The sequence below is a fragment of the Rattus rattus genome, chromosome 14 (assembly GCF_011064425.1).
Source record: "Rattus rattus isolate New Zealand chromosome 14, Rrattus_CSIRO_v1, whole genome shotgun sequence".
NCBI lineage: Eukaryota > Metazoa > Chordata > Mammalia > Rodentia > Muridae > Rattus > Rattus rattus.
The window spans coordinates 70,799,383-70,871,471 of record NC_046167.1 but is presented as its reverse complement, the minus strand read 5'-3'; the positions used below and the strand labels follow the sequence as shown (position 1 = coordinate 70,871,471).

The window sequence follows — 72,089 nt, the reverse complement described above, 5'->3', positions numbered from 1 at the left end:
ATTTAGCTTACTTTAGGAGACCTGGAATCTGCCAGTGTGGAGCTTTCTGGTAAAAGCTAACAGTCTCCTCAGAACTCTTCTGGTGTCAGGGAAAGGGGTAAGAAGAGAAGGGGCCAAGTGCCCCACGACTCCTTGTCTGATGGGCTTTACTCCATTTAAAGCCAGCCGTGGGTTCAGCCCTTCAAAGTGCATTTGTAGATGGGCTGGGAACCACACGTGTTTGCCCTGCTTTAAAAGCCAATCCGATGCGTGCACGTATGTACCCCTTAACGGGGTGAAGTGGTATTTTTCTGAAGGGAGGAAATGGGGGAGACACGAATGGAGGGGACACTCGCTCACACACTCTCTGAGCATACATGCACGGGCCTACCATACATAACTAAGGAATATGGTGTACACTATGTGTACTGATTGGTCAACTTGACGCAAGCTTGAGTCATCACAGAGAAAAGAGTCTCAGCTGAGGAAATGCCTCCATGAGACCCAGCTGTAAGGCATTTTCTCAATCAGTGATCAATGGGGGAGGACCCAGCCCATTGTGTCATCCTGGGGTTGGTAGTCCTGGGTTCTATAAGAAGGCAGGTTGAGTAAGCCAGGGGAAGCAAGCAGCACCCCTCCATGGCCTCTGCATCAGCTCCTGCCTCCAGGTCCCCACCCTGTTTGAGTTCCTCTCCTGATTTCCTCCAATGGTGGATTGTGGTCTGGAAGTGTTAGCCTAATAAACCCTTCCCTCTCTAACTTGCTTTTTGGTCATGGTGTTTCATCCCCGCCATAAAAGCTTGACTAACACAGCACTGTTGCATAGCAATGTTCTCCTAATTGGAACATTACATCCTAGAGGGATGCGGGGAAGAGACTCATGAGACTCAGGAAGTAAAAACCTCAGGAAAGTCGTAAAACTAAAAAGGTTCTAAAAAACAATTTGCAAACCTCAGGAAAGTCCTGAAACTAACAAGGTTCACAGCGGGTGGTTCTGATGCTTTGATAGGGAAGCTGTGTGTCTTTCATCCACAGATCCAAGGGAACACAGGTGGGACTGGTAGCACAGTCCGCCCAGAGCTTAAATCGGGGTAGTAGAAACTACACACTGCAAGGTCCACCAAGGCTGTGCAATCAACAGTAACCGCCAAGGAGACTAAGAGCTTCAACTCTCCTACCTTCCAAGGCATTGGATGGACTTTGGTGGGATCATTACTTGAATCTGTCATGGATTTCTTAGATGTTTGTGCGTGTCCCCTCCCCACCCAGGAAAGGTGACATGGCAGCCACCCCTACACACTCCACATAGGCACAATACAGCACACATATCATACCACATGTACCTAGCACATACTGCACACACACATCACATGCCATATACAGCCTATTGTACCCACAACTTTCTTTGGTCACACAGAACATTCAAACTATGTACCACCACCACCCCCCCCCACACACACAATGTACACATACTATGTACTACATACCACACAACACACAAAAGAGGCACCGCATGTTTTGCACACATCGCCATTATACTTTATAAGTACATTATAACATTCTTTTTAAGTAGTGTCTACAGTTAGCTTTTAGAAAGCATCTGTGTAGAGGGACTTCCGTGCTCCCCAATGCCCACCCTGAGTGTGCTATGTCACGGAGAAATGGGTCCTGAGGGCAGAGGGTGAATTCATAGCATCTATTCTATGTCATGGGAGCTCAAACTTCAGAATGCATTCTGGGGCCAGAGACCGATCAACAGCGAGGTGCGTTTGCTTCTCTTGTGGAGGACCTGAGTTTGCTTCCCAGGTGGCTTCACAGCCTTCTGTTACCTTAGCCTCTGATGGTAGGTGTGTGCATGCATGCATTCACAGATACATACACATACATACAGACACACAGACACATACACAGAGAGACAGAGAGAGAGCGACAGACATAAAAACATTCTTGTTTTCTTTTAAAGAACAGAATATATTCTGAGTAAATGGGATGATTTTGCCTTCTTCACACACACACACACACACACGTGTCGGCACTGACTTATTCTAGAGCAACCACTGAAGCAGAATCTTCAAAACATGCTGTTCTGTGTGCATGACTGATGTTCAACAAGTCCATTGCTGGTCCCTGAGAAGAGGGCAGAAGTTTGTTCAGTGAACTGTAGCCAAGAAAAAGAAGTTGATCTGGTTAATAAAAGAGCTACACGGAGATGGATTGCCAGTGTCTCAATGTAGCTGTGTAACTGGAGGAAAGAAATTACTAGTTAGAAAGGCATCTTACTGGGGTTGGGGATTTAGCCCAGTGGTAGAGCACTTGCCTAGCAAACACAAGGCCCTGGGTTCGGTCCCCAGCTACGAAAAAAAAAGAAAAAAAGAAAAAAAAAAAAAAAAAAAAAAAAGAAAGGCATCTTACATTACCCAGGCCATGTGGCCTCATGGTAATGTTTAATGCCATTCAAAATGTTTTTTTAATCATTATTTTTAATGAAAGATCATGAGGTATGTGTGTGTGTGTGTGTGTGTATTAGTACACATACATATATGTGCATTTGTATGTATTTGTGCACACTTGTATGTGCATGTATCTGCCTGTGTGTACAGCTGTGATAGAATGGAGCATTCATGTGTGGGGAAATTTCTTTAACAAAATGACAGTAACATGCCAACAATCCCAATCTACGAGACATTAGGATGATGACAGCCAATAATTATGTATGGTAGATGGATTACAGAAATTAAGTATACATATGACACACTCACACACACACGGTTCACATGCGTGTGACATGTTAATGATGAAGTTGTGTAAATCATCTCTAATATGCATGCATGACAAGATGACACGATGTAAGCCTCCCACCGCATCCCATTTTCGTTTGTCTATTACTCCTCGGAGAAGATAAGAAAATGGAAATATACCACAGGTCACTTCTTGCTTTTATTTTTGCCATCTCGAGATCCTTTGCCTATAAGGATGGCTCAGTTTTAATGGGGAAAATATTAAAATGTACCAATAACTTAAATGCTGGTCAAAATAACAGCAGACGTGGCTTGTGGTGGAGAACCGTGGCCTTTCCGATGCCGGTTTCGCCTGTTTTCAGTGCCGAGCCAAAACAATGCCGTCTCCTCTGAAGGGTGTGGTCGATGATACCTTCTGCTCTGAGGGGCGGTGCACAGTCAAGCACTCAGTGCCCGTATTCTCCCTCTGTGGTCCCAGTGGCTCCAAACCTGACACTCCAGTCTTCTTAGTCTAAAGAATTCATCATGCACAATATCTCTTTTTTTTCCTACTTTTCTTTCTCTCCTCTTTTCCTCCCTCCCTCCTCCCTGCCTTCCTTCCTTCCCTCCCTCCCACTCTTCTTTATTTCCTCCCTTTCTTCCACTCTTCTTATTGCAACAAGGTCTCAGATCCTAGGCTGGTCGTGAACTCCACAGGTAGCAGAGGATGACCCCGCATTCCTCATCCTGATGCTCGTCAGTGCTGGGATAGCAGGCATACACTGCCCTATCTGGTTTTCTTGGTGCTGGGATCGAACCTACCCACTGTGTTTCATCCCCAGCTCGCCCTCATATAAAGTGAGACCCATGGTAGGGGAATGTACTGCTGGCCTCCTCAGGTGATAACGTCTGCCCTGTCCCAGCAGGCAGCTGTCTACACAGCAGTACTAATGTTGCAGGGGGACCTGCCATCTCCCTCTCTGTCTGCACCTGACCTGCTAATGCGGGGCTTTTCATACCCAGTGACGCTTCCATTGTCTGAGGTAAAAATGCTTCTGTCTGCTCCCTGCTCTCCTCACTGTGCAGCCCCAGCTGCAGGGACAGGGGACTGTGGCCGAGCGCTTTCACCATGGGCGGCATGGTTACATGGCTTGTGGTTGGTTGAGAAGATGTGTCATTTTAAACGGCAAAGAGTTGGACAGATAAACAGACAGAAATAGCTTGAGCTTCCCTCAGGCGAATAATCTATATCCTCCCTGGGTATCTTTTAAAACCCACATTTGTGGGAAGGGGCTCTAGGGAGAGGTCAGGCCAACCCTCTTCTCTAGAGTCTCCTGCCAATCTCACGAAACTCCTATAAAACCCACAACTCTGCTTCTAGACTACAAACACCCTCAAGTTCTGCTTTCTGTCGTGAAGGTGTTGGGTAGCAGAGTTGATGGGAGATGGCGTTTGAATACCATCTGTGCGAATGTAAGATCAAATGTGCCCTGAGGGTTGTTTTCACACAGTGGTTAAGCCCCACATTGAAAAGCTGGGTGGCTTTGGGGCAAGTAACTTCTCTCTGTTCCTGGTGCTCATGCGAGTACAAGGAGAGACATCGTTGGTAGCACGCGGAGGCATCATGAATTTCCACCAAGATTCTAAGCATGTCAGAACAATGCCTAAACAAAGCAGGGAATGGGGCAAGTCTCAACGTTTCTCTCCATTCCTCTCTGCTACTGCCAAGAAGGGCTGGCAGAAGCTGCTATAATGGTCAGAAGCTTTAACCTTATGAGATGTACGGATGCTAGAGGCAGGCTGTTGGGGAGGAGGAGGAGGAGGAGAGTCTCCAGACACCTCTATGCCATTAGGGTGCTGGAGGCGGGAGAAGGCAGGCTTCCTGCCTCTCTGGTCTGATCTCTGGCCAGAAGCATCATTACAAGATGGACTTTTTGCCCACATCTTAGAAGAGCTAAGCCAACCACAGCCTCCCCCCCCCCCAACAGAGATGCCCTGGTGTAGACAAAGCATCAGCCCCGGAAACAGCCCCAGCTCAGCTTCAGGCCTCTCACTGAAGCCATGCAGATGATGGCTGTCTCGCTCTGTGAGCTGTGAGCCTACTTATGTCCAATAGTACAGATTTTGAATGCTAGTCAGCTTTTAAATATTTTTTTCCTTTACTTGAAGCAGAGTTTTTTCGTTTTTTTTTTTTTTTTTTAAAGAGGACTCAACTCGGGCTGTTCCCTAGTTGGTGAAGGAGCATTCCATGCGTAATCCTGGTAAAGGGAAGCAGAGGACGGGGCCTGGCTGGAAGGGGACATGTGGGGCAGGCTGTGGCTAGCAGCACGAGTTAGCCAAAGGGAGGCAGCAGCTGACCTCGGAGACAGTGGTGCCAGTACAAGCCAGCCCCACTGATGGCTAGAGCACGGATGGCATTCCTTGGCTCAGATCTTTGATCTTAGAGCCGTGACATGGATTAACCATTGTCGCCTCTTCCACGCAGATAGGACACAGGAGATTATACTTGCATTTATCTGAGCTCTTCCCATGGAAGAGCATTGCTGCAGCCGCATTGCTGGATCCTGGAGGAACACCGCTGCTGAGTGTGTTTTCTCTTGACAGATCGTGAAGTCAGTGGGCGTTTCATGGGCCATTAATAATGCACAAGGCAAAAGCAATCCAGCGTGCTCCCGGCACAGCAGCAGTTCCGTGGCCTTGCAGCATTGAGTGTGTGTGTGTTTGTGCATGTGTGTGCATATGGATGTGTGTGTGTATGGCTAGGTATGCATGTGTCTGTGTGCACATGCATATGTGTTCATGCATGTGCTTATGTGTGCATGTGCATGGATGGATGTGTGCATGTGTCTATGTGCACATACATATGTGTTCATGTAGGTGTTTATGTGTGCATGTGCATGGATGGATGTGTACATGTGTCTATGTGCACATGCATATGTGTTCATGCAGGTGCTTATGTGTGCATGTGCATGGATGGATGTGTGCATGGATGTGTATGAATGTATGTGTCTGTGCATGTGTGTGCATGTATGGATAGGTACACATGTGTCTGTGTGCATATGTATATGTGTACATGCAGGTGTTTATGTATGCATGTGCATGGATGGATGTGTGTATGGATGTAAATGTCTGTGCATGTGTATGTGCATGTATGGATATGTACTCATGTGTCTGTGTACATATATATATGTGTACATGCAGGTGTTTATGTGTGCATGTGCATGGATGGATGTGTGCATGGATGTGTATGGATGTATGTGTCTGTGCATGTGTGTATATATGTGTGCATATATCTGTATGTGTGTGCGCACATTTCTGGGTATGTATGTATGTATATATGTGCATCTTCATTTGTCTTTATGTATATACATCTGTGTGTGCGCCTGTATGTGTGCACATATATGTGTATAGATGTGCATGTTGTGTGCATGTGTGTTCTCCCATAATTGTGTTTTATACGTATGATTTCTGCCCTTGGGTCCTTGCACACCTGGCTCTTCTGTGCAGGCTCCTGCTTAAAGGCTCCAGAGGTGGGGTTATAGATTCTGACTAGCCTGCTTCCCTGAATGATTAATCACCACCTAGCCTTGGCCAAGCCTTTACCCAACCCAGAAACTTCAGCATGTTATTTCATAACCAGGGCTTTAACCTGAGCTGAAGGTACCCAAGGCCAGTGTGGATGCTAGAGGGTCAGGCGAGTCAGATTGGAGATTGGCTGTCTGAGGCCTCCTCTGTGTCCAGGGCCTGCGCACCTGCTGTGGGTGTTTCTGGATATCAGCCTTTCTGCTGAGTGCTACTTTGGTGCACCAGTCGCTTCAATGACTGTTAGAGGATAGCTTCAGGGCGGTTGGGATAGCGTGGAGCCTCACTACCCTGTCTTCTTCATAATGCTTCCCTGGTCTCCTTGTCACTCAGGACTGTGGCACTTCTTGGAAGTCCTTAAACTTTTTCTTGGCTCTGTCTACGCCTTTTTGCTTGTTTGTTGGAAACAAGGTTTCATTCCAGGCAGACCTTGAATGCTCTTTATGTCAAGGATGTCCTTGAGCTCCTGATCCTCCTGCTTCCACCTCCCAACTGCTGGCATTACAATGCAGCACCACCACACTCTGGTAAAATGGTAAAGACATAACTGATAGTAGCTCAACTCATTATCCTCTGCCGACCCCATTCCCGCCCCCAGCCTTTGCCTACCCTAGTGTACCCTCACAAGGGGTCTGCTCCTTTCATTGGCCTCAAGATACCTTGGGGTTAGTTCTCATACAAAACTCTGAAGCCATCGGCTCTACAAATGACCGAGGCTGGCCTGTCTGGCTGTCTTTTGTGCAAAGACTCCACGTCTCTGATGCTGATTTAGAGAGTGAATCTGGAGGGCTGGGGCACAGTGGTCTTCTGCATGCCCAGGCTGGGGCAGACTCAGAGGTCTGAAGTCAGTGGTTTCTCCCTGGGTTCCTTTCTGACAGAAGGCTGAAGAGCTGCCAGAAGCCTAAGGTAGAATGGTGGGCAGGAGCGTCTTCAGGGAGATGTGGGCTGGGTTTCCTCTATTCTGTCAGGCTTCCTCGGCCCACCCATGAGTGATTCCCACGCCGGACGCTTGAATCTTTGTAGCACAAGGTGGATACTCTGAAGGCTACTGTTTTCCCCCTGACTCCAAGCCGGCCTTAGATCACTGCTTCCTGGCTTCCTGGCTTCCTAGCTCTGCTTCATGGGGTGCATCTGTCTCTGATGTCTGTGTGCACTGACTGTGTGTGTGCTTCCCGACTCTCAGCTCTCTCTTTACCGTAGGCCTTCACTGGCAACATGGCTGATGCAAGTCGCTCTTCAATGGGAAAGAGCCACTTATCCGTTTCATTAACTGTGTTCCCACTTACTGACATCACAAGCATGGTGCAGTCCCAACTGCTTAGGGTTTTGTCTGCAAGCTTATTTATAATGCCCTTTGATCTGTGCTCACCCTGTGCTTCTGGCTCCTTGTTTTATCTGATTCCGTTTTGAAAAAAAAAATGAATCTTCCCTTTGGCTAGTTGACTAGTTTAGAAAAAAGGACTTAAGCCTTAATTTCTGTCCTTTAAAAATTAGCTTTATTTTTAATTATGTATACGTGTGGGGGAGGGTGCAGTGTGAGCACAGGAGTGCAATACCCGCAGAGACCACAAGAGGGCGTCAGATGCCCCACTCCAGCTGGAATTACTGGGAGTTGCAAGATGCCTGACCAGGATGCTGGGAACTGAGCGCTGATCGTCTGCAAGAGCAGCAAGCATTGTTACATGTCAAGCCACCTCTCGGTTTTATGAGCTGTAAGTTAGGCTGATGAGCAAGGCTTCCTGACTATAGGGATGAGGAAAGAACCTCAGAATTTCTGCCATTTTCTCTCCTGATCTGGCCTGCAATTTCGTCATGGTGCTTTACTATTGTCTGAGCCGTTTTGTAATGTGTGGATATCTTTCTGCAGCCGTACTTCCTGCACACTGCAGCTCATGCTCCATTGCTCCTGTTCTCGTCATAGCTGGCTCGGCTTTGCCTCTCGAAGAAGGGTTCGTACTCGCTGGTATTTGAATTTGTGTGTGAAAAATCACATCTGCTTTACCACTTCCTCTTTGTGAGTTAAGGGCAGGTGTCCGGAGCAACACCCTGGTTCCAAAGCGAAGAAGGCCCACCCAACATCTGCGTGACCTCTCCCGACGGAATCCACAATACCGTGTCCAGATAAAACCTGATGGAGTCAATACTTGACTACCTCTTCTGGGGTGTGAGGATAGGTAATCCTGGTCACCAGTCAACCCGCTTGGACTGAGAAGGACCTAGAAAATAAGAAACTCTGGGCGTACCTACGAGTCCTTGAATCATCTATCTCTGTATTGGTAGCCACTTTGCTATTTGTGATGTGAGGTTGCATGGGGAAGGTGCTCCTACCCCAAAATGTGGATAAAACCATCCCCTAGGCCTAGATGAAATGAAACAGGAAAACAGAATGAGCCCTGGAGAGGGCAGGCGTTTCCCCTAGCTGCTTCCGGTCTAACCGGAAGTGAGATGCTTTTCAATGCATTGGTTGTTGGGATGGACTGAAATAGTGTGTAGAATACATCTTCTTTCTAAGTTGTCTCTTTAGACATTATTTCATTAAGAGACGGAAGATCAAACTATCAGAGTTCGAAGCAGTTCCACTTACACAAGGCAGTTAGGTGAGGCATGTTATATTCGTGTGTGTGTGTATGTGTGTGTGTGTGTGTGAGCGCGCGCACATACGTGCACGTGCATGCACGCTGGTGTGCTTCACACGCATTACTTGTTTTGTTGCTATGACAAAATACCAGAGGAAAGCAAGTGAAGGAAGGGTACTTTTGGCTCATGGCTCCCCAGTACAATCCACCATGTTGAGGAAGGTGGTCACATTGGATCTGTGGTAAGGAAGCAGGAAGAGAAGAATGCTGGTGGGCAGTTCACTTTTTCCTTTTACCTCAGCACAGAACCCGGTGCTGCCCATATTCAGGGTGGGGTCTTTCTACCTCCATCTAGAGAATTCAGTGAATCCCTACAGATACACACAGAGGTTTGTTTCCATGGTGACTCGAATCCCATCCACTTGACAGTCAAGGTTAACAATCACAGACAAATAGGGTCCCGACTGTTTCTGCCTATACTTCAGGTCAATCTCACATGAGGCAGGGACAAGAAATTCCCCAGACTACAGAGAACAGATGTCAGCGTTAGCATCGTGGAGCTTGAACAAGCTGCAAAGATTAAGAACAGGGCGCCAGTGTGGTGCCTCCTTCTTATCGGAACACATATAACATCCAAGGAGGATCGGATCCAAGGAGGATCAGGATAAAGCAGCCAGAACCCTCATTAGACTTAAAAGCATCCAGTGTGGTTGGATTGAGCCCAAGGGGATAATTAAAAATACAGAATTAGGACTAATCCCTTTCTTCTCAGCAGAGAGACCCACCCTAGAAACAACTCAGTTGTAGCCACCGTCCTCTACAAATCGACCTGGACAACTGTCATGGACACGACACATACCACTCAAGACTGAGCTCACTGACCCCTGCATGGGGCATTTGTGCAGAAGCAGCTGAGCCTGCCCCTTTCCTGGCCATTGCCCTCTGCCAAAGAGAGGCACTTTGCCCAAGATGACATCCCAGGAGCAGAGGAAACACATAGGCATAACTGGCTAATTTGCCACAATGTGGGCCGGCTCTGCATGGTCAGCTGAGTGCTAGAGAGCTTACAGTAGAGCCAGTGAACTTACAGATGAGCGCTCTCTCTCTCTTTTAATGTTTAATTATTTATGTGTATGAGTACACTGTAGCTGTCTTCAGACGCATCAGAAGAGGGCATCAGATCCCATTACAGATGGTTGTGAGCCACCATGTGGTTGCTGGGAATTGAACTTGGGACCTCTGGAAGGACAGCCAGTGCTCTTAACCTCTGAGCCATTCCTCCAGCCCCACAGAGGAGCTCTTATTCTTTTCTTATTTCTTCTCCCTACCTGGAGGAAGCCTTTGTGTCTTTCCCAGACATATCGAGCTCTCCTAAGCAGGGCTTATGCTTTTGTTTGCGGGGCCTGGCCCCTCCCTGGTTATTAGAATGGATAGGGCACACAGTCGCTCCGGGCAGAGGCACACCTCGACTTGTCCGGAAGGATTGGGAAGAGCGGTGATGTTTTCTGAGAAGCAGAATCCTCAACTCATGTGTGGTGGAACCTTGCAAGGCAGGGAGGGCTGCCAGCTACTGTGATGCTGCGAGAATCTGTTGAGTTCTTCCTGCCAGACACATCACCAGGGCGTGAGAGCGCTGTTGTCCTGAGCCTGTTCTCTCAAGATGGTACCTTACAACAGTTCTGGGGGAAATATGCCTACGGGGATCTGTGGAGAGATCCAGCTCTGAAGAGACAAGTTTTAGTTCAATGTATTTAGAATTCTGCTGCGCATCGGGAACGCTGGGGTTGTTGGATAAGGCTGCTGTACCCAATCTCAGAGTCTGTTTCAGTGTGTCTGGGGTAAAGCTGGAACGTGCTTACTTACCTAGCACTTCCCTCCCTACCTTCCTGCTACCCTGCCCCTAGGATCTCACATAGCCTGGGCTGACTTCAAACTCAGTGTGATGCAACCAAAATGACCTTGAACTTTTGATCCTCCTGCCTCCACCACTCCAGTGCTGGGTTGACAGGTATACACCAGCCCATTTTACTAGGGTTGGGATGGAACTTGTGTGTATGGTGAGCACTCGGCCACAGTGGAAGCCCTGCTCGTACAATTCTAAGCATTTCCCACAGTCCCCAAGGCTGCGGACACTGAAAACCCCATCTCAGGAAAAATTTATAAAGAGGGCAGACTTGTGGAGAACAGCGTCAGAGGTCCATTGTCTCGAGACCCACAAGTGTCCCTGCTCAGCCACGGCTCTTCTCTCCTCAGAAGTTTATGCCTCATTAGAGTCGAGCATCACTTCTTGCTGGTTGGTTACCAACATGCTCTAGACCCAGGTCTTGCCCCGGGGTAAGTCGGTAGCCCTCATCCAGATTGTAGTTTGTACAGAACTCAAAGATGACCAGCAGAGGGCGATAGTAGGACTGAGAAGCCTCAGAGCAGCCCTTCATCAGCCCAGATGTCTGGAGGAGCCTGCATCTGCCCAGAGTCCTCCTTCCCTCAACACATGCGTGTTTGGTTGTGGAGAGAAACTGTGCTTTTTGTAAACTTGAGGGTTGGCCAAGGGTAAGCTTGCACAGTCCCGAGTTGTAAGAGCAAACTGGAAGAGGAGGTAAGGAGCCCTTTTCATATTTACCCCAACGCTCTGCATCGAATCTGTAAAGAAGGGTGGGGTTTTCCCAAAATCTTCACAGTGGATTGACAGGCTATACTAGTTTTTCCTTTGCCACTGAGAGAGGGAAACTGGTTCTTCCTCCCCAGCATACAGAAGCTCACCATCACCTGTTACCTCGCTCTGTGTCATGGCGAGATATCCCTTACATAGACCCCTGCTCTAAACTCCAGTCCCATTACCACAAATTCTACCTCAGACTTAAATCAAAGACTCTATATTCATGACATTTAATGAGGTGTGTGTGTGTGTGTGTGTGTGTGTGTGTGTGTGTGTGTGTGACAGAGAGAGAGAGAGAGAGAGAGAGAGAGAGAGAGAGAGAGAGATCTCCTCTATCTCTAGTAATTCTGTTGTTTAAGACGATTCAGAAGCCTGTTGCTGGAGTCTTCTTCTCTCAAAGGAAGGGGCATTCTGAAGGATGAGGGTGTCTCAATTAAAGGGAGATTCTGAGGCTGAAGTTCTGAGGCCGGGTCATGTTATTCAAATGAACTTTGGGGTGACGTTGTACGGCGGTTTAGACCTGCACCTGCATATGCCTGTTTTTTGTTTTTGTTTTTTTTTAACCTTTAGGCTGCTGGACTGGAGTCTTGGGTTAAGATATTTACAGCTGGGGTTGGGGATTTAGCTCAGCAGTAGAGTGCTTGCCTAGCAAGCACAAGGCCCTGGGTTCGGTCCCCAGCTCCGAAAAAAAGAAAAAAAAAAAAAAAAACAAGATATTTACAGCTACCTTAATGTCCAGAACATTCAGACAGTCGAGGGAAAGGGGTCAGAAACAAATGGTTCAGACCTTTGTTTCCAAGGAAGTGACAAGGTGACAGGGCCAACAGCAGTAGGGTGAGGCACTGCTTTGCTCCATTCTGCCTCTGCCTCTGCCTCCACTCCCACCTTCTCAGGAGCCTCCTGGTTCTTTACTCATATAAACTCCCTGCAGGAAAGAATTTCAGGACAGGCCATCAGGAAGCAGAGTAGGAGGTTTTTGTTTGTTTGTTTGTTAAGCATTTTACACAAATGTAAGAACAGGAGTTAGCAGAAAGGCATGATGTGCACTTGAGAGCACCAGGGTGGGGGGGGGAGAGTGAGTTAGTTGCTATGGTGTGTCTTCACAGTTGCCATGTGTAACGTTTTCAGTGGCTTCTGAAGCTAAACACCAAAGCTTGCTAAGGAACTCAGATAAGATCCCAGGAGGGATCGGAGTTGCTGGATGGAGTCTCTGCTGGAGGGTAAAACCCCTCATTACAGCAACACAGGGAAACCAGGGGCTTGGACTGTTAAAGGTTTACTCATGTCTGTAAGGTCCTTGAAGGTATCTGAGGAAAGAGGAAGGCTGCATACAAGAGCATGCAGGTTCGGGCCTGGCACATGGCTCGTTGCTACTGCAATGCTCTCCTCTGTAGAAAAGGAACATGGTTGCTATGCCTGCAACCTCAGCAGCAAAGGCTCTCAGCTGCAACGCTGGGATTTCTGACCATCAGCTGGCAGGACTCTTAGACTAGCCTCTAAGGCGAGGGGCTCATGACAAGTGACAGAGAGGCTAGGAACATCGTTTTAACTGTTCCTTCTTAAGCTGGGGGCATCTGGAGCGCCTGTGTCAGACTCTTAGAGGGAATGGTGATATCTTTTGGCTGAGCACAGGGCTCTGCAGAAAGACCCCTGCTCTAGAGTAGAGCGGTGTTGGACTTGTGTTTCTCCCTTTTTGGTCTTTGCACTCTCTTGTTTACATCTGAGGTTTCACTTCACCATGTAACCTATGTTTCGGTTGTCATGGCAAGCAGGAACTTAACTTGTTAGCCTGGGTGGTTTGCTCAGACTTTAGGCTCAGCAGCAGTGTGTCCCCATATGGGTTCACTCTTCTGGGTCAGTTTCCCCAGTATCATAAAGATCTATCCTTCCTTCCTTCCTTCCCTTTTTTCCTTCCTTCCTTCCCTGGTGTACACAAGCAGGTAAGCACATGTAGAGGCCAGAGGTCAACCTCAGGTGCGTCAAACAACGTTTTTCTTTTCTTTCTTTCTTTTTTTTTTTCCTTCGGGGCTGGGGACCGAACCCAGGACCTTGTGCTTGCTAGGCAAGCGCTCTACCACTGAGCTAAATCCCCAACCCCTTCTTTTAAACATAAGGTCTCTCATTGACCTGGAACACACCTATTCGTCCAGGACGGCTGAACAAGGAGACTCCTGTCGTTCGGGTGGCGAAAACCAGGAGCCAACACTGAACTGTCCCAAGGAAAAAAAAAAAAAAAAACAAAAAAAAAAAAAAAAAAAAAAAAAAAAAAAAAAAAAAAAAAAAAAAAAAAAAAAAAAAAAAAAAAGAAAAAAAAAAAAAAAAAAAAAAAAAAAAAAAAAAAAAAAAAAAAAAAAAAAAAAAAAAAAAAAAAAAAACAAACAAAAAAACTGTCGCAAGGTAAAAAAAAAAAACAAAAAAACAAAAAACCTGACTTCTATGACCAGATCAAACTTATCCTCTCATTGAGAGCCGAAGGAAGCAGCCGAGACCAAGAGCAAGAGGGCTTCTTTCACAGCAAGCGAACCAGTTATCACAAGGCAGAGTATTGCTGTTGCTCTTTTAAATCCTCTTAGGATAAGCACGTGTTGTGGATTTATAGGGACATAGCATGCATGGAGTTGGTCAGTTGAAGTGGAAACTTCTGCTTTCTTGGGAAAGTTACGTCAAATGATGGTTTGCGGGGGTGGGGGGTGGGGGTGGGGCACACAGGTGAAAAGGTGTTTCGCTAAAGCGGACACGTGAAAGAATGTTTTCCCCAAAGCGGTTCGGGGGAAAGGACGATTTGTGGAGGCAAACATGTGAAAGGGCACGCAATGTTCAGAAGGAATATAAATACGACCCGCAGACAGTGGGAGCTGGGGCTTCGTTTTGCTTTGCTCTGCCTTGCTCTTCTTCGCTGACTGCAAGCAAGGGTTGGTTCACCCTACATTGCGTTGCTGAGCTCCGCTTGCGGTGACGTCATAGGGAGAAACTCGCCAAGAACTTCTTGTGAGTTCTCCCACACCACCCCCCTTGGCCGGGTTGGCGAGCCTTGCTTTTTTTTTTTTTGTTTTGTTTTGTTTGTTTGTTTTTGGATTGAACTGCCCTTACTTGCTTGTCTGTGGTGTCTTTGGAGAGCACCGGATGGCCGCTGTTTATTTGAACTTGGTGTTCGCTACCGGATTGAACTGCTGATATCCTGACAACGAAGATTGGATTTGCGCCCAAAGAACTATTTCTAAACATGTCTACTTCCCCTATGCCCTGATAACTTTCCTTTTCCACTACCTTTGGTGGGTGGTGGGCTAGAGGGGAGGTTGAATGTTTATTAAAGTAGGCTGAGAAAAATTTATGCCTACAGTCAGTCAATTCTTGGGACATATCTTGAAACAGTGGGAACAATGTATGATGAATAATTCACAAGATTATAGAGGAAGGAGAAGTAAAAAAAAGAAAAAGCAAGGGGACCTTTATCTTAGGACACAGTTAGAGAAAAGCACAGTTAAGGAACAGTAAACGAATAAATCAAATTCTAACACATTTAACTTGGAAAAGGAAGAAAAAAATGGAGTTAGCTGTCCCTTAACACTGTCTCTGACTCTTCTAACTCTGATTAGAAGAATGTCAATGTTAACTTTTTTTTTTTGCATGGGTGGGATCAAGCCTGCGGTCTTGTGCGTACTCACCAAGTACTGTAGCAACTGGGCCCTCTCCACAGCCACACAGACCTTCGTAATGAAGACTCTGTGGACATGTGGACATCCTGATCATGGACATAATCAAAGCCGGGCGATATTTGTGGAGTTCACTCACAAATGGCCTTGGTAAAAGTGGTTTACTTTCATATTTTAGTGGCCCTAACACCAAGGCCAGAATCTACCTGAACCAAGGAACAAAGATGTTAATCTTAACTGTAAATGGTTTTATCTTGCATAAGATAAAAAAACCAAACATGTTTCCTGTGGATAGCATGGCAGAGATTTGCTTCGGAAACCAAGGACAAAGAATTACATCGTCTGAAATGACAGGACTCCAGAACTTACCCAGACAGAAAAGTGACTAGATTATTACAGAATCTATAAGCAAAGCCTAATTTAGAAGATACAGGCCTCGTTGTGTAGTTCTTTTAGCACATCGCCAAAGGACACACAGAGTAAGGATGGAAAAAAGACATTGCTCCAGCCACAGAGTGCAAGTGTGATGTAGGTAGATGCTGTCCAACACTTACAAAATGCCAGTGTAAGTTCTCTCTCTCTCTCTCTCTCTCTCTCTCTCTCTCTCTCTCTCTCTCTCTCTCTCTCTCTCTCTCTCTCTCTCTCTCTTCTCTCTCTCTCTCTCTCTCTCTCTTCCCCAACCCCTGCTCCCCGGACCACCCCCTAGCAAACATGATTAATTCTTTGAAATTCACATGAAAAACTGCTGAGTAGAAAGGTGGTGGCCTCCCAAGCTTACCCACAGTGCTTCTGTCGGAGCCCTGCTCTGTTAAAATGCCTTAAGTCTTGCCGTATGGTTGGCTACTGGGCTGGGAATTTCTCGGCACCCTTAAGTGACAGGCTGTCTTGTGATTTAGCACATGTGATTACTATTGTCGACTTGATACTTAGAGTCACCTGGAGATGGGCCTCGGGCGTGTGGGTGGAGAGATTATCTTGATTACTTAAGTGATGTGCAAACTGGTCTTGACTGTGGGCCAGACCATTCCTGGGTAGGGGAACCTGGACCATACAAAGCGATCTGGGAAGCAGCATGCTTCCACACTCGTCTAAGTTCTGATTACTGGTGTGATATGATCAGCTGCTTCAGGATTTTTTTTTCCTTCCTTGCTTCCTTACTACCCATTTTTCCTTAGGTCGTTTCTGTCACAGCTACGGGAACAGAAACTAAGACCTAGTAGTCTTATTGTGTGGTAAGTAGTGATTAAGCACACTTGGATACGGGGTATAGTTTTAAACACAAGAATTCAGTGTCCTTTCCACGAAATGATTTTTGATTCATTTAATTTTCCGAAAATTGCAGTCTCTTGCTATCTATTCCAGAAGCTTTCGGTAGAGGGCAGCTGAAGGCTCCCGGTGAAAAGCAGGCGCCATTGGAGCCTCAGTGGCCACCGCAGCCGGCAACCGAGCTTCTCCAGAGCAAGAGCTTGAGGAGGGCGGAGCCGGAGGCCGGGAGGCTAGAGCCAGAGAGCACCGCGTGGGAGGACTGCGCAGGGCCAGGCGCGCGTGCGGGCGGTGCACGGCGGTGCAGGGAGAGGTGCTGGGGGTTGCAAGGCTGTGCAGAGCCCGGGCGGGTGCAGGAGGGCAGCAAGGGGCAGGACAGGGCGCAGGACGTTGCACTGGGCGTTGCATTGGGCGTTGCACTGGAGGTGCAGGTCTCTGGACATTGCACTGGGGGTGCAGTGCTCTGGGCGGTGCACGGGGCGGTGCGGGGCGCAGGGCAGCTGACAGCGTCATCAGGCGGGAGCAACGCGCGCTCCGCCTCGGCAGCCACCGCATCGCGCTGCGCGCAGCGGGTCCCGGAGCTGCGCCTGGAGACCTGCCGCTCTGAGCCGGCTCTCCCCAGGTAAGCCACCTCGGCTCTCGGCTGGAGCTGGATTCAGCTCACAGGTGCCCGGCGCTTTTGGCAAGTCCTGGGAGCCGGAGGAGCCGGATTACTCTCTGGGGCTGAAGATGAGTATACATCCCAGGACTGGGAGAGGGGGACCAGCCAGCCTCATCCTACATCCTTCCAGGAGGGGAGGGCGAGGACGAAGCAATAGCTCAGTTGGGAGAACGTTAGACTGAACACCTACCATTGCTTTGAAGAAGCAAAACCTCAGGGTCTTACAGAGGATTGGGGATCCCGTCCTAACAGGAGTTGCGGTTGGGGGAATTCTTTGACTGCAGGTATTATAATGAGTGCGGAATATTCCATGGATTTAGGAAAAGTCTCCCAAAGAGGTACAGCGAGAGAAAGAAACATTCAGAGCCAAGAAGAAACGGGCTAGGGGGATTCCTGATGTTTGGACCCTAGCCTCTAGACTTAACCGCTCTGGAAAGAGACCCAGCTCAACATCTCATTTCCCATGTTAAAGACCAGACTTGGGGGATCCACGGGACTCCCTTTCTTCTCCCCGTGGGAAGCTGGGAGCCCAGGCAAGCCTCCGCAGCTAGTCCAGGCGGAAGAACGTGGGTCTCCATCAGAGGACAATGACAGCTGGCTGCCCAGGGTTGGATTTCTCCACCTGTTTTTCCAATTCCATGTCCAGTTCAGAGTCTTGGGGTTGGGGGTGTCTTTGGAACTGGACGCCCGGCGTCTGGGTTCTTCCATGCCTTCAAAGGTGGGACACAGTGTAACTTGGGTGGAGGAATTTGTGCACAGCCGGCCTAGTTTAGGCATTTACTTCACATTTTGGTCCATGTTACCTTTAAATCAGCATTCCCCCCAACCCCCACCAACCGCCGCGCATGCTAGTTTATACTAGCAGAAGTTTTGTGATTTGCTTAAAAGAAAAAAATAAACCCCGTAAAATATTATTTTAAAGGACTATTTTCTAAGTAACAGCAAAAAGCTGAAGTATTTTAGATCTCAGATCGGTCCAAATGTGCTCTTTCCCACTGACATTTGGATTCGAGGAGGTGGAGTGGGCGGTAGAGAAAAAGAGGAGAATAAAATTAGAATAAATTTAACAAATTTGTATGGGAATCATACTTTTTTTTTTTTTTTTAAATCGCTGTTGCCTGAAATTGCAAACTCTTCAGTTTTAGCCGTGCTAGCCTTTCATATTGGAGAGGGCCCTGAGCCCGGGCAGAAGACGACACAACATCCCTACACCCCCATCCCAAATTTATCTGAGGAACAGAAATGGCACAGGAAGAGGTCCACTTGACTGAGGACATTAAATTTAGTGCCGGTGGCTGTCCCCTGGAGAATCCAGGCAAGGAGTGGGGAGAGCCAGGGCTAACACAGACTGTATGTAGGTAGGCTCAGAATCCCTGCCCGCTACTCAGTTTTCTTGTGTTGGAAACCCGTCCTCATATAGAAACCTATAGAAGCTTTTGCGTGAGTGCTTTAGCGGGATGCTCCTGATGCTTCAAACACACTGTTTAGAAGGTAAGCTGAGCAGGGAGGGGACTCCAGCTGCCTAGCAACCAGCCTTGTCAACAGAACTATTTCAGCCTGAGAAGGGCAGATGGGGACCTTGGTACTGGCTTCCCATATGTGTCCCATTCTTTATAACACACACCATTCTATACTTCCCTAGAAACAGCTTATGCTAGCAACAAAAGACAGGCATCAGATGGGGCAATCCAAACCTCTGAAAAAATAGTGGAGTGGGGCTCTTTTTTTTTTTAATGAAGAAAGAAATTATACCTCTTGTAGTCAAAAATATACTGTAGTCAACGAAGGGATGGTTGGCATGTTGTAATTCACTCAATGGCTTTAAATGAAAAGGCATCGTGTGTCCAAGATGAAGGCAACATGCTTTTACACCGGGGAGTTTCTCTTTGACAGTGGGGGAATTCGGTTGCCCCCGGTTTGCTGAAGTTTACTCAGCACTGACTTCTTATGAGGCGAGCCAATATCCCATTTTTTTTTTTTGCAAGCTAACTACAACCTGTCTATTGATCACCTGTGCTTCTGGAAGGAGCACATTGGCCATGGACAGATGTCTTTTCAGGGCTAAACTGATTTCTATGACATTAATTGATTTTGGTAGTGATTTTTTTTCCAGGAAACCATTCATCTATCAAAAATGAAGATGATGATTTCCATGTTTTCAAATTTGCTGATACTCTCTCTCTCTCTCTCTCTCTCTCTCTCTCTCTCTCTCTGTGTGTGTGTGTGTGTGTGTGTGTGCGTGCGCGCGCATGTAAGTACCTGTGGATGCATTGCATGCATGTGCACACACATGTGCATTAATTAGTATGTGACCAGAGATCATTACCAAGGGTCTCCTTTGGTGGCACTCGCCGGCCAGCAAGCCCCAGAGACCCTCCTACCTCTGCTGCCTCAGATAACAGACATGAACGGCCATGCCTGCCTCTTTTACATGGACGCCAAGGATATGAACTTGGGTTTTCTTTCTTCCACGGCGAGCTCTGTGCTGTCTGAGCACTAACACTGACTGAGCCATCTCTTCAGCCCTGGTGGCCTTTTAAAAGTTAAGACATCAGGCAAGAACATAGCATTGTCTATTTGCTTTCAAATGATGCTTTAGCTTTCTAATTACTTGGCGGGTAAGCTTCTCTTCCTTGACCTGATGAGAAGTTTTGTGAAGGGACGGGAGAAGATGTCTTCTCTCTTTTTCCCTTGCTGTTTCTTCTGGCAAGCTCTGAAGAGAGATTCTGTACAGTTCTCGCCCTGGGGCAGCAAGTCCTGTCTTGTAAATCACTGCTGTCCAGTTGATACAGAACAGGAGTGCTACACCCATAATTCAAACGGGGAGATTAGTCACCTCAGAAGTGAAAAAGAAGCAGGGAAATCAAGTTCAGTATTTTCACATTTAATGTTTCACATATTAAAAAGCCACCACTTACAGCTACAGTCAGTCTAAAACACCCATGCTCTTTCTTTCTCTTTGCCTTTCCCCCTGCTGGGTCTTAGACTCACAAGACATTTCAATACAGATCGGGTAGTCTGTGTGGCCAGTGGCTGTTAAAAGCTAAAAGGGGCCCAGGAAATGCTTTAGTGGGTAAGGGCTACCACTACCAAGCCTGTTCACTCAAGGTCAACCCTGGGGTGCGTATGGTGGAAGGGGAGAACCAGTTCTTTCATGGCGTCGTCTGATTTCCAAGCAGTCACCTTCACACATCCCTCCACCTACACAAAATAAATAAAATGTAACAAAATATAAAATAATGATAAACGCTACCATGTCAGGGTCCATTGCCAATTTAAGGCCATCACAGATAAACAAAGGAGTCGCATTGGTATGAGACCTGGTTCTTCATTCTTTTCAGAAATCTGAGCCTCTTTTTTTCTCTCTGTTGTGTGCATGTGCGAGTGTGTGAATATGTGTGTGCCTGTGTGTATACATATCCACCCGTGTGTGGAGGCCGGAGGACCATGTCAGGAGTTCTTACTTAAGTTCTTATTCTCTCGCTGAGCCTGGAGCTCACTGACCCACTAGACTACCTGACCACCAAACACCCTTGTCTCTACTTCTTCAGCATTGGGCTTCCAAACGTGCACCATGTTCTGGCTTTCACTGGGCCTCAAGTTCAGGTCCTGTTCACACCACAGCCCTGTACTGACTGAGCTGTCTGCATCCAGCCTTCCTGGAGACTAGAGGTCTGCTGTTGCAGAAGCCAGGGATAGGCGCTAATTTCTGTCCCGAGGTACCGGCCTGGATTTGCTTAAGTCAAGTTTCCTACTTAAGTTCCTTTACTGAGAAAGTGCCAGCAAACTCACTGGTAAGCTCGTGACCATCGGGCGGGTAGAGACATGCTATGTGGCTAGATATTCTTCTGTCTCTGATCACCAGGTGTGATCTGCCACCCGTAGGGATATTGTCGGTGTTTAAATCTGCTTATTTCTGTGCCACTAGACAAGGTTTGTGTGATTCTACATGTCACTAATGCAACCTGCCCAGAGTTTGAAGCCAAATCGTGACTGACTTGAATGGAAGGCAGGGTGTCAGGGTGTTTCTGCAGGTCAGTCAGGGCTGGAGAGGAACCTGTTGATGTCATTGGGTTCTCTGACTCAGAATTCATCATGGCAGACTTTGAAAGAGAGCAGCACTTTGTGTCAAAGAATCTCAGGCAAAAAAACAAAAAAATTCTCAAGGCAGTTAATGTCTGGGAAGGGATTGTTTTTCCTAGAAAATGGGAACACTTGGGAACTTTTCCATCAGGGCTTTATACAGTGCACACCCACACGCTCACACACCCACACACCTGCCCATCCAAATAGTCACGCACTCACAAACCTACCTAGCCCACCTTACCACACCTTTACACAAGCACACACCCACACAAACATCTATGCACACACCCACACATAATACCTGCACATCCACATACCCCCACACCCACAGACCTACACACCCACACACCCACATTCCCACAAGCCCACACAGTCACAACTCACACACACACACGCACACACACCTGCATATCCACTGCACACCCATACTTCCAGATCTCAACCTCCCATCTACATATCCACACACCTGCACATCTGCATACATCCATACACTCCTATATCCACATGTCCACTTACCCACCCATAGATGCCCATATCTACACATTCATACACACACATACTCTCACAACCACCCACTCACCCACACATCTGGATACCTACATATTCACATTTTTTTACACACTGGCACACCTACATATCCACACATCCACATACCAGAAGTCCTACACAACCACATACACCCATGTACACACACAGAGACACACAAACACACTCATACACAACCACACACTCACGTATTCAAAATATCTACACAGCCACACCCACGTATATACACCGATACAAACACAAAACACACTCACACACAACCACACAGACATTCAAAATATCTACACACACACCCATGTACACACTCACATACACACTCACAAAAGCATCTACCATATTTCTTTCTTAATGCCTCAAGAGGAGTAGGGCTGAGACATGCATTAAAGCTCTAAGGATCCTTTGAGGAGGTGAAGTGTCTTACCTGTTATCCTTAGCTTTCCAAGTATTTGTATGTATGTTTGATGATGGGATTGAACTCAGGGCCTCCAGCTGATTTCTTATTCTAACAGCTTTGAAACATTTGAGTTCAGGGTCAGAACCCATGCCTCTGCCTTCAGGGCAAAGCCAGGCAGAATCTACTCAGCATCCTGTAGCATTCAAATCCAGCCCTTGAGAACAGTCCAGCTCAGGGCCGGACCTCCATAAGCATAGATCCACCTTCCCACCATGATGGTCTAGCCTGGACCACCCCATGTGCACTCACCCGAGATCAGTAATTACCTTCTCGTCTCCTCACTGATGAAATGGTTCCCCGGGAGTTAGAGAGCAGTATCCACAATGGTCCTCTCTTGCTCAACGGCTTGGTCAAGCATCTGGCTTCTTTGTCTTGACCTTTGCCCGTCTCTCATAGGACCACTTTGGACTTCACTGGTGGTCATCAGATACAGAGAGCGGAAGGAGAGAAGGTGTGGGGAGGGAGTTGACCAGCAGATACTTGTTTACTGCTAGGAACAAGGTGCTCTGGTGTGCCGTGGCTCAACAACCTCAGATAACAACGGCTATCTGTGCCTTTTAAAAAGCAAGGAGAATCATCCTGCAGAGTTCTCATCCTAAGCCAGTGCTGGAAGACAGAGACATGCTTAGCCTGATTTTCACGACACATACAGTATCAGCATGCAACAGGCTACATCATTCATATAGGTCTGTAGGTTTACGTGTGTGTGTGTGTGTGTGTGTGTGTGTGTGTGTGTGTGTGTGTGTGTGTAAGTGTGTAATTACAATTTTAAAAGGCCGAGCCAGGGAGATAGCTTAGTAAGGTGCTTACATCACAGGCATGGGGGTCTGTGTTGGAGCCCCAGAATTCAAGTATAAAACATGCAGAATGGCACATGAGCTTGCAGTCCCAGTACTGCAAAGCTAGAAGCAGACAGAGGCTAATCTAATAGGCCAACGGCAGCCCCAGTGTCAAAGGGATGGATAGCATTTCTGAGAGTGATGTTTGGCTCTGGCGTGCTCACAACTGCAACTGTACACAGAGTAACACGCATAGACCTCCACGCACGCATGCACTTAAAAATCTAATTAAAATCAGTGAATGGGAAGAGGAGGTGTGTGCTCCACAGAAATCCCACACCACCGTGGCGGTGAGGTCTGTGTGAGTGCTTGCGAGCAAAGAGGGGCGTGGAATTACGGGAGAGCGGATATGGCTGGGTGACCCAGATTTGAAAAGCTTCTAAATTACCTACATTATCATGATGACCGAGCAGGGGTTTTTGGTTTGTGTTTTGATTTTCCCAGGTGGGTTCACTTGGGAAGAATATTTCCATTCTTCAAATGTTGGTCTGAATCCCTCCGAATACATGTGCCCCAATTTCAGTAATTTTTTTTCGGGGCGGGGGATGAATCAGGATTTTGGAACAAAACAAAAACATAACGCAAAAGTAAAATATGGGAGAGAATGCATAATAATCTCAGAGTAGGGAGGATTTTTCTAAACTGAGAAGATTTAAGTCAGATTCATACAAATTCTGCATTTCTGCACAAACACCAACAGCAACATCAAAGAATAGATATTTGCGACCTGTCTCAGTTGAGCCTGACTTCTTAATTGGGTGGGTTTTGCGGCTTAGACTCAGCAGAATCCCTTGAGGGGTTTGCTGGAATCTTAGTTCTAAGATTTAGAGCTGAAATAATAGTTCTGTGATAGAGTCCTTGGCTTACCGGCAAGAGGCTCTGGGTTTGATTTTCACAACTGGAAAGTAAAACAGACAGACGGACAGACAGACAGACAAGCCCTGAGCCACTGATTTAGCAGGTCTGGTTCAAGATTGTGATGCTGTTGACCATGCTTCGCCATGAGGAGTTTGAGAGACACTCACTGTGTATACCAGGATGGCCTTGGACTCCCATCCACCCCAAGACACAAAAAATAACGCAGTATTGTCTGTTCATGTCAGGAGATATTCACTCCGGGAGATATCTAAACAGAGGGTGAGAGCATCCGGTGTCCAGTGATACAAACTCTGGCTGCTTCTAAATGTGCAATTATGCTCACTGTCTCGGGTCGGAGGTCACAGATCGGAAGCGTATCTCTTCACGTATCCCAAAGACCAAAGAATTCTATACCATTCTGTGTCAGACAAGCTTTCGAAATCAGCGTTTGCATCCCGCGGAGTGTGAGGTGGAGAGAAGCGGTGGTGACTTTGTTGTGGAACGGGCAAATGTAGTGAGGTCACGTCAACCAGGTGATGTCACTGGTTAGTGTCAGTGGTTCTCAATGTGTGGGGTGTGACGCCTTTATTAACCCTCTGTCTCCAGAGGTTATCTTATATTACCATTCATAAGAGTAGCAAGATTACAGTTATGAAGTAGCAATGAAATAGTTTTATGGTTTGGGGGGTCGCTTCAATGTGAGGAGCAGTATTACAAAGGGTCGCAGCATTACAAAGGTGGAGAACCACTGGATTATGTCCTTTAACCTAGACGTTCTATGCATAGGAGATTTTTTTTTCTCTACAGATAGGTTTTTAAATGAGATATTTATGCAAAAAGGATCTTAACTGGGTAAGAGACTCTCCAAAGTGGACTTCTATGCAGCCAATGGGGAGCAAACTGTCTCTCAGTAGGGCAGCCCTGGATGTACTGCCTGGACACTGTGTTCCGATTTGTCTCTCTGACTCCCCAGCCCTATTTTGATCTCTCTCCATCTGTAGACCACTGCATTGTTACCTCACCAAGCCGATCGACCTTAGTGTCTGCCAAGTCACTAACCTGCATGCTAAATGTCCCCTTCCCTTCCCCGTTATACACTGGAAAGAGGGTGACCCTGGCAGCTGAGTCAAAACTCATGCTGAATCAGTGTGGAGCATTGAGTCTGCCCTGAGCTTAGACCGGAAGATACTGGAGTTTGTCTGTCTTACGTGTCTTGCATTTCCTGACCAGTCATAGCACGGTGTTTGCCTTGGTAAGGTTTTTGGGAGACTTCAACAGTGACATTCAGAGAGTTTTGCTCTCCTGCAATACCCATCTTTTAGAAACAGTGCCAGCCTTTCCTGAGACTCCTTAACGGAAACTAAATCATTCTTTAAGGGCAAAGGCAGCTTGCTCCACACATGCCCTGAGACTGCCAAAGGGACTCAGACCTAGGAACTGTAGAAACTGATGGAAGGATGGGCCTGGGACTGGTAAACTGGATCAGTGGGTGAAGCTCTCAGGCAAATGTGAGGACCTGGGTTCAAATTTCCAGAACCCACTTAAAAGCAGCACGGTGCCATATTCCTTTAATACCAGTATTCTACGAGAAGATGGGAGGGTGGGAAAATTCCCAGGAGCTCCCAGGCCAGCTAGGGTAGTGGCGAATAGCAAAGAGACATGGCTCAAATGGAGGAAGGAGACCAAGACTGACACTTGAGGTTGTCGCACGCGTGTGTGTACACACACACACACACACACACACACACACACGAACACTCTTTCTTTCATACTATACACCCTCTGCACGCGTACTATATACACATATGCACACATGCATGCCTGAATGCACACACTCTTTTTCTTTTCATACTATACACCCTCTGCACACATGTTATACACACACACACACACATGCACACACACTAGTGCGAGCCTTTTAGATGCTATGGGGAGAACTACTGTCAGCAGCGAATGTCTTTCGCACACTCACCCCACCCCCCTGCACAGTACTGCATACATACATGCATGCAGACGAACAGGCCTCTACCCTATGCACACAATGTTTCGGAACCCAGAGCCCCATGATGACTGACTGCAGGCCCTTGCTGCATTGCAAGGCTTCCTGGATTTGTGGTCTTGACCATGCCTGGGTGTAACATCACAAGACTGAGGATTCTATAATTTGTATCTTGTATGATAGACAATGCTTCTCCACAGATGCCTTGCCTTATTCAAAACAGACCACATTTTTCTGCTCCTCTAGGATGCAATATCTTCTTTCTCCTCCTCCTCGAGGGTTTACACTCAGTTGAACTTGAACTGAAGTACCCCACCTTCGTTAGGCGGCAAGTCACTGCTGCTGGGAATACACAGTCTCACTTCCTTCATCTGGTGATGCGGCCACTGAGACCCTCAGACTCTTGCCGAGTGTGTGCTGAGAGTAGAGAGTAGGTGTACGTGTAGGTGTGAACGCATGTTCATGTATGTGCTGGTGGGCATGCAGGTGTCATTCCTCAGGAGTCATGCATACACCTTGCTTTATGAGACAGGGTCTCCCACTGAATTGTGGACCTCAGCTAGTCTGGCTGACCATCGAGCCCTGGGGGTCTGTCCGTCTCTGCCTCCCCAGTGGTGCAGTTATAAGAATTCACTACAATATCATTACACCTGCATATTTGTGTGGATCCCAGGGCTTGGGCTCAGTTCTTAGGCCTGCACAGCATCCACTTTACCTCTTAAGGACTTAACTTTTTTTTTTTTTTAAAGATTTATTTATTATTTATAAGTACACTGTAGCTGTCTTCAGACACACCAGAAGAGGGCATCGGATCTCATTATAGATGGTTGTGAGCCACCATGTGGTTGCTGGGATTTGAACTCAGGACCTCTGGAAGAGCAGTCAGTGCTCTTAACCCCTGAGCCATCTCTCCAGCCAGGACTTAACTTTTACAGCTGCTCTTGACCTCTGCCTAGCCCTAGCTGCTGCTGCTGCCCTACTGGTTTGTCTTCCCTGCCGTTGCTTCTCTCTGCACTCCCTTGCTTCAGACCTTTTTTGTCCCTCCGCAGAGTAGCCAGGATCTCTCCCAGGGTGGGCTACTGTCCTTGGCTACCCCTGAGACGTTGCTTGTGCCTTTTCTTGCCGTTGACAATAGTTCTCCCTATAGCATCTACCTTCCTGGGCAAAACATGTGGCCTTGAACCAGATTAGACAGTGATCTTTCAGGCATGGGACGGGGACTAGCTCCGTGGTCTTGCTATGGTGGTAATGACATAGTCCTCTGCTACTGTAGCTCAGGGATCACCCGAGGCCCACTCATGGGACTGGAGAGATGGCTCTGCAAGTAAAGGCATGCAGTGTTCTTCCAGATGACCCCAGCTTGGGTCCTAGTACCCACATGAGCAAATCACAACTGCCTGTAACTCCAGTTCTAGGGGAATCCAATTCTCCCTTCTGACCTCCAAAGTTACCATGACTCATGCGCTCAAACATACAAATAATTTTTTAGAAAGAAATATTAAAGAGGTTGGGAGTGGGGCACCCAGTCCACCCAAAACACCCGTCACTACTACAGATTTATGAAAGGTGCCAGGGCAGGCAACATGGTGGGGTCTAGGGCAGAGCTCTGTGCCCAGAGATTGTTGCCCACGGCCAGCTGATTAATCCGCCCTTCTAGTTTGTTCCTTAGAAGCAGAGTGTAGATTCATTCATGCCCCAAACAGGCTGTTTGTACACATTTTCTGTGGGCTGGCAATTCTCACCCCTTGGGGGTCCAGCAGTAGCAACAAATGCAGCAGACAAAAGGCACATGAATAGCTTTTATAAAGCAGGGGCACAATCAAACTTCAAAACAGGGGAACTGTGCAGGAGGCCAGTAAGGCCTGTGTACTTCAGAGATGGTAAAAAGGAGGCCATGGGCCACCCGGGATGAGACTGGGAGTCAAGGGAGGTAGCTGGGCCAGAGACGTTCTCACCGAGAAGGCTGATCTGTGAGTGCAAGCCTGTAACAGACCAGGATGTGAGCCCTGTGGATGACCAGAGAAAGAACAGTCTGAGTAGTGGGTAGGAGAGTCCTGAGGCAGGAGCACGCTTGGTGTGTCAAGGGGCAGCGGAGGCTTGTGTGGCTGGGAAGAAGTGAGCTTGGGGCACAATGGTAGAAAAGGGTGTGTGGTGTATATAGTGAATGTGTACCTGCGTGTGTGGTGTGTGTGTGTGTGTGTGTGTGTGCGTGCGTGCGTGTGTGTGTGTGCGCGTGTGTGCGTGAGATAGAGATGTGGTGTGTATGTGGTGTATATATAATGTGCATCTGTGTGTGTTGTGTATAGTGTGTGTGTATCTGCGTGTATGGGGTATAATTGTGTGTGGTGTATATGTGTGGGGTATGTATGTATGTGTGTGTATAGTGTGTATCTGTGTGTGTGGTGTGTGTATAGTATCTCTATGTGTGGTGTGCGTGTAGTGTGGTGTGTGTATAGTGTGTGGTGTGTGTATAGTGTGTATCTGTGTGTGGTGTGTATATCTGTATGTGTTGTGTATTGTGTGTGTATCTCTGTGTGTTGTGTGTGTATAGTGCGTGGTGTGTGTATAGTGTGTATCTGAGTGTGTGGTATGTGAATAGTGTGTATCTGTGGTGTGGTATGTGTGTGTGTGTGTGTGTGTGTGTGTGTGTGTGTGTGTGTGTGTGTAAGGCAAGTATCAGCTTGTACTCTCAAGAAGACACCACAGAGGCTGGTTGAAGGGTGTGAACATAATGCATGTTCTGGAGCCCACAGGGATTGGAGGAGCCCAAGGGCCACACGAAACTGACCAGTTGGACAACAGCTTCCACACGGCTGGTACTATATCTGAGTGCTTGCAGGGTTGGTAGCAGCAGTGGAGAGGGACCTGCGGAGGTGTCTGAGTATCTCCTGAAGGTGTTGCTAATGGAGTAGATGGGAGGCGTGTGGGCATGTGGGTGTAAGGAGGACTCCAGGTTGCTTGGCCCAGGGAACTGGAAGGATCCTGTTGAAAGTAGCTGAGTCGAGGATGCTGCATGGGGAGCTCAGCTTTGTTCAGGGAGCAGGTGGGATGTCAAGGAAGTCATCTACATCTCTGCAGGCTAGGGGGAAGATCCTCGCCATAGGTTGTGAGGTCTGTGACAGTTGGCGTAGGGGTGACGTTTAAGTCAGTGAAGACGTGCCACCTGTGTGGTGGTGGAGAAGCAGTGAGCAGCCAGGGCAGAGGAGCCAGTCCTCTGGCGAGGCACCTAGAGCTCTTCTCACTTTCCTTCCCCAGCCTGGCGGAGCTGTTCTAAGAGTGCATTGGGAATGCTGGCATCTTATGCTGGGGCCCTGGCTCTAGGCTTGCCCTGCACCTGCCGGGTGTTCATGTTGGTTGTTTCAGTGGAAGTGGACATCCCTGTGCCAACCTGGTGGTTTCCCATTCTGCTCACAGTAAAACCTGAGATCTGCCCCACTCCCCCAAGTTTCCATTGGACCTGTCTGTTTCTGTTTGTGACTTTGCTGGCTGTCTTAGTGAGGAGACACCATGGTCACAGAGACTCCTATGAAGGAGAACATTTCTTGGGGCTGGCTTATGGCAGTGCATAGATTCAGTTCATTGTCATCACAGGGCATGAGGTAGGGGGACGAACGCTGAGGCACCAGCAGATATGGTTCTGGAGAGGAGCTGAGAATTCTACACCTGGATCCGCAAGCAACAGGGAGAGATTGCCAGACTGGGTGTGGCTTAAACACTGGGACTCAAGGCCTGCCTCCAGCGACCACTTCCTCCAAAGAGGCTGCACCTACTCCAAAAGGCTCCCTAACTACTGGGTCTATGGGGGCCATTTTCATTCAAATCACCACACTGGCCTTATGTGCTGTAACCAGGGGAAGGCTCCTGGTTGTATCCAGAGCCTGCTGGTTAGTGCCAGTGTCTGCACCTGCTGCTCTGTGCTGGACAGCTCCCACCCCCACCACAGCACCTCTCTTGGAACACTGCTCAAATATCCTGCTTGTCCATTCCACCATAGGATGGGAGTTCTCTCTTGGATCATTGCTCAAAAATCTCACTTGTCCAGTCACACTGTAAGTTCTTGAAAATGGAACAGGACACATTGCACTGACCCTAACCCTAACCCTTAACCGTAACCCTAACCTTAACTGTGGACCCGCACTGATGGGAAACCTTCCACTTGGAAGTGTTTTCTAATAAGCGGATTTTCAAGTTTTTGATTGTGTCTGTAGGAGAGTTTAAACCTGTCGGAGTTATTTGTCTATTTATTGTAAACAACTTTATTTATTTACTGTAAGTGTTTGCACTCTTGTGCATGTACATACAGGTCAGAGCATCCCTTTTGGGTGTTGGTCCTCTCCTACCCTGTGGGGTTAAGGAATGAAACTCAGCTCCTAGTGCTTGTTACTGGATACCTTTATCTGCTGAGCAATCTCCCTGGACCAGAAGGAAGAGGTTTACTCACGATTGCCCCTATCTTTCTTTCTCCTTCCTTCCTTCCTTCCTTTCCTTTCCTTTCCTTTCCTTTCCTTTCCTTTCCTTTCCTTCCTCTTCCTCCTCCTTTTTCTTTTCTCCTGAATACTCCCAGGATTTTCTCTGCCAGTGTTCAATTTTCTTACATAAGATGGAATGGTGTTTTAATAAGGTACTGGGGAGGATTCTTTTCAACTGCACAGACCCCCTTACCAGTGCTTACAAACTTGAGAATATATGTGGGGGCCACTTTCCTACTGAAGTTGCTTGAGGGAGGCAGGTGGGCAGCGCAGATCCATAGATGCCTCGTGCCAGCCACAGGGGGATTTGTAAACTGTATTTTTTATTTTAATTCTTTGAGACAGAGTCATGTAACACAGATTGGTTTGGGACTCCAGAATGTCCTGCCTTTGCCCGCCTCAGTACCAGAATCACAGATGTGAGCTACACGTTTTCTGTAACCACATTTAAATGATTTAAAAGGCGGGAGGAAGCAAGATGGCTCAGAGATGAAAGGTACATCCTGTGAGGTCTGATGACCTAAGTCCCATTCCCAGGGGCCCAAAGAGTGAAGGAGAGAACCAACTCCCCAAAGTTATCCTCTGACCCACACATGAACAGTAAATAAATAAACATTTAAAAAATACCGAGGTGGTATTGATTTAAATATTATTTGTATACAAATAAAGACGGAAGATTATCATTTTAACGTGCGATCAATGTCAGAATCGTGTGTGAGCTGTCCAAATCAAAAGCCTTCAAATCCAGCCCTGCCTGGTTTGACAAAGCCCAGATGGGCTCTTGATAGCTGGTGGGCAGAATGTTTAAAAGCATGAGCTGGCTTGGCTCTAAGTGCTGGGCCCAGCAGTCACCACTCCTCACTGTCATTAACCCAATATAAAATTAGAGCTGGGAGAGAGGTGTGCGTTTTCATTGGTCCTCTGGAGAAATTAGATTGGGGAAACGGCTGCCAGACCAGATTAGATCTTTGTTGTTTACACGGTGTAGTACAGACAACAGGAGAAGAGTGTCTCCTTGGCAGATATCAACATTTTTACTGACATGTCTTGCTAAAGGATTAGGAAAAAACTTCCCATATATGGTCTTATATATTTTTATTGTGGTGAAATCTTCACAATGTAAAATCTGCCACATTAACCATCTCCAAGTGCGTGGTCTGATGGCATTAGTACAGCCATATTGCTGGGCAGTGCCACCACACAGATCCCACAGATCCCTCAGAATCCTCCATTTTGAGAGCATCCCCTCCTGCAGGGCCAAAATTCCACTCCACTCATTCAGCAACTCCCGTTAACCTGGCAATGCTGTGTCCTGCTCTATGATTTTGAATATGGCCAACCTTTCCTCACAGACGAGACCACAGGATCTTGTGTGTGTTTTTCACGTTGGCGTGTATCCAGGTGCACACGTTTGTGCACATACTGAAGACACCATCTACCTCATGTTTGGACACTGGGTCTTCTAGTCTGGAGCTCTTCAATCAGGCTAGGCTGGCTGGTCAGCAAAACCTGTGTTTCTGCCTCTCTCCATCTCCTGAGTGCTGACAAACTGGGCTTGTTTTTTCTAAGTGTGTCTTGGGAAAGCTCCATTGAGCCAGCTTCTCAGCCTCGGCATCTTTTTGCAGCTAGCTTCGCTCAACTTACTCACGCTGTCTTCTAGGTTGGTGTGTGATGTTGGGATTTCTCCCTAATCCCAACCAAGGCTGAAGGGCGCACCTTCTCTTGTATGTAATTCTACCTTTTCTATTCCTTCACTTGCCAGTGGGATCTGAAAGGCTCCCAGCTCTCTGCTCTTGTGAGTAACAGTGGCTGTGAGTACCTGAGGGCCAGCCATCTACTGGTGGTCCATGTTCTGGGAAGTGGAGTGACCAACTTCCCCGGTCATTCTGCCATCGTAATGACAGCGTTCCTGCTTTTCTACGTCACTGCCACCATTTATCCTGTTTTAAAATGATGTGTGTGTATGTGTGTGTCTGTGTGTCTGTGTGTGTGAGTGTGTGTCTGTCTGTGTCTGTGTATGTGTCTATATGTGTGTGTATGTGTCTGTGTGTGTCTGTGTGTGTCTGTCTGTCTGTGTGTGTGTATGTGTGTGTGTCTGTGTGTGTGTGTGTGTGTGTGTGTGTCTGTGTGTGTGTGTGTGTGTGTGTGTCGTGTGTGTGTGTGTGTGTGTATGTGTCTGTGTGTGTGTGTCTGTATATGTGTCTGTGTGTGTATGTGTCTATCTGTGTGTGTGTGTGTGTGTGAGTGTGTGTGTCTGTGTGTGCACATGCGTGTGCGTGCGCGTGCGCCCATGAAAGTGGGGACAGGTAATGTTAAGGCTGTTGTGTGATACCTAACTCAGGCACAAGGAAGTAAATTCATGTTCTTTGGAAGAGCAGCAAATACTCTCAACTGCTGAGGGTATTTGCCCTCTTCAGCCCTCATTTATGATTTTATTTAGTTTTGAATAGTTACCTCAAGGGTAAAGCAGTCCTTCACTGGGTTTGGGTTTCTGTGTCTAAGGGCTGGCGTCCGACCCTCTAAAGCAGGTGCACTTTAGAGAAACGTCTGTATGTCCTGTAGGTGTGTCTGTTTGCTCATCATTTGTTTTCTCGGTTGTAGACCTTCTTTCTTTATTGAGGGTCCTAGATTCTTCTGAGATTGTCCATTGGCCCCTCTTCTCTAGCTTCCTCCTTAACTTTCTCAGTAAAAATTCATTGCTGGGCAAAGGTTGAATGAAGCCTAATTTACCTACTTATGTGGGATGGTAAGGAGTCTTAAAGGGGTCAAAACAACCTCAAACATGGAGAATAAACTTGGAGGGCTCATACTACCATTCACAAAGTTACCCCAAAGTTGCAGAAATCAAAATGATGTGCCCCTAGCATATGTGGGGATCTGGGGGTCAAAGGGGCAGACATGAGAATCCAAAAACGAGGCTTGTGTTTACAGTTGATTAATAGTGTGGTGGTGTGTGTATGGCTTTGTGTGTGGTGTGTGTTTGTGGTGTGCATGTGTGTGGTGTGGTATGTGGTGTGTGATATGTATGTGGTCTGGTGTGTGTGTGGTCTGGTGTGTATGGTGGTATGTGGTGTGGGTGTGATGTGTGTGTGGTGTGTGTGTGGTGTGTGTGTGGTGTGTGTGTGGTGTGTGTGTGGTGTGTATGTGTGTGCGTATCAGTAAGCATGTGTATGTGTGTGTGGGTGTGTGTGGTGTGTGGTGTGTGTGTGTGTGGTGTGTATGGTGTGTGTGGTGTATATGGTATGTGTGGGGTGTGGTATGTGTATGGTGTGTGTATGTGATGTGTGTATGTGTTTGGTATGTATGGTCTGGTGTGTGTGTGTGTGCAGTGTGTACTTTGTGTGTGTGTGTGTGTGTGTCTGTGTGTGTGTGTGTGGTCTGGTGTGTGCGTATGTGGGATGTATGTGTGGGTATGTGTTGTATACAGTGTATGTGTGTGTGTGTGGTATGTGCATGATCTGGGTGTGTATATGGGTGTGGTGTGGGTGTGGGTGTGTGTGCATATAATGAGGGGTGTGTGTAGGGGTGTATGTGTTATGGTGTGGTGTGTGCATGGTCTGGTGTGTGTGTGTGTGTGTGTGTAGTATGTTTGTGGTGTGCATTGGTATGTTTGTGGTGTGCATGTGTGTGGTATGGTATGTGGTATGGTGTGTGTATGTGTGTGTGTATGTGTGTGATATGGGTGTGGATGTGTATGGGGTATGTGTTATGTGGTGTGTGGTATGTGTGTGGTCTGTGTATATGATGTGGGGTGTGTGTAGGGGTGTATGTGATATGGTGTGGTGTGTGGTATGTGGTGTGTGTGTGTGGTGTGGTGTGTGTGTCTGTGTACATGCCTATCTATGAGTGTGTACACATGCCCATAGAGTCCAGAAGAGAGCATCACATTCCCGGGACCTGAGCTGCCCAAGCTGAGTGCTGGGATTTGAACTCAGGCCCTCTGAGAGCCACTGTAACCACTGAGCCATTTCCCAGTCCCCAGTTGTTTCGGTTTTAGCAAGGCCCCTACTCTATCAACTAGAAAGGGTCTGAGCACATGAGGATGGAGGGAATGCCAGTGAGACAACTGGATGTAAGGAAGAAAACACTGCCTGAAACACAGCTTGCACCATGTCTGTGAATGAGCTCTTGGTGGATCAGCAATGCGAGGTACAGCCATAGAATTCTTAGAAGACATGTGGGAAAATCCCCACAACCTTGCATTTGGTGATCAACTCTCAGATTTGGAAACAAAAAATGAGTCACAGAATAGCAAACCGTCTAGAACTCCCGTCTAATCACTTAGCAGCTTGGCTAGTGTGGAAGTGGGCCTGACCTTGTTTGCATGGGCAGCCTTGCTCTCTGGCCTCTGACAGTGTGTGAGGCCCTCAGGCCAGCATCGCCCCATGTATCGCTGCCCTGTTCCAGATGTTCAGAGTCCTGTGCTGCAGGAGCCTCTGTCCTTTTGGCTTCCCTTCCCCAGGGGTCAGCATGCTGCACTGAACGTTGATAACTGGCCCTGCGACCAGGAGTCGGTGTTGTTATGTATGTGGTTTTCCTTGCTCGTTGCTCTTGCTGACAGGAAAGAAAAGAAAACCCAGAAGAGCCCACCATTGCAGGCAGGACCTGACCAGACCTGACAGTGCCCTAGGAGCACTTCACTGGCTCTGGGCATCTTGCTTTCCCCAAACGAATGTCCGTTAGGAGCGTTGGCCAAGCTTAAGTTGTGAGTTTATTTGTCTCCCAAAAGCAACTGATCTGGAAGCTCAGCTCCTCCCATCCCTGATGCCCACCCTCTCTCTGTTGCAGACACTGTGCACCCTGTGAAGAGCACCCAACCCTCTCCTGCCCAGGCTGCCTCTGCTACACTTGCTTTTAGGAGAAGGACAAGGCTTGTGTGGTTGACTCTTTGATGATCAGGAGAACTTTCTTCACCATCAAATAAACCTATCGTGTGTTATAGTCAGCTAGGAAGGTACCTGAAATATGAAACAAGCCATTGATTACATCAAGATACATACATACACACATATATACATATACATGTATATGTATATATATGTATGTATACACACATATATATATATATATATATATTTGTGTACATATATACATATATTCACACATATATGTATATATGTGTATGTATATATACATATATACACACACATACATGCATATGCATATGTATGTATAAGTGTGTGTGTGTGTGTGTGTGTGTGTGTGTTACGTGGGGATGGGTGGGTGTAGTGTACCACCTTTCTCCAAAAAAATCCCAGCACTTGGAAAGCCGAGTTTGAGGCCATCCTGGCCTACACAAGATCCTCTCTGTCCATATTATAATACAACAAAATATGGCTTACTCGGAAAATTCTTAGCTGTGTCTTCAAATTTCCTGCAAAACCACCCCTTTTCCATGTTGTAATATCACTCAAAGCCATTGCTTGTTTGCTTTTTATGAACAGCTCAGGTGGGCTCTCATCTTGGAAATATTTAAAGGGAACAGTGAGCTTGGCATGGGACGCCTTTAGTCCTGGTCCTCAGGAGGCAGAGGCAGGCAGATCTCTGTGCGTTTGAAGCCAGTCTGGTTTGCATAGTGTGTTGCAGGGCAGCCACTGCTACATAGTGAGACCCTGCCTTGAACAAGAAAACAAGAAAGGGGTAATGTTACAATGTAAAGAGTTATAATGAGGGCGAGTACCACGGAAGATCAATGGGGAACCCTTCCCGGGGGTGGTGTCTGCACCCTGCAGGAGACATGAGAACCTCTGAGCTCAGGATGTGGGTGTTATTCGCAGGGAAGGAATCTAAGTGATTGGGCCTTTTCAAAAGCCGAATTCCTCAGGCTCTGTCATTTATCTCTAGTTTCAACTCCCGATCCTTGATTTTCTTGTGTCTCAGAAAACGGCCCTCCCCAGAATACAAGTATCCCAGGGTACTCAGGCCCTTCATCTATAATGGACAGTGTTCACTTAGGACCTCCACATACCTTCCTATAGCCTTTCAACCATACACTCAATATAATGCCAATCATCGTTACACTGTGTCGCTTAGGGAAGCATAACAAATGAATGAATAAGTATACTATGGATATTAAATAGAGACAATCTTTTTTTCTTGACCTCTTTGATCTGAGGTTGGTTGAATCTGGGGATGTAGATGCTGTGAGGGCCTGCTGTGTAGTCTTTATAGGCAGGCTTCACTCCTCAGGAGGTGGACATTCAATCAGGGGAAAGGACTTGAGAATAACCATTGGAATACCATCCGTACTGACCAAAATTTAGTTACTATAATGAGGCACCTAAGGCAGGCTACGTTCTTTAGCCCTTGTGCATGATAGAGAGGCACATCTGGCTGTAGCCTTCTTGATGGTGGCATCCAGAGGTGGTGAGGGGCATACCATATATACACATATGACATGGTTTCTGTCCTTATAATGCCACCAGGTTCAGTTGTACAGGGCTACCTCACTTTCACAGAGCCATTTTCCCAAATTCCCGGCTGTAAACACCAGAGTCATAATGAGTTTTTACTCCCTCAACTCTTCCCCCAGGGATTACAACTTGAGGGACACTAAAATCACATGGAGCTGCAGCTCCATTGTCCCCCCAAAAAAAAAAAAAAAAAAAAAAAAAAAAAAAAAAAAAAAAAAATTTGAGGGACACTAAAATCACATGGAGCTGCAGCTCCATTGAAAATAATTTGCCAGTCACATCTATACATATACCCAAACATGTAGTATATTCAAGGCAGCAGACGAATTGAATGAAAAGAAATTGGGAACTGAGAGCAATTTAGGGGGTGGGGAATCCAAATAATTTCAAGTGTTGTGAACAACAAATTAATCCTCAGTCAGCAGAGTGTGATGGGAGCAGGTGTCCTTTCCTGCACAGATGGCCTGTCCTGTTGTCTACTCCTGTCTGAAATCCTGTCCATGGCGCCCATAGACAGGGGCTGGAAAAGACCCAAAGACAAGAATGGAATGCTGATGGCAAGGTTTAGAACAAATGGCAAATAGCTTTAGAGATTTAAATACTGGGGTCTATCTAATTCTGCCTATCTGCCTATCTATCTATCTATCTATCTATCTATCTATCTATCTATCTATCTATCTATCTTCTATCTATCAATCATCTATCATCAATCATCTATCACCAATCTGTCTGTCTGTCTATCTATCTATCTATCTATCTATCTATCTATCTATCTATCTATCTATCATTATCTACCATCAATCTACCTTCTATCTCTCTGCCTGTCTGTCTATCCATCCTTCATCCCTCTCTGCCTCTGGTCTTTTCTCTGAATAAGGACAACCCTGCCACATGCACTGGATTCTAGGGCCTCCTAGACCCTTCCAGATGGTTTATCCAGCACTGAATGTGTGCAGTTTCCCCACTCCTCTGAGCCCTGTATGACTCTGTACTCTCCTTTCCCGTTCCTTAGTTGTACATTTCTTTAAAGAGAGCTCCACATTCCTGGTCTGGTCTATAGCTGTCTCATACTCACTACTCCTGTTCCCGCCATGACTTCTGCACTCCCCAACTACCCCTGTCACTTCCACCAGCGCATCTCTTGAGTGAGACCTACCTTGTCTTCACAGAACTCCCAGTTTTCCAGTCAAAGCCTCTCTCTGTGTTTTTCATAGCACAGCCAGTCCTCAACCTGAGAGTCACATGATAGATCCTTCTGGATTCCCTAGAATTTTATGAATTGTTTTAAAACTTTGAATTTTAATTCTATGCTAATTCTAAGTGAGTAAAAATGTTATTGGGAATGATCTAGATATCTACCTTATGTAATGGCACAGTGTTAACGTCAGTCTTCCTCCCACCCCCCCACCCCATGTCAAGATGTTCCACTTTCCTAGTCCCCAGCAGGCAACTGTCAGGTTTAATCAGGCTGTGTCCTGTGCACTCTCCCTAGCGCTCTTGCTTACCATAGGAATGCATTTACTCTGCATGTGACTTCTCACAGCAGGCTCCTCTGTTGTGAGTGTAAGCCCAGTCCCTTTATCTGTTAGGAACACAATATAACCTGTTGTATTTCATGTGTTATTATCACAAAGGGCTCATTTCCATTCCTCTGTGTCTAGGAATTGGTTTTAGAGCCAGGAGACGCTGGATTACACACAGACAATTACTGCTTCTATCAGTGCTTTTCTTAAAATAACAACTTTACAGAGGCATAATTCACCCAATTATAATAATTAAAGCACAAGATCTGGTGTTTCTGGTGTGTTTCCGGGACTGGCCCCGTCACCATCATCAATGGCAGAGGGTTTACCCATACCTGACCAACCACCTCTCACCCCTCAGAATCTACTCACTCCATCCCAGGGCAACCACAGATATACTTTCTGTCCCCGTCCCTGTCAGTCAGCTGTCTGGTGTTATAACAAGCACCAGAGGTGATCAACTAAGGAAGGGAAAAAATGTCGTTTTGGTTCACAAGTTTTAGGGGGTCCTTCCAATGACTGGTTGATAACCCCCTGCTTTGAGCCTGGGTGATATTTCACAGTGGGAATGTGTGTCAGAGCAAAAGAGAAAGGGGAAACAGATCATGGACCCGCAATCTCCTTTGAGAACTCGTTCCCCAAGCTTTTTACTTGACCCCACTTCTTAAAGGTTCCACAGCCTTTAACACATAGCTTTAGAAGACACGCATGAACCTGACGCAGGCTTTTGCTTCATGTTTGTGCCTGAATTTCCTTGGCTGAGCACAAGCTGGGAATGACAGAATCAGTGCCTCCTCTTCCTCCCATTGTGAGGGAGGCACATTTAGCCTCTACCCTTAATGCTACCCACTCCGAGCTTTTCACAGTGCACTGTTTGTCTTAGGAGTTTTCCTCTTATTCCTGGTATGTGTAAGTGAGTGCGTGTGCGCTTGCGCATGTGTGCTTGCGTGTCTGTTATGCTTACCATGACACGTACATGGTGGCAATCCCTGACAGGAGCCAGGTCTCTCCTTCCACCATGTAGATCCCAGGAATTGAAAGAATGAACTCAGGTCATCAGGCTCAAGAACAGGTGCCTTTCCCTGCGAAGCCATCTTGCTGGCCCCCTTCCATCATTTAATTTTCAAGTGTGAAGTATTTTGCCTTTTAGGTATAAATGCCACTTGGTTATGTCGTACCATCTCTTTATACAGCAAAGATCTCATGCACATATTATTCGGTTGGGGATTTTTCTATTTATCATCAAGAGATACTGGCATATAGTTTTCTTGGGACATCTGTCTGGCTTTTCTATCAAAGTAATATAACATGAGGCTCAAGAAAGAACAAGGAATAGTATTTCTTCTTTTACTTTTTTGGTAAGAGTTTATGAAGAATTGATACTGTTTGATTTTTTTAAGGATTTGCGGAACTCATTGGCAAAGCTGCTTAGACTTGGTTTTTGTTCGTTTGTTTGTTTTTCTGTAGGTAGCTTCTGGCTACTGGCTTAATACCTTGGAGGACCCTCATGGTTTTATTTTTAATTTTTGAGCCCATTTATCTGATTTTCCTTCCCTTCCCCTTTATATTCCCACCCCATTGGCACACAGGAGGCCAGGAACCCTTCATGTTACTTACAGTCTTTATTTTTGTGAGGCCAGTCATTCTGTCTCCCGTTTTATTTCCGATTTTAGTAGGTTGAGTCTCCCCACCCATTGGTGGAACTATCTTAGCTAAAGAGAAATTAATTACTTGCATGTGGAATGAACCAGTTTGAGGGGTTTCTGTTTTGTCTTTTGGATTCTCTATTCTTTATTCAGCTCCCCCATAAAGCTCACCTGCCCCCCACGCTCACCTTGTTAGAATTCACACAGTTCTTCATGTCAAACCACCCCAGATGCCAAGGGACACAAACATCCTGTTTTTCTCACATTTTCTCCTTTCCATATGGCCCTGCCTTGGGACCAACAAGCCTTTCATCCATTTGCCATCTGGCCAACCCCAGTCTTCCATGAGATGTCCCTTGGGCTCCAGACAGAGTCATATGCCTCACTGGATCCTCCTGCCTTCTGTAATTGTGTAGCAGCACATGCTGTATGGGCCACACTGAATAACTCTTGTATTTTGGGGCCCTAGACTGCTTTAGTTTCTTTGGGTAAACACCGTGTTTGTCAGGTCTATGGGAGTATTTTATGGACATGAAGTAGATAAATGATTCTGAGGTGGAACATGGGGTCATGTCCCAGCTCTGTCCCATTGAGAGATACATCACACTTCACATCCTTTGGGTACATCCTGACTCAGGTCCTTGCAGACACAGTAGCTTCTTGGACTCTCACCAATCTGGACTCTAGCCAAAGCAAAGTAGATATTTCTCTAGACGGATAAACACTGGTAACCATGGATTCTAGTAATTTAGTATTGCTTCTTGGGCTGGTTGAATTATGGAGAGAATGCAACATAGTGTCCCCATGAGCCAGCCCATTCTTCAAACTCTTATGGTGTGGACCAATCGTGCTTTTGGCAACACTAAGGTCCAGATCTAATGACATGTCAGTGTATAGCTGGGTCCTTCTGTTCAATCTGGAGCAATGTAGTTATAATACCAGCCAAGAGTGCACGAGGGCATAGCCCTCCCAACAGTGAGGGCCTCCCACACTGAGTCTGGAGAGAGACATTTCAAATCAGATTCAAGATGCCATTGATTTTTGTTTCTAAATCTAAATTTCAGGACGATTTGTCATATGCTGCACGCCTGGATTGGTCTTAATTATCTCATGAACATCTAATAGACTCAATCAAACCCCTGAGAAGACTTCTATTAATTAATGGCCTGACATCTTCCTGCTCTATTTTAGCGCTTATGTTTAGTTAGTTGTTTGTTAAGTCGCCGTATATTCCACAAAAACTGTCAACTTAATTGAATCAGTTGTGTCTCCGTTAGGATTTCACTACTGTGGACAGATACCATAACCAAGGCAACTCTTTGAAGGGCCACATTTAACTGGGGCTGGCTTACAGGTTCAGGGGTTCAGTCCGTCATCATCAAGGCGGGAACATGGCAGCATCCAGGCAGGCATGGTGCAGGAGGAGCTGAGAGTTCTACATCCTCATTCCAAAGACAGACGGGAGGAGATTGACTTCCAGGCAACTCGTACAAGGTGTTAAAGCCCAGGTTCCCAGTGAAATACATCCTCCAACAAGGCCACATCTCCTAATAGTGCCGTTCCCGGGCCAAGCATATTCGAACCACCACAAGTTGTTTGGTATTATCTACCACATTCCAGAACACAGACAACTGAGCTGACTCAGTACCTAAGCAGACATTCAGGACATAGTCAGAAGAGGATCTCACGGCACAAACCCACTTCCTGCCTCGCTTACTCACAGTTGACAGCTTTTTACTGGACTCTGAAAATTATTTTGGCCAGCAATGCTTGCTATTGCTCTGTAGTGCCTCAAAACCTAAGGAAGTGAACTGTCAGCACGCTGTTTACCTGCAACCAAACAGTGGTCACACATATGCTTCACATGTGCACACATAACGGCCATTCTAGTGTTAAAATGGTGGGTGTGGCTTAGTTTTCTGAAGGTATTCGATGGTTTGTAAATGAAGAAAGCACATTTAAAATCTTTTATTTTTCATTACACACCTTTGATTATGCATGTGTGTCGATGTGTGGGTATTTGCCTGTGATCGCAGAAATCCACGGACTCAAGAAGAAGGCACCAGCTTCCCTGGGGTTGGAGCTGTGGGCAATTGACATGGGTGCTGAGAACGAGGCTTGGGTCCTCTGTAAGAACAGAATGTGCTTTTAACTACCAAGCCATTTCTTCAGCCGCGAAGGAAGTATAGTTACACATCCTTTATGTTAATGTGTAGTGCTCACAGGGAGCAGAGATCTCACTGGATTCAATCTTAGTGACATTAATATATATATATATATCTCATATCGCTGTACTCATAATGCCAATACTTAGGACTTCTTACAAATAAAGCGTGTACTTGTTTTAGAGTCAGTGACTAAAACATGCAAGCTTCCTAGTTAGCATTTAAGTCTTCCTACCCAGAAGACACAGTTTATACTATGTGTTGGCTGACATCCAAGACAAGGTGGCCAGGCCTGCCTGGTGACAGCCTGGGGGTGGCCATGATGTCTCTCCATGATGATGAAGTTGAGGACATAGAATTCCTTGTCTCTTGTTTCCAGTGTATCAACAATGATAATGATAGAACTTCTCTACAAGGTGGATGATTTCATGGACTGATAGAAACATTCTACATACTTAACGCTGTGCTCTGAGGGTGGAAACATTCAATATACTTTGTAATGCTGTACACTGGGAACAGAAACACTGTTATACCTAATATATTTAAGTATATTAAATATATACTTAACACCATACACTGGGAGCAGAAACACTCAATATATGCAATGTTGTAGACTGCGAGCAGAAACATTCAATATATGTAACGCCATACACTGCGGACGGGGGTGGGGTGGGGCTCACTTTGCTTATTTATTCCTCTTGGATTTTGAAAAGAAAGCAAGCCAGGTGTGTGTGTGTGTGTGTGTGTGTGTGTGTGTGTGTGTGTGTGTGTGTGTGATGTATGCACTATATACATTACCTGTGTACATGCACATATGTGTGCATTCACGGGATGGCCAGTTAGACATTGGGTATCTTCCTCTTTCATTCTCTAATCACTTATTTATAATTTAACTGTATTATTTGAGATGCATATTGTATATACAATTATGCATCCCTCACTCTGACTCCCCTGAATCCTGCCACACTCTCTGTTTGCAACTTGGTGCTCTCTCTTTTTTTCCTCAATCTGTTGAATTCAACTTATGTGACACATATTCATACGAGTGTGGGGCCCATCAACTGAAGCATGCTCACGCTTTTTCCTTTTCTTCCCTTTTCTTCCTTTTCTTTTTTCTTCCTTTTCTTTTCTTTTCTCCCTTCCCTTCCCTTCTCTCCCTCCTCCTCCTCCCCCCCTCCCCCTCTTACCTCTCCCTCCCTCCCTCCCTCCTCCCCCCTCCCTCCTCCCTCCTCCTTCCTCCTCTCTCCCCCTCTCCCTCCTCCTCCCTCCCTCCTCCCCTCCTCCCCTCCTCCTCCCTCCCCCTCCTTTGACAGTGTCTCACTGAATCTGAGCTCACATTCAGCTGTGCTAGGCCTCAGTGAGCCTCATGGATCCTCTTGTCTCCGTTACCACCCCACCCTGTGCTGGGCTTCCAGACATGTGCCACCACGCCTGGCTTTTACCTGGGGGCTGAGGATCTGAGTTCAGGTTCTCGAGTTTGAGCAGCAAGCACTTGGCGGCACACCAAGCCACCGATACAGCCCTGTCACACTGTATTCTTGGGCCCAGAATGTTGTGTATGCAATGCTACCGCGATGCTACCGTGATGCTGTGGGGGCTTCGTACATCTAGGCGCCTATGACAATTCCTCACCACCCACGGTCTGCCTTCATTCTGTCTGCCTCAGGCTGGCTCTTTATCTTTTTCCTGGGCAAAAAGCCTATATGTTAGCAAACATGCTCAGAGTCAAGGTCAATAGGGAAGAATGGACCGACTTCAGCTAGCTACCAAGTAGACCGATTGCTTTACGGGAAACAGGACTAATCAAGAGACTTTGGGTTTTGAATTGTGGAAGTAGCCAAAAGTAATCTGGAGTGTTTTTTAGGTAGAGATCGTGAGCACAAACTTATTCACTTCATTTTTTAAATTTTAGCAAAAGAAGGCAAAACGTGTGTTTTGGGGGGTTTTAAATTAACTCTCTCAATGTCTGCTTCCTCTGCTAGGTATCTCCTGGTCAGTAGCTGGAGTTCTGAAGCAACATGCCGGAACAGAGCAATGACTACCGGGTGGCCGTGTTTGGGGCAGGTGGCGTTGGCAAGAGCTCCCTGGTTTTGAGGTTTGTGAAAGGGACCTTCAGGGAGAGCTACATCCCAACTGTGGAAGACACCTACCGGCAGGTGATCAGCTGTGACAAGAGCATCTGTACGCTGCAGATCACCGACACGACCGGGAGCCACCAGTTCCCGGCCATGCAGCGGCTGTCCATTTCCAAGGGCCACGCCTTCATCCTGGTCTACTCCATTACCAGCCGGCAGTCCCTGGAGGAACTCAAGCCCATCTATGAGCAGATCTGCGAGATCAAGGGGGATGTGGAGAGCATCCCCATCATGCTGGTGGGGAACAAGTGTGACGAGAGCCCCAACCGCGAGGTCCAGAGCAGCGAGGCGGAGGCCCTGGCACGCACGTGGAAGTGCGCCTTCATGGAGACGTCGGCCAAGCTCAACCACAACGTCAAGGAACTCTTTCAGGAGCTACTGAACCTGGAGAAGCGCAGGACCGTGAGCCTCCAGATCGACGGCAAGAAGAGCAAGCAGCAGAAGAGGAAGGAGAAGCTCAAGGGCAAGTGTGTGGTCATGTGAGAGGCCTTTGTGCAGAAAGAGCTGCTGCTGCCCTCAGGGCCTCTCTCTCTTCCTCCCCTCTGTGAACCCCACTGTCGTCAGGGCAGCATGTCCGATGCCCGTGTGTTAAACATTGCATTTGGCTGCGACACACCCTGCAAATGTCCTTAAGAGGCATTCCACACGCCCCACTAGCCCACCCCTCAGGAGACGCAGAATCTGGGATGCTCTTAGCATCCCCAGAAACGGAGGCCAGTCCTGAATGGGCTTTAGCCATTGGAAGATGAGGGGACTCAGAGCTGTGGACCCGGGAGAAACTGAGGGTACTGTGTAATGCATGTGCGTGTGACATAGCTACTGGTACCACCCCACATCAGGCAACTTAGTTCAGAAGCCACTAACATCTTTGGGGGGGGGGGAGCCGGCAGTCGAAGGAAGTGAGAAACCAATGGGTCCAACACAAACCCGTGGACCCCAGCGGTTCCCATGAGTGGATTTTTAGTGGGATTAAAGATAAAATACCACAGTCCCCATCTAAGCGATGCTCATGCCATTCCTACTGACACACACTGAGGGGGTTGGCCCCCTCATTCCTCAAAGCCTTCTTAGCAAGTACCGTGTCAGCCTGTTAGGAGTATACACTTCACCTGTAATGCCAAGGCCACTTGTGGCACGATGCTGTGTCAGCACTTCTTCGGTTTCTGAGTCGGGACATTGTGACATGTAAACATCGCAATAACGCCCGTGTGTGTGTGTGTGTGTGTGTGTGTGTGTGTGTGTGTGTGCGTGTGCTATACTTTGAGGGTTCTAGAAATGTGAACTTCCCTCCTTTTGACCTTCGAGGGTTGCCACTTCTTCCAGCCCTCCGATTTTTAAATAAAAGGAAATAAAAGTAGGCATTTTTTTAGACTCCCTCTTCCCCTCCCCCCAAGATGGTTTTCTTGTCTTAAATAACTCCATGTGTACCCAGCTGGGAACCAGCCAACCAAGAGCGTCTAACAACCAGAAGCACATCCATTTTTCTAGACGACACTAGCATGTAGATGCTGTGCACCGCGACTTAACGAAATACTTTGAAACGGACGCTGTTCACTGTGTTTTTAACGATTTATCTACACCGGAAGTAGATTGCTAGGGAGTATGTCTACTTCCCGGTAAACCTTCTCCTCTCAATTTAAACCTTGCTAAACGTTCTGAAGAGTTCCTCAGTTCCGCATGCACCCCAGAAGAAATCCTCTCCTCAGGACTCTGAATGCACCCCATATTCCTTAGAATGAGCCCCAGCCGCTGCTTGAGGGATCAGCGGCCAGCAGCAGATAGGTTGGTCTAGTCTCTCTTTTCTGGGCACAGTGCCCATGCTTTAATTTGCCTGCCATCTTGGAGTCCAGCTGGATTCTGATTATTGGAAATTCTTATGTACACAGCCAATGAGAAGGTGTTTCATGCGGTAGGATAAACCCATGCTGGTCTTGGGTGCCAGTTCGATCACTCTCTTAGCCATCTTACCACTGACCAGCCAGCAGGCAGAGGAGGTTGTGGCACTGACTGTGTGAACCTAAACAGTACTCTCATGGCCAGTGGGCAGAGGTCCCAACGCCGGGGGTTCTGGTAGGCCTCTTGCTCCACCATTGCCTCTGAAGCACACTGTGTTCAAACACCCTCTCTTCCTTCAGACCTCTATGATTCAGTCCCCTTGTCTGGTCTGGCCCTCTCTGCTCTTTCAACCACAACCCACCCTGGTGATATGCTGAGGGTCAGGGAGGTCCCTCAGAAAATCATATGCCTCAGCGATCTTCCCATCTCCTTAGACTTCTAGAACAAAACCCTTGGGGTTACCTGGGCAAGCAGCCACCCTGAGAAATGAGCAAGTCCGGGAACCAAGCAAGAGCCTGGAGCACTTGTGTCTGAGCCTCTCCCATCATCCCTGTTTGTCCCCAGTGGCCATTTCCTGTCACAGTAACATGGAGCTGTGGAATTTTCTAGAATGTCTTTAATTTGTTGCTCTATTTCTCCTCCCAGAGAAAACGTATCAGCTTGCCATTTTGGATTGGGAACAGCGAGGGAAAGACCACGGCTCTGTGGATGATGTGACATTATATACATTATATATACACATCCTAGAGGATATATACATTTGTGGCGATCCCTTCACAGTAAAATCCTGTCTGTCCTACCGACTGTAACCACGCTTTTGACATGAGTGTTGCTACATGCTTCCCCGTCCCCAGTGACCGCACATCAAGTTTCTTTCAGCCCCGTTAGTCAGTTTCCGTATCCCTAAGGCTTTCAGTCTTCATTGGCAGGAGGATCTTGCTACAGTTCCATTCAGAGTCTTCGCTCCTCTCTGTGCTGCCTGTTTGTTTAGAGGATGGGAGGGAGGTCAGCGAAGCCTCCCTTCTCAGGCTTCATTGGAACACCGTGTTCTGTAGATCGAGCTGAGCACTGGGTAGCTATCTTAAAGTCACCTTTGGGCAAGCTTCCCTCTGACCCAGGGGCCGAGGACAGCGGCTTTCAGCTCTGCTTCGGTCCCATCCCAAGTCAGGAAGCCGAGCCTCTTGGTAACATCCCACACTGCACACGAGGCTGGAAATTCCTGACCCAGCCCCGGCTCGTTATAAAACTTGAAATATTGCTTTGAAGATGGCACTCTGGGGTTAAGCACGGGGCTCCATGAGTTCCCTAATCCCCAACGGTCCCCTCTCCATTCAGTGACAAGCCATGGGCACGCATCCAATGCATTAAGTCCATACAAGAGCAATATATCCAAGTGTCCACTAGATCCAAACCAATATATATATATATATATATATAATGTAATTTATCTTCCTGCACTTTCGAGGTATAAAGTAGTAAATTGTATATACCTAATCTCTATATATCCACATGCTAGTATATCGGTCTCACTATTTGTAACATCCTTTGTAGAACAAAATGTACTAAATATTTTAGAATTGCTCTGTGATATCCCTCCCCACCCCTCCCCCCCAAGTTTGTAAAGCGTTTGCTCCTACACGAGCTGTCTGGAAATACCCAAAGCCAAAGGGGCATGTGGAACTCCTACAGGAAGGACACCTCCTGGGATTCAGTAGCCCACACAGACCTTGTGTCAAATCAACTATCTGCGGAGCGAGCATCGGCATGCGAGATGCCGGCACATGCTCCCACTTCCGGCCCTTGCTGTTCCGGTTCCATTTTTTTTTTTTTGGGTATGTCTGACATAACTCTATGGTTACGAGGATCACCTTGTATAAGGTTCTAGCGGCAGCCATGGCCCCAATCCACGGAACCAGTTACAATAAAGCTCAGTTACGGCACCCTGTCTGGAGTTTTGGCTTTTTTTAGTGTGTGAGTTTGTATGTGCGTGTGTATGAGCCTGTGGAGGTCAGAGGTTAACGTCAGGTGTCATGTCTCAGGAGCCATCTATCTTGTTTGTTGTTGTTGTTTTTTGAGACAGCGTCTATCACCGGGACGTGAGGATCGCTGGTTACACTAGTGTGACTGGCATCATCCTGTGTCCATCTCCCTATTATTCAGGCCCAGCTTCTTAAACAATAACAACAACAAACAACAACCACCTATGGGCTATGGGTTCCAATTCAGGGTTTCATGCTTGCATAGAACCTATATTAACAAGTAAGCTATGCCTTCTGCCTCAAGACCTCTTACTTAAAACAAAAAAGAAAAAAGAAAACTGAAGATAATGTTTTCAAGTTTAAATTGATGAGTTTCAAACTCTAGGGAATGACATATATATATGTATACATATACATAATACAAATACATAAATGTATATGTGTGTGTGTTTGTATATGTATACGTATACATATATGGCATACATATACACACACATTATGTATATTAGCAGATATATATTTTACTCAAGCCACACCCATTGTGGCATGACATAGAGGGCTACAAAGTCAGGTTACCCCATGCATGTCTGGGTTTTTATGTGAGTATCTGAAGATCTGAACTCGGGCCTCTGCACTTGGCTGACTGAGCCGTCTGCCCAGCCCTGTGCTTCCGACTTTTAAGGGATGATCAGGCTGGTGTGATGTGGACCTGCTGCTCTGCCAGTAGCAGTCGTGTGGCCTTGGAGGGTTGCAGGTTCTAAATCTGTCTTGGAGAGTAACAAACTTACCTTGAGATATCCTAGGAAAGTTTCCTCACTGCTCCTGCCCCTGGGTGGAAGTGGGGGCTGATGCCTCAGGCACGGACAGAGGAGAGAGGAGGGTAAGACACTGACTAAACAGCAGGGAAGACAAAGTTTTTCCCTTTCTTTTCAGCTCTACGCACTCTCTCCCTTCAGGCAATTAAGGACAAAGCCCCTAGCAATTGCTTCTAGCGTTGGGTCCTGCCACCTCTCATTCCTCCTACCTCCACAGACTGTGAAGTAAAGCCTATGTTGTAAAAAAACAAACCAGGAAACAGACCAGAAATGATTGTCTTGACTCTGCTGCTGACTGAGTGACTATGGCTGGCTTCTACTCTCTGCTTCTGCAGACTGGGGCTTGCCAGAATCTGCAGGGTGGGCATGGGGTTCATTTAGTGCTATTCAGAAAGCCCTGGATGCTGGCTTGCCACATGGGAGCCTTCAGCAGAAGCAGGCAAAATCCCTGGGCTACATACTATTTAGCAAGGTCTGCGGTGCAGAATTTGTTCTGTGCAAATACAAAGGCACAGAAACGTTCCCATTTTAGAAGTCCTTTGAGCAGCTTTCTGGTCATGCTGTCTGCACACCACGCCTTCCAGTTCCTGTCGGCCTTTCAACTGGCCCTCGCCATTTCATAATCAATGCTGCTTTATCCAGCCTTTCCCATCTACTGAGGTAGTCACCAAGGAGCGGGTCCCCACAGCATAAGGATATGCTGGCTGCTATTTATCAGACTTCCCTGAGCAGACGAAGTGTTACAAAGGCATCAAGACTTAGGAGCACCCCACCCAAGCAGCAAGAGATGTCCTTCCAGTTTTAATTAATGTAAGATGCATGTGTGCGGACATACACACACCCGCACACACACACACGCACACGCATGTCTGACAGCATGGAGTTCCGTGTATCCCTAGATGGCAAGACCCTATTTTCACAACAGTCATCTCCAGGCACCCTTGGTGACTTAATCAAAGAAGACAAATTAGACTCACAAAATTAAGAATGCATATATGCATATACACATATTCTCTCTCTCTCTCTCTCTCTCTCTCTCTCTCTCTCACACACACACACACACACACACACACACACACACACACACAATGTTTTAATGGAAATGGAAAAGTTTTACTGGCTAGAGCTTAATTAAGTCAAGCGGAGAATTAAATTGCCCAGAACACTCAGAGAATTGAAGACTCCTCTTAATTGAGATTTTTTTTTCCTAATCACTTTTGAGTAAATGAGCCTTATAGTGTCTTTTGGAGCAGGGCCGTTGTTTTTCTGTTAGAGGTAGTACAGCCTTTTTCGGGGGAGAGAGAGAGAGAGAGAGAGAGAGAGAGAGAGAGAGAGAGAGAGAGAGAGAGAGAGAGAGATCAGGGCTATGGCTGAGGCAGAGTGATCTGCCAAATTCCCTCAACTATGGTTGAAACGAGGAAGCAAGCATCTCTTCTAATTGAGGAAGCCCACCAACTAGAGACAGCCCTGTGCCGTCCCAGAGTGAGCCTTCCACATGCAACATCCTCCTGAGAAAGAACTTCTCCAGGCCAGTAGCTGGAGATGGCTCCCAGCCAGCCAGCCAGCGTCAAAACCCAAATCTCCTTTTCCTTTTCTGGCTGCAAGGCTGGACTTTCCACTGGTTGACGAGGACTCATCTCTGGCACGTGGTCTGGGATCGCTCTGCTGGGATCTGGCTTTTTTTAGGTCACATTTTTACTGCTTCTCGCTACACTCCAAACCCGGGCTGTCTGCTTCCATTCACACATAGCCCAAAATAGCAGCTCTCAGGAAGCGCTAAATATAGGAGGCTTGAGACTGCCATTTACCTTCCCATAAAAGACGCCTTCCTTTTGAGTTCTCTGTGGAGATGGCGTGTGGTGGCCTCCTGCTCCCAGTGCAAGAGCAGACCCCTTCGTGTCCACTAGACCCTTGCTCCAGGGACTGGATCAGCCAGGACCAAGGAACATAGCTGAGGGATGGAGTCTTCCTGGAGGTCCTTTCCAACCATCATCAACAACAGGGGCTGCAATGGGCAATGGGTGTCATCCCCAAGACAAGGGACGGGGTGAGATTTTCTAGTCGGGTTATGGTTATGAGAGGATCTGGGGATTTTGTTTTTCCGTATTTTTCCAGCTTACTTACAGGTAATGCAGTCACAGTAGAGAGCCCACAGGCATAAGGCAACAAGGAAAGGAACGAATGCCAGCTAGGTCATTATTCTGTAGGGACCTCTCTAGAATTCCTGGGCATTAGCCTGCTACTCTAGTGCTTCATTTGGTATCATTAACATGGCCACCTCATCTGCTGGAAAAGAGCATCAGTTGTAGAACTCAACTCCCAATCAAATTCCTATTCTGGAAGGTTGGGAACAGGCAACATGGCTGACTGTCCACTCATTATCCGCTTTACCATCTCCGTGCACTAAATCATGTGAGTGTGGACTCCACTCTTCATTTTCTAAAAATTCCATATGCTGGAATAAAAACTATTTAATACAAAATCTAGTCACAGTGACACAATCTCGGTGCTCGGGGGCTGAGGCAGGAGGACCATAATTTGGAGGCCAACCTGAGCCTCTGTGTGCTATCCAGACTCCCACCTATGTGACTAGTGCTGCCCCCTTGGGAGTGGCTCTTGCATATCCAGCTCTCCGACCTACTTGCAAGTGTCTCCTGCAAGCATTTTTTTTTTTTTTTTTTTTTTGCAGACAACCCCAAGAGGACTTCGTTCCCAACCCTTTCAACATCTCTCAATCTGGTCAAAATATCATCGCAGTTGGAAACTCATATTGTTTTTCTGTTGGATTCTACCCACCAGGAATCCATAATGTTAACTGAGATATGCACTCATAAAGAAGAGTCAGAAGACTGCGCAGCAGAGGATATGGGGCATGACAGGTGTGAGGATAAGAAACAGGACCTCACGTAGTAAGAAAAAGGTGATGCCTGCTTGCCAATCGCTTCTCTCACTGTGACACATTGCATAGCCACTAGGCTTCAGTTACTTCCTATTTCTACACTTTATCCATTTGTTGAGGATTTAGACAAGAACAGAAGGTCAAAGTCTCGTGAGAGAGTCTTGCTACAGGGAGTTTTGTTGAGTAAGGTCTTGGAGGCAAGAGGACTCCTCTCCAGTAGGTAGAAGAAAAGTAGTTTACTTCTTTGTTTAATGAAAAAGAGAGATGAGGTAGGGATATAGTTCAGTTAATAGGATTTTGCCAAATGTTAAAAAAATGCCTGTATTTTATCCCATGATGATAAACTGGGGGGAGTCATGGATGTCTGTAATCCCAACACTAAGGAGGATCTATAACCCAAGATCATCCTCTGAGGCCTAGGGATTTTGAGGCCAGTTTAGTCTATATGACAGCCTGTCTTAGAAAAACAATAAAAACCAGAAAAGACAGGGAAGAGGTGGGAAAGATGAAGTAGGTCATCCTACGAAGTTTTGGGGCAGCCAATGCTGGCATGATGCTCAGGGGCAGACAGGGGATTCTAAATATTAAAGCTTGTTGCCATGGCAATTAGTCAGAGGATGGTGAGGCTGTTTTTCAAGAGTCCTAGGTCATGTGAAGGAATGGACTCTCAGCTTTCACATCATCTAATCCTGCAAGAGAATGTAATTAAATGCCACTTAAAGTTTTTCATATAATATCTGTTTCATTACAGAGCATGGAAGGAACAGTATGAACTCAACTAGGAGCTGTGGGTAGTCTGTCAAAATCTGACAAAGCTTGATTTCTAGTTCTTCTTTCTCTACAACAAAAAGAGACAAAGCATAGGAATGGGAAAAGTGATCAAATACTATATCGTTGTCATCGCTGTGACCAAATACTTGACAAGAAACACTTTAAAGGGGGAAGGGTCTATTTAGACTTACAGTTGGAAATGATAAAGTCCATGGCAGGGAAGGCATGGTCATCGTAGAAGAAAAGAGTTGGTCACATCACATCTGAAGTCAAAAAGCAGAGTGTACCTAGGAACTGTGGCCATACTATCGAATCCTCTTCCTCCAGCAAGACCCTACCCCTTAAAGGTTCCACAGCCTCCCAATTCAGTGCCAGCAGCTGGAGACCAGATGATCAAATACAGGAGTCACTGGGGGAAACATTCCATCTTCAAACTTCAGTACATACGAAGTCCAGAGAGAAGATGCAAGACTTTTATAAATTAAGAAGATAATAACCAAGGTTTATATTATCCTTGTCCAGCTCATATCTGGGCAGTTTGTGGACTTAAGTTTTATTCAGTAGGATGGATATAATACCTGGAAACCTAGCTGACTAGTTAGTGTTAGTTAAGTCATGCTTATTGGAGGAGGATCTATAATCAACAATCCATACAATCTCTAGCAATAATCCATAAACTGTTGTCCTTATATCCACAGATAAGTGTGGTCTTCTCCCCTCTTCAAGGAAACTTCTCTCAACAGATGGAAACATCATAGAAAACCACAGCCTATATTACTTTTACCAAGTGCTATCTGTCCTTCAGTCTACTCCATGGATTACCACTGGATGGAACTTCCTTCATCTTGAGGAAACTTCAGTAGTTATCATTTTCAAGGAATGGTAGATGGCCATTTGTTGTTGAGTTTCTCTTATCAGCCTTTGAATGTCAGTGGGATCTGTAGTGGAGGCTGCTGTCTTATTCTTACATTGTGTCATGTAGCTATTTCCTCTGAATTGAAACAATCTAGGCAGAAGGAAGGGACCTTATAAGATTCAGGAAGTTCACAAAACTTACAAGACCTAAGAAACTCAGAAAGTTAGAAGATTCACAAGGACCTTCCCCAATGTTATCAGAGCAGGAATGACTTCTGAGGGTAGGAGACTCATCAGCAGAGCCAACTACAAGCTAGTCACATCTTTTCTGGGTTCTCAGTCAAGCTTCCATGGGTCTTTTGGTGACACAACTTCCCTTGATTCACCCTTGCTGCTGTAAATAACCCCATGTGGCAGTTTTAATGAGAATGGCTTCCATAACCTTTTATATTTTAATACTTGATCCCAGCTGGTGTTTGAGAAGGATTAGGAGGTAAAGCCTTATTGGAGGAGGTGTGTCACTGGGAACAGGCTTTGAGGTTTCAAAAGGCCCTGACTGTCATTCTTAGTGCTCCCTCTCCCTGCATCCTACTTATGGAGAAAGATGTGAGCTCTTAGCTGTTCCTGCCACCATGTCTTTGCTCTACCCATCGTGGACTCTAACTCCCTGAAAATGTAAGGCTCAAATAAACTTTATTCTATGAGCTGTTTTGGTCATGGTGTCTTACCAAACATTAGAAAAGTAACTAACTAAGCTGAATAAACACACGGGTTGAAGACATGACGAATTAAAAACTAGGAGATAGGGAGCCGACTCTGGAGCTTCCAATGGTCCTCAGAAGAAGAGAACCTTCAACAGGGGGAAGGGCCAGGAACTTACAAGATTCACAAGGCAGGAGCTTCTAGATTGATGAATGAAAGAAATGGATTTTCTTTAAGAGCCTTCATGGTCGAACAGTGCCTCAGACCCATTTTGAGCTTCTGACTTCCAAAACCAAAAGACAAGATGCATATTGCTTTACATCGCTAACATTGGGCCAAGTTGTTGCAGCAGACCAGGCATTAATACATTCCGATTTAGTAGGACATTTGTTTCACATACCCTTCAGTTAACAGACTCTGCCAGTTCCAAAGCCCTCTGTTGCCGTGTGGCTCGTGTCCAGGCTTTTGCACACGAGCTGTAGACACCATCATGCTGCCACCTCGTCTTTCAGAGTAAGTTGAAGAGCAGAGAGATTTTCCTACTGCGAACACAGTGACTGCGTTCAGCGATGTGCCCATCGGTCTGTACTTAATCTTCAGAGTTCACAGTCATCTTTCCACATTATGCCAGCACTAGTTCTTGCCTCACGGTTCCCTCGTGAAGAGACTAAAGGTTACACCGTGCCATTGGGCGTCAGGTGTCTATAGTTAGCTTTTCAATCTAAGCAGTTTCAAACGTTTTTGCTTTTCCTCCTTTCATGGTATTGCCCATTTTTCAGATTCTTAGCTAGTTATTCTGTAGAATCTCTCTCTCTCTCTCTCTCTCTCTCTCTCTCTCTCTCTCTCTCTCTCTCTGCAGAACCTGCTCTGTTTCTTTATGACCAGAATCTTGAAATTCCCAGGGCATTAGAACAAGACACACTGATGTTTTAGTGTGTGAGTGTGTGTGTGTGTGTGTGATTTCGAATTATGTTTATTTATTTGTGTTTGTGGTATGAGTATGCGTGATATGCACATGAGGGCACACATACAGAGACAAAAAGTCTTTGCTGTATTTCTACAATACAGTGTCTTTCATTAATCTGGAAGCTCACCAAAATCTTCTAGGATTTACCTGTCTCTACTTCCCAACATCACGGTTATGGGCCCTCAGGCCTGTGCACCCACAGAGCAAATGCTCATATCCACTGTTGTTAAAGCCCTAAAGTTTTGTTCCTTGAAAGTAAATTATTTTCTGGTATACAATTTTATGAATTTGAATGCACAGAGTCCCGTAGTTTCAGAATCTAGGATAGGAAACACTTCCAATCCCCACGAGCCCTTCTGAGCCTGACCATGGTTCTACTGAATTTTACGGCCTTTTAACAAGATCCATGGTCAACACTCAAGCATATTAACTTCTGAGATGTGCTGGCTTAGGGGACTTAAGATATTTGCAAATTTCCTGACACCAACAGCCATCAATAAATCATGGCTGTTTTAAATTATTCTCTTTCATTTTCTCTTTGGTTTCCAACTCAGACATTCATGTTGCATCATTTAAGAGAGATGGACACATTTGTAGCTTGAATAAAGTGAGCCACGCAGTCCTCCAAGCCAGATCAGGCCTTAATTCGGTCACTGTTAACCCTTTCCTCTCCACCTGGTTAGTTTTGGGAAACTTCTGTTAAAATTGTTGCCACTTTTTTTCTTTTGAGGTAGTGTTACTTTGTATCCCTACCTATACTGGAACTCACTCTGTAAAGCAGGCTGGCCTCAAACTCAGAGATGCCCCTGCCTCTGGTTCCCGAGCGTTGGGTAAAGGTATGTGTGTCACCATGGTGCTGAATTGCCTTCTTGGTAGCGGCGTTTATATCTGGACATGTTTATAGTCAGCCTGACTCACAGAAGCTTCTGTTCACAGTGGACCACGGTTAATGTAGAGACTCACAATGAGTCAGAGTGTTGAGAACAAGTGACTGTTCCTTTCACAGCTCAAGGGAACGTCAGAAAAGAAGAAAAAGAAAGATTGTGTTGCTGGAGGGTGGGAATGGGTGCTGTGAGACACTTGTCTTGTGGACATTCCATGGCTGATGTCTTCTTTAAATCACATGAGTAGTGTCTCCCTGCACAAGACTGGGGCCATTCACACACCCTCATGGATGGGGGGGAGGGATTCTCCGACTCCATTCCTCTCTGAGGAGCTCGTGGCAGTTACTGTCAGCTGAGGGGAAGGACTCATACTCCTCAAGGCTATAGCCACTGATAGGTTACACAGATAAGCCTCATAATACTGTGATGGCCACTTGGGCTGTCAGTCTGATGACATCAGGAATTAACTGAAACCCAAAAGATGGCTACGCCTACCTGTGAGGGTTTTTTGCTTAATTAAATCATTTGAAATGGGAACATCCACTTCTAATTTGGGTGGTTGAAGTGGGAAGGCACACTTTTAGTTCAGGTCTTTGGAGCTGGGGAGACCAACAGCAAGTCAATTCCTTCACTGACATCAGAACCTACTTCTTCTGGATTCTGGCATATCCTGAAGACCAGCTGAGACATCCGGCCTTGTGGACTGATCAACTCTTGGATTCTTCAACCTTCCAAGGAAGCCATTGTTGGGTTAATCAGACCACAGCCTGTAAGTCATTCTAATAAACCCAATATACATATGGGAATATATATACATATATACATATATACATATATGTATATATATACATGTCATTTCATATATATTAATTCCTATCATCCACATGGCAGCTTACAACCATCTCTTACTCCAGTTCCAGAGGATCCGAAACCTTCTTCTGGCCTCTGTAGGTACCAGACATACATGTGGTGGTACACAGACGTACATGTGGGCAGGAGACTCATACAGCGAAAGTCATCAAGATCAACAGCAGCAGAGCAGCAAGAACAAAGCTGAGTACACAAATCGATCTGCGCTGGCACTGGCAGTGGGTCACGCCAATAACCTTTGAGAATCTATCTAGAATATAGTAGATTTTAAAAAAAGCTCAGCGTTCTTTTTACATTCTGTTCTAGGAAGCATTTTGGAAACTCAAGAGAACTCTTAGCAGCACAAGAAAGAACATTCTCATATGTGAATTTAGTAGACCCAATCAGAAATCACATAGGTGTGTGGACTGGCTGGTTTTGTGTGTCTACTTGACACAAGCTGGAGTTATCACAGAGAAAGGAGCCTCAGTTGAGGAAATGCCTCCATGAGACCCAGCTGTAAGGCATTTCCTCAATTAGTGATCAAGGGGGGAGGGCCCAGCCCATTGTGGGTGGAGCCATCCTGGGCTGGTGGTCCTGGGTTCTATAAGAAAGCAGGCTGAGCAAGCCAGGGAAGCAAGCCAGAAGTAACATCCCTCCATTCTGCATCAGCTCCTGCTTCTGACCTGCTTGAGTTCCAGTCCTGACTTCCTTGGTGATGAACAGCAATGTGGAAGTGTAAGCTGAACAAACCTTTCTCCCATTTTTTTTTTGGTCCTGATGTTTGTGCAGGAACACAAACCCTGACTAAGACAGTGAGCCATGTTAGTGCTGGGCCTGCACAGGAGACTCATGGTCCTTGGCTGTCAGCTCTCAGTTTCCCCCAAAGCATGCAGAGAACTGCTGATTCCACCAGGCTGCTGTTAGCTGGTGGTGACTGTGGGCAAATGTCACTGTGGCCGTGATGTCATGGTTCTGGAGGGGAACGGAGGGAAAGGGTTATGTAGGGCTTTAGAAACCGGGATATTTAATATTTAAAGTTTTACTTTGTATGTTACATACACGTTTTGCCTGCATGTATGTCTGTGCCCCACATGTGTGCTTTGTCCTGAGGAGGCCAGAAGAGAGCATCAGATCCCCTGAAAGTGGGGTTACGGACGTGAGCAGCCATGTGGGTTCCTGGAACCCAACCTGGGTCTTTCAAAAAAGCAGCTAGTGCTGTAAACCTTTAGACCGTCTCGCCAGCCCTGGGATCTGTGAACTCAAGGATCGTAGGAGAACTGGCTAACGTTGGGCGGGAACGGTGAAGAAAAGCGTGGGTTGGTGTATGTGATAGGGCTTCCGGGCTTCCAGAGGAGGCACTGACTGTAAGGTTGTTCGCCTTGACAGCAGGCTGTTTAAGCAGTTGCTTCGCCATTTATCTTTCTTTATTGAAATTTCCACTTTAAAGCTTTTCGTTGTGTATGTGCGTGAGTGTGAACGTGAGAGGACATCGTGCAGTTGTCTCTCTCCTTCCATCTTTGTGTGGGCGGGTTCTGGGGGGTTAAACTCAGTTTTCTAGGTTTCCACAGCAAGCACCTTTGTCTGATGACTCATCCTGCCAGACTCACTTTCTCCTTTTCCACCTCCTCCTCTTCCTCTTCTTCCTCCTCCTATTTTATGCATATGAGTACTTTGCCTGTATGTATGTATGTATGTATGTGCACCGCATGCATGCCTGGTGCCCACAGAAGCCAGAAGAGGGCATCTGATTGCTTGCAACTGGAGTTACAGATAGTGGGGAGCTGCAGTGTGAATTCTGGGGATCGAACTGGGTCCCCTGGGAGTTCTGTGCCACCTCTGCAGCCTCTGTTCTCTTTTATTCTTCTAAGGAGCACATCCTACAGCAATCCTAAGTAGCTGATCCTAGTATCACGTAGCTCAGAAGTGGGACGATGCCTTTGCCCTATAAGTACTTAGCAGAGGGAGTAAGTGCGAGCTGAAACTATAGAGAGAAGACGATCCTCGCGTCCTTGATCAGTACGCAGAGGCCGCTGGCTTCTGCTGGCATCTGAGATCTGATGGTGACAGGACAGGATCTGCTGTCCTGCTGAAAGGACATGTGTACATCTGCCAGGACTAAAGGGTGCTTGGTGGTAGGAACACTGACCTCCTGGGCCTCCTGTGTCCCTTCCCATCTGTGTCTTTCCTCGGCTGTTTTCTGGGGTTGGGTGGATTGTTCTGCAAATGCTTGAAGTGAAAGGAAGGCAGTCAGATTGGGGACCTTGTGCTGCTAACCAGCAAGCAGGATACTATGTGTGAACACCCGAGGCTGTGAGGAAAGCAGAGATGCTCTACGGAGGCTGGGAAGGACAGAGGCTGGGCTCGGCCGGGAGCAATGCCAGCACTGCAGAGTCTGAAGTGCTGCTCAGCACCTGCTCCTGAGATTGTCACAGAGGCACACAGGGAACCCTGCTTGTCTGTAAGACATCCAGGCTCAGCACCAAACACCATATTCCTGAAATACCCTCATCCATTGAAACACATCTTAGTAAATACAGGACCATGCTGACGGTGGGTGATCCACAAGCCTCTTTAAATCCGTAAACCAGAAAGACAGCATAGTTTTCCTTTCCCTCCTCTCTCTCCCTCCCCTCCCCTGCCCTCCCTTCATTTCTCCTCTTCTTCCTTTGACCCGATCTCATGTATTTCCACCTCGCACATTCCAGGATGGCCTCTAACTCCCTATGTAACTCAGGCTAACCTTGAACATCCAAGTGGCCTGCCTCTACCTCCCAAGCGTTGATATCACAGGCACACGAACCACCATGTTTGTCATGTGGTGCTGGGGATGGAGCCCAAGGCTTCAGGCACAGTAGGCAAGTGCTCTGTTAACATCTCCATTCTTGGGGCTGGAGAGATGGCTCAGTGGTTAAGAGAGGTCCTGAGTTCAATTCCCAGCAACCACATGGTGACTCAGAACCATCTGTAGTGGGATCTGATGCCCTATTTTTGTGTGTCTGAAGATAGTGACAGTGTGCTCATATAACTAAAAATAAATAAATAAACCCACCTCTCTTCTTTGGTTCATATTATTTTAGTTTAAAATACGCTTATATATTCTAAACCTTTCTAATCTCTGAACTGAAAAGATTAAAACACTAATCTATGGAGCATTTGCTTTTCCATCCTTAATTTTGTAGAGCGGGTTTTTGTCTAAGGATACTGGCTATGTTCCTAAGGAGCTAAGTTTTATTTGGTTTTTTTTTTTTTTTTTTTTTTTTTGAGCTGGGGACCGAACTCAGGGCCTTGCGCTTTGCTAGGCAAGCGCCTACCACTGAGCCAAATCCCCAACCCCAGGAGCTAAGTTTTTAAATCAACTACACTTTATTATTTTGTGTTATGACGTTAAGATCTCTCATCCGCATTAATGACTGCATTCAGTCACCAAGTAACTTCTTTTAAAATAGATTTGTTGTTATTTTTATTTGTGTTGTGTATATATTTATTCTTGGTATGCACACCCCTGTGCGGTTGTCTGGAGAGACCAGTAGAAGGCGTCAGGTCCCTTGAACCTGGAGTTACAGGTGGTTGTAAGCTAGTCCATGTGGGTGCTAGAAACTGAACTCAGGTTCTCTGTAAGAACTGCAGCCTTCTTAATGCTAAGCCATCTCTCCAGCCCTTGGAGGGACTTCTGTAAACAAGGCGTTAATGCCAGCATATAGCAAGAACAGAAAATGCTGGTTTTCTTATTCTGAGGCTAGTGACCATCTGGAAAGACACCACTGAGCTATAGGGCCTCAGGGGCGAGTGATTTGCTGAGGTGACCAGGATGTTTGAGCCTTCCAAAATGTACATCCTGGACCCACACCAATTCGCATGTACATGCATACACATTGTTATAAATAAAGTTATTTTAATGCTTTTATTCATATTTTACATTTTCTACTATTTCATATTTACCAGGGACTGTATTACTCTTCCCAAGTATCAAATATGCGTACAATTTTACAATAATTTATTAAAAACTTAAAGCGTGAAGAAACACACTAAGGGCAAGCTCAGGCAGCCCTCTCTAGCTTTTTTTCTTATGGTGACTTGGCAAAAAACTCTCACAGCTCATTGGAGATTCTGAACTTTCCAGTACATAATACGTTAGCTTCCCTCTCTTTTTAACTTTCCCAGAGTTGAGCGTTCCGGTCCATCAGCACAGTCAGAGACACCCAATGCTGGCATATTATTTCTTCGTCATTAGCAGCTTTTCCTATCTGCCGAGTTGTAGCCATCAGTTCTGGGTGGTTCCCTTGGTGGGCAATCCTGATAATCAACTTTACAAGGTCTGGAGTCACTCCTCTGGGTTTTGACAGAGTCTCCAGGGAGGTTTAATGGAGGAGGGAAAAACCCTTCCATGTTCGGCACAGCTCTAGGGACTTGACCCGACTCGGGTGCCAAGAGAATGAAGGAAATACAAACACAGAGACTTACAGACAAGTCTGGTTCAGGTGGGCTGGGCTCTCCAGTGGAGAAGCCACAGTACCCTGGAAGCTTAGTTTGTTATATAGAGTCGAACAAGGAGACAGAGTGTTTTTGCAACCATCTGAACAAGGAGGAGATGCTGATGCATACAGATAAACGAGGTATATGTATGGATAAAGGAGCCGGATTTAGCTAATCTCAGTGGGAGCAGTCTCTGAGGGAGCGGTCTTCAGTCTGTAAATACCTGCGGGAAGAAAGCTACAGTGGACATTTTCAGCACACATTAGCAACATTAGAACTCCAACCAAGATTGAAGCTGTGCTGTTTTCCCATGGGAGAATGGGCCATGCGCATGTCAACAGCACACGTTGACTCAGGACCCACACGGGGCTTCCTCTACCCCCTCGTAAGACCCACCCTGGTGACGTCACACGGCTGGGGTCCTACGCTGAGTATAAAGAAGACCCACATCCATCTCTCTATGCTTCCCTGACTATGGCTACAATGTGAACAGCTGCCTCACAAATTCCCACCATTACGCCTTTCCTGTCGTGATGGATCGCATTTCCTCAGAACATGGAGCCCAAATCATCCCTGCCATCCTTACGTCGGTTTTGCCTTAAGAAAAGTGACGAGAATCTTGCTCCCGACGAGCGCCACCCTCTGGCATTCAGTGCTACGTCATCAGCTGTTGACCGTGAGGACTGAATAGAAACATTCATTTCTAACATGTAACTTGGAAAAACAACGGGATGTGACTTCCGAGAGTGGTTTATGGAAGCTTCCCTGCTTATTCTCTCTCTGGCTCTTTGTGCTTGCTCGCCGTGCAGCCCGCATACAGAAAGACCTGCATGGAGAGGAAGGAAGCAAGGGCTGCTTCCAGCCAACAACGGTTGAGAACGCGGGACCAGCCGTGTTTGGGATGGCTACCCTGCTAGCTTTGCAGATCCCAGCTATAGCCCAGGTCCAAGCTGAGCAACAGCTAAGCTTCTCAGGCACTGTGAGGTGATTCACGTTGGAACTGATTCAATCCTGCACAACTCAGTTTGCAATGACAGAGAGCAAAACACTGGCTACTTGTCAGTCTATACTATGTTATTCACACCCTTTTCCAAGCAGTATGGCTGTCTTTCTCCCTAGAAAGGGAAGGTCTTGATTGGCTATGGCAGGATTTTCGGTATTTGAAAATTCGAAGTGTTGAAAATGTCACAAATGCAAAACTCCCCGAGTTCCGGCCCTTGGTGCTGAAAGCTCAGCCTCGGGTCTTGCGAAGACAAGTGTGTGACCGTCCCTTTCAGAACATCCACTCCTGGCTGCATCAGTCAGTCAGGTGTGAGTTGGCCCGGGATACTCACAGCAACCGCAGGAAATTCCTTTCACCTGCAAACAGCTCCGGCATGAGAAAATCAAATCACTCCGGTTACACAAGGAGGTCTGTGGGTCTACACTCGGTAAAGGAAGACGTCCGTGGACACACCACATTCTAGGGAAAGTAGAAAAGAAGGAATTAGACCCTGAGGAAAGGGAATCCCCTCCAAGATTGCCAGGGCTTTGCCTGTAGGGTGTAGCACTGCCTGCCTAAGTTGTAACTCAACTGAGCACAGGTACACACTGGGTATCGTGTTGAGATGTTGGACCTGTGCATCCACAGCACATGTCTAGAACAATCTTAGTGCTGTTAAGCAGTTGAGCATCTAGTTGCTTCTTACAGCAGTAAAAGGCTCCCCATCCCCTAGCACAACCGACTCCACAATGGAAGTGCCATTCAGGCTGCAAAACTCAGCACGTAGACACCACCACCTATTAAAATGAAAACAAAGACCTAATTCATCAGCATCCAGAGTTCTGAAGAACTCTCTAAGTGTACTCACCTTGCTTTTTTTTTTTTTTTGCTTCTACAGGTCTGGTACTGATCAACTGTTCTTGCTAACTGAAGTATGTCAACCCAGGATATGATTTTTGTGCTTTAAAGCTCACCTGAGGAATTCTCAGGGCTACCTTGGGATCCCAAACACCCAGTGTAGTAGTCCCTGGCCGGTTAACAGAGATTTTTCTGTTGGCATAAACCCATGTCTGAGCAGTCTTCTCTGGTGAGTACCCCACAGCACAGCAAAGATTCAGCGTACAGGTATAAGGTTCTATGACTTGAGTGTGTTCTGAACAGCTCAAATGAGTGACAATTCAAGATAATAGTTGTCTCGTGTGCTGCACGGTATCCTGTGAACTCCGAGAGGCTCTGAGGTAAATAGAGTTAAAAACCCAGAAGTGGTGTGCCCCATGCTTGCAGTGAAGTACTACGGACTATCAGCTTAATTATAGCTTTATTATTTACCATTCATTTGGTTCCTACTGAGCACACATTCCTTCAGGGAATACAAAAAATTATGTTCTAATTAAAGAATAATTATCCATCAAAGATGGGAGATCAGAGACCACAGACTTCCACTCATCACAGCTCTTACCTCAGGAAAATACTTCAGACTCATACAAGGGGACACAGGTTCAGGTACACATATATATGCACACACACACACACACACACACACACACGAGCTCACATGCACGCACACACAAAGACTCATGTATGTAAGCACATACAGATATACACAAATAAATAAATAGATTAAAATAAGACCCAGGTGTGGTAGTGTGCATCTGTAATCACAGCCCTCAGAAGGCGGAGGCAGGGGGATCATCGAAAGTTCAAGGCCAGCCTGGTCTACGTAGTGATTTATAAGCCCACTAGGACTACACAGTGAGACCTCATCTCACAAATTGAAAACACAAACAATACAAAGAAACTGGACAGTTGACGTCCACTGTCTGCTCAGGATGACCACGGATGGACTCGGGATGCAGGCTCTTGTCCTCTGGTGACAGGCACTTGTGGCCCACACTGGGGAAGAAAGGAAGGAGCTCAGCACTCGTCAGCTGTGGGCTGTGGTGACCAGAGATTCTGCTCATACTCTCCAGTTTCTTCAGACACTGAGAGACGCAGAGTAGAGGACACTGACTTGTGCACTATTGGGTAGTGCTGTGAGGAACTGTCCCCACTTCTTCCCATACCCAGGACCCTACAGACATATCTGAGACCAATCACCAATGACCTTTCCCTGTCTTCCATTCAGATTTGCTGCCCAATTCCAGCTCATGCAATTGGAGCAGCCAAAGGGACGTTCTACACCCTGGCCCAAGATTTAACAATGAAACACTTTTTAAAATTCTGGCTCCTTTTAAAATGTCATTTCCTCTAAGGCTCAATAGTCCTTTGAGCTCCGTGCTTCCAGCAGGTCTCAGCTATCTTATCAGTGTCTTTCCTTTATGGTTGTTAACTCTCCATTATTTGCTATTTTCTTAGTCACATAGCCCTCTTGTCCAAACTGGCTGAAGCCCTCTAGAGGATACCACCACACAAAGGGCTTGTGTGAGCACAAGGGGTGCTCAACTGGATCTTTGTCACAAAGGCCAATTGCTTTATTTAATGGAACGTCCCAGTCTTGTTTCACACATTTGGTAGGATTCTTCTTGGAAAATAGTTATTAACTTTTTCCAGGGTTCCAAAGAACTAAAATTTTAATTTCTTTTTATTATTAAGACCTGGTCAAACTTTTCCTAAGTTCATTTCTACCTCGCAGTAATCCTACTAAATCCAGAAAGTTAACAGTTCACTTTGTCACAGTGACCCTTCTGAGGCCCTTTTCTGGAGCTCCGAATGGGACCAGTGACTTTGGAAGAGCTGTGTCTGAAAGGGTCACCCTGAATTTGCTCAGAGTCTGTGAGTTTGGATTCAATTCCTTTTAACCTGATCGGTGATATTTAGCCAAGTGTCGCAGAGGCAAAGGAAGCTGGGACTTCTTAAGTAGACCTCCTCTCAGGAAGAACAAATATATTCAAGACCTGTGTAGCATCATATGTGCCCTCTTGGGCCAACTTGACCTAGTTCTTGTGCTTTTACACAGTAGAGGTCCTACATCCTTGGCATGTCCAACACACTGGGGTCTCCATGACAGCTCCAGATTCGCCTACCCAGCTGCATACACAGCTGTCTCATGTATTCCACACATGGTGCCCTGCCCTCTTGCATATATTTTTTAGTCTCTGGATTTTCTTTTGTCCCTCAAAACTCTTGTTTCAAGATTTCATGGAAAATATTAACTTATGCTGATGTTCAAGCAGAAGCTGGACTCACCCGGACAGCCATTATATGTGCCACTGTGTCTGAATCTGAGCTGACATGTCTTTAGGCTGCCCTGCCTGAGCAGCACTCCCCAGCACCATGTCTCCTGCTTTCTCTTTCATGGCACCCATTTCTTTAACAATGACAGGCACTTCGTCTACAGCTTTTAATGTGTATGTCCCTTTCCTCACCAAACGGTACCTTTCCTCCATTTGTCGTCTCCTCTTTGAGCTCTGAATTATCACTTTAAATCTGGATAAATGCATCGAGTAGCAACCACGCCACAGCTTGAATGCCATGCTCTCATCAAACTTCCCCTAAGAAATAAGCTGGTCTGGCGAGCCTGTTGCGTTTGGATTTAGCGTCACTCAAATCTTCAGCACATAGGCATGTAGACAGGTTTGTTTTGTCGTTATTGCTGTTTTGCCAGAGAGTTACATATTTGAATGACAATGAGTCCAATTCCTGGTTGAGTCTTTTTTTCTTGTCTGAAGCCTCCCGGGTATGCTCTGCTTTTTCTTTCCTTTCTTTTGTTTGGTTTTCTTTTCTCTGGTGTAGTATGAATGGTGTGTGCGAATGGCTGTATGTATGGGATGTGTGCATGTGGAGACCTGCGGCTGACATCAAGTGTCTTCCTTGATCATTCTCTACCTTTACTCTCAGTGTTTACCATCAGCATCTTGGCTTTTATCTTCCCTCCAAGTTCTGATTATTGCCATCTAAGCTTTCTCTGCCTCCTCCTTCTCCTCCTCCCCTTTATCCTCCTCCTCCTCCCCTTCTCCCCTCCTCCCCTCCTCCCCTCCTCCCCTCTTCTCCTCTCCTCTCCTCTTCCTCCTCCATCTACCTTTTCTTTGTATTTCTCTGAATCACAGTCTCATAGCCTAGCCCCACCTCTAGCTTGCTGTTCATTCGTCTCGGCCACAGTTACAAGCGTGCACTAGCAAACTAGTCCAATTCCTGGACCATTTTCTTGTTCCTCACTCTCATTCAATTTAGAGGAAATAAAAGCCCTTTTGTTTATACCGTTCCAGCTGCCATAGAGGAGTAGCACCAGCCTGAATTAGAGTCTTTCCTCATCTTAAATCGAATCTCTGCTAGTCTGGCTCTTAAATGGCTCTCAGTGACCAGATGTACCTCTTGATATTCCCACCCAGTGCAGTCTATTTCCCCTGAGTTGGTCTGGTCAGTTTCCTTCTGATGGACAGACAAGGACAGAAGTGATAGGATGCCACTTTCTGATTAGCATAGGAGAACTTTCGTTCCTCCATATTCTCTCTAGCTAAGCCTGCTGTAGCTTGCTGAGTGGCTATTGCAGCTCAGGACTGAGGCTGTGTCCCTGCATGCTGGCTAGGTTACCATTCTCACCAACAGCTCCACTGTATCCTCACAGGGAACCATGAGCCAGGGGGACCCTGCTGGCTCTTGGCTTGATTTCCTGACTCATAGAAATGAAAGGATAATAAATGGTCGTTTAGATTGCTTGGTGTTGAGTAATTGGCTCTGTGGCAATAATTAGTCTTCTCTTAGTCATCAGCCATGTGCCGCTCTGATGCAATAGCTGGCACAGATGGATGGCGAAGCAAAGTGAAAAGGTTTGGCTCAGGGTTCTAGAGTTTCAAGTCCAAGATTAGGTAGTTCCATTAGTCTCATTAGGACTTCTGGTAAAGGCCGTTATCATAGGGTTTTACTTCTGTGAACAGACATCATGACCAAGGCAATGTTTATAACAATGACATTTAAATGGGGCTGGCTTATAGGTTCTGAGGTTTAGTCCATTATCATCAAGGCAGAAAGCATGGCAGCATCCAGGCAGGCATGGTGCAGGAGGAGCTGAGAGTTCTACATCTTCATCTGAAGGCTGCTCGGAGAAGACTGGCTTCCAAGTAGTTAGGAAGAGGGTCTCATTGTCCACCTCCACAGCGACACACTGCCTCCAATAAGAGCACACCCAGTCCAACAAGACAACACCTCCTAATAGTGCTACTACCTAGGCCAAGCATATTCAAACCACTATGATGATATATCCAAGCTATGCATCAAGATAATCTCTCTGTGCTGGTTAGTCAAATGGCACAGCTTAGAATCAATTGAGAAGAAAGTTCAATGAGGAATTATCAAGATTTGATTGGCCTGTGGGCATGCCTGTGGTGGTGGGATTGTCTTGCCATCTAATTGATTTAGGAAGACCCAGCCTCCTGTGGGTTGCACCAATCCCTAAGCAGTGGGGTCTAGAACAGTGTAAGAGAGAAGAAAACTGTCTGAGAGCAACTAAACAGGCAAGCACGGCTCCATGCATGCATCTCTCTGCTCTTGATCATGGACATTAAGCTTTGAGTTTTTGCCTTTAATTTCCCAAAACAGTGAATATAACCTGGAATTATATACCACATAACCTTTTTATTCCCTAAATTGTTTTTGTCAGGGTATTTTGTCATAGTAACAAACATCATCTAGGGCACTTTCTACTCCATGATCCTTAGTCACACCCACAAAGTCCCTTTATCACACGGACCAATGTATTCCCTGAATCCAGGGTCAGCCTGTGGACCTTTTTGAGAATCATTCATTATTCTGCCTTTTCCAGGGCAGATTCTTGGAATTCAGCACCATAGGTCGTGGATTCGATGGCTGGCTTCCCCCGTGATTGTGATGTTACCAACTCATACCAGACACCGATTAGCCTCCAAGTTTTCATCTGTAAATCAGAGATGACATAAAAAAATGATTCTGCCTCTTCTTACTGGTTGATACGACATGATAAAATACTTGTGGAACCTCGGTTAAAGTTCCCCCAAGGGTAAACAAATACATAAAACCACCCTGCCACTCCGATGACAAAGTAGGACGGAACAGTAGAGAGCTGTGCTGTGAACCCCGTGGGAATAGAACAGATCCTGAGAACTGAAATGGTCTCTGGAAACCAGAGCTTAGCATTGGAAGGAAAGCATCACAAAGCTGTCTTGACTTCCTGGGGTGTTGTGAGAAACAAATCTGTTTTTCTCAGATGGGGCACCAATGCCAGAACAAAGAAACAATTGCACCCAACTGGTGTTGTGAACCAATGAGTATATTGGGATGACCCATAGTAGCAGAGCTGACTCAAAGGCAGCTGTATCATCAGAGAGTCCACCCCAGCATGGGTGACAACTCACGGAAGCTACATCCCTGGAGCTTCCCATACAATTAGCTCGGAGAGTCCCTTATTCTCAGTAGTTGTCATTGCTTATACAACCTTGAATTTACTCAGAGAGTCTTCAGGAGCAGCCCCAAGAGAAGAAATGCTTCACTTGGGAGGAAATCGTGAGTGCTATGCAACATTTAGCCTCTGAGAATGCCTTCCCACCCTCTGGTTATTTCCTGATATCCGTGAGTGGGGCCTGAGAAAGTGAGAAAGGTAGAGGAGAATGGAGAGGCTCATTGTTTCTATTAAGACCAAGTGACATCACACAGTCCTTCACTTCTATGACCCTGTAGAAATAGCTCCCATGTTTTACTGGACACGTCATCTTCTCTTTGATGAAAAGAAAAGCAGATGCTCGCCCACACGCTGGACACGGACCTGACTTGGCCATAGAGGGAGGTTGTCACTCTCATTCCTTTTGCAGATAAGACTCTGGTCAAGTGCAGCCCCTGTCCGTCTTCCAGGGATGCTCAGAGTTTCTCTCCCCCTGTTCCTTTCAATCCTGTGGGAAGAACCATTCCAGGATCAGGCCTTGGTTGAATACCTTTCTTATTGACACCACAGCCCTGCAATCAAGTCTTACTCAACTGGGCAAGGCAGTAGAGAGATAATGTCTTCAAAGATGGCCACCATATCCCAAGCTCTGGAATCTAGAGATACCATATGAACGTAACTTCCTCTGGTTAAGTGACTTTGTACTTGTGACTAAACTGAGCACCTTGAGAAAAGGAGGTGATCCTGGGTCAGCAGGGAGGCCCAGGCCAAATACCAATGTTCTCAGCAAATGCAAATATTCCAGTGGAGGTCAGAGAGAGGCTGTGGCCATGAAGAATGGTCAGTGAGATGTGAGCTTGCTGAATTTGCAGACAAGCAAAGAGGCCTTGACTGAAAGCGATGCCCGCAGCCTCCAGACACTAGGAATGTGAGGGAACAGTAATGAAGCGGGGTCTTCCTCAGAGCCATTGAGGACACAGCAGTGGATCCTTGATTTTAGTCCAGGAGGCGTGGTCAGATGTTACACCTGCAATGCTATGAGACAGTAAATGTCAGTCATTTTAACTCTAGGCTGAATTCAGCTTCACCCTCAGCATTTACCAACCCTGTTTCTATTATTCGAGTTCGTAATCGACGCAAAATAACTGTGTGGATGTACAAGGTATGAAGGAGAGTTTTGCGTCTTACATGTTGGGATGCTCTTCCTGGTTGTCCACTTGACGACATGTGGAATGAACTACAGTCCAGAAATGGCGGGCTCACCTGTGATGCAGATCTTGAGACTGGAAGACACAGGCTTCTGACCTGGATCTTGACATGGGATGACACACACTTTTGACCCCAGATCTTGAGGCATAGTGGTCACGGAAAGGTTAGGCCCAGGCAAGGTAGTACAAGCCTTTAATCCCAGGAGACAGAGGCAGGCAGATCTCTGAGTTCGAGGCCAGCCAGGGAGAGAACAAGTTCCAAATCCAGGCATGGTGGTATACATCTTTAATATAGGCCACACCTTCTGCTAGAGGCCTACATAAGAACAATGGAAGAGGGAAGGCTCTCTCTTCTTCTGCTTGGACTTACCTGCCAGCCCATGTGGTGGAACCTACTTCAGGATTTCATCTTCAGGATACAGAAACGACTAGCCTGGGACTGAGAAACTACCAGAGTCCTGGACTTCTCATTCACAGGTGCCCACTGTTGGGTTAGTTGGACTAAAGACTGTAAGTCATTCCAGTAAATTCCCTTAATGTATAGAGACATTCCATAAGTTCAGTGACTCTAAGTTTAAATATAAGTTTAATAATTAAATTGGGATAAATTGGCACATTCATTGCTGAAAATCCTTATTTCTTTGTGGTGAGCAGCTCAGGATCTCTTTGAAACTTTCTGTCTTGAGTCGTATTATCAGGACATGGGCAGACTCATGTGAACTAGACCACTAGAACTTAATGATCCCCTCTAACTTTGAACTTGCTGTTCAACCTCTTACATCTCTCTTGGCACTGATCTCAACAGACTCTGGCAGCCGGCACCCAACCCCACTTCTATGACATCGTTTCTTCAGATTCTACAAATGAGTGACAATGTGTATGATATGTCCTTTGAGGCCTAGTTTGTCAACTGACTGAAACATCTCCCAGGTCCATCCATGTTGTTGCTGGTGACAAGAATTTCTCATCCTGTGCAGCCAAATAGCCCTCTCTGTGTCTTAGTCAGGGTCTTGCACAAACATCATGACCAAGAAGCAAGTTGGGGAGGAAAGGGTTTATTCAGCTTACACTTCCACATTGCTGTTCATCACCAAAGGAAGTCAGGACTGGAACTCCAGCAGGTCAGGAAGCAGGAGCTGATGCAGGGGCCATGGAGGGATGTTACCAGCTTCCCCTGACTTGCTCAGCTTGCTTTCTTATAGAACCCAGGACCATCAGCCCAGGGATGGCCCCACCCACAGTGGGCTGGGCCCTCCCACCCTTGATCACTAATTGAGAAAATGCCTTACAGCTGGATCTCATGGAGGCATTTCCTCAAGGGAGGCTCCTTTCTCTGTGCTAACTCTAGCTGTGTCAAGTTGACACACAGGACCAGTCAGTGCACCTTCTGTGCAGATGCCACATCTTCCTGATTCTTTACCCATTAGTGGACATCTGAGTTCACTGAGTCCCTTAGCTCGTGTCATGATGCCAGGACATGTAGTTCTTTGGTAATGAGATCTCGTCCCATTCCAGCAGCTGTCCACCCCAATTCTTTTTCTGTGCCCTCTGCTCTAAGTGTATTCTCAGTCTCTCTCTGTCATCTAGAGTTTGTCTAACTGGTAGAGATTAAAACTATCAGGTGTATGTGGTGGTGTGGCGGCTATAAGGCATTAAGGGTCCAACACTAGTGAGGACAAGACCTCATGGGGCAGATCTCGCATGTAGGCAAAACCATCGAGGTGGACACGGCTGTCAGAGAATGGAACAAGAGCAGCAGCTGCCCCAAATTGGTGGATGGATGGTTGTGCCCCCTTGCTTAAGGGTGAATTCCATGGTAGTCATTGTTTTCAACAAGCCACAGGCTGTCTCCCGTGGCCTCATGCAGGTTTCCAGGTCACTGATGACAGCCACTGGCCTTACAGTGTCCTGCAATTAAGTGTGGTACCCCTCAATGCTGCCACAACCCCCTCCTATGTGTGCCTCAGTGGGTTTCAGCCGTGTCTCCTGTCTTTCACCCCACAGTCAGGATTCTGCCATCTTGGCTGGGGTTTCCAACCCTCAAATAATTTCAGCACACGTCTCCTTTTTGCTGTTTCCTGAAAACCGTCAGTGCGTCTCAGAGCTTGGATTACCATTCCCTCGTATCCTAAGCTGTAATCTCTTTTTGAGGCTGCGTTGGGATATTCCTGAATCCAGAGTTAATTGGAGAGAAATCCGAGTCTTAGATGCAGCAGACAAGGTTATCTTTGTGTAGGTGCATGAACTGTGTGCATGTGTGGTGCCTGTAGAGGCCAGAGGAGGACATCGGATTCCCC

At 46.6% G+C, this 72,089-nt stretch overlaps 1 protein-coding gene across 1 annotated transcript; it reads left to right on the top strand.

Moving 5' to 3' along the window:
• The first annotated feature begins 16,581 nt into the window (after positions 1-16,581).
• Positions 16,582-45,468, top strand: Diras2 (DIRAS family GTPase 2). The gene is made up of 2 exons (XM_032884700.1): positions 16,582-17,048; positions 44,068-45,468. Exon 2 carries the CDS (start codon positions 44,104-44,106, stop codon positions 44,701-44,703), a length of 600 nt encoding a protein of 199 aa, XP_032740591.1. The 5' UTR covers positions 16,582-17,048; positions 44,068-44,103; the 3' UTR covers positions 44,704-45,468.
• Positions 45,469-72,089: the final 26,621 nt, after the last annotated feature.

Excerpts from the sequence above, each read along its gene's own strand:
- Diras2 (XM_032884700.1), top strand. The coding sequence starts at position 44,104 with ATGCCGGAACAGAGCAATGACTACCGGGTGGCCGTGTTTGGGGCAGGT.